The sequence below is a fragment of the Lepus europaeus genome, chromosome 16 (assembly GCF_033115175.1).
Source record: "Lepus europaeus isolate LE1 chromosome 16, mLepTim1.pri, whole genome shotgun sequence".
Taxonomy (NCBI): Eukaryota; Metazoa; Chordata; class Mammalia; order Lagomorpha; family Leporidae; genus Lepus; species Lepus europaeus.
In genome coordinates, this window is record NC_084842.1 from 79,472,422 (window position 1) to 79,544,510 (window position 72,089).

Genomic DNA, 72,089 nt, shown 5'->3' on the forward strand with positions numbered 1-72,089 from the left:
TCAACACAATAAAGGCAATAGATGACAAACCCACAGCCAGCATCATACTGAATTTGGAAGCATTTCCACTAAGGTCCAGAACCATACAAGGATACCTATTTTTACCACTGCTATTCAGTATAGTTCTGAAAGTTTTATCCAGAGTCATTAGGCAAGAAAAAGAAATCAAATGGATACAACTTGGAAAAGAGGAAGTAAAATTATCCCTGTTTGCAGATGATGTGATTCTATATTTAGTGGAACCAAAAGACTCCACTAAGAGTCCATTAGAAATGATAAGACATTTTAGTAAAGTTGCAGGATATAAACTCAACACACAAAAATTAATAGCATTTATATACACAGATAATGTCATGGCTGAGAAAAAAAACATAAGTTCAGTCCAATTCACAATAGCTACAAAAAGTTTAAAGACCTTGGAATAAACTTAACATTTCTTGTTTTTTAATTCAATTAAAAAATAAGATATTATGGCTACAATGCCCACATGCTTATATACTTCCTTTATAAGCATTCAGCTCAAAGAGAGAATGGATGCCACATCCCATGCTTTGGGTAAAGAGGGTGAGAGAAGAGCTGTGTTTCCTGGGATGAATGGTCTTCTAATCAGTAGTTCCAGCAGTAGATAGGCTAAGTGTTGTTATTGACAAGAAGTATTTTAGGTAAATATAAAAGGATGATATTTATTGGCATCTAAAGAGAGTAATGAGTGATAGATGTTAAAGAACCAGGTTGGTTTATGGAAAAAAGATATTAAAGAAAACAGCAGAGGGATAAGCGTTTGACAGAGTGGTTAAGAGGCTGCTTAGGATGCACACATTCCACGTTTGAGTGTCTGCTGTGAATCCTGTCTCTGTTTCCTTCTAGTTTCCTATTGTATACACTCTGAGAAGGCAGCAGATAGCTTGAGAGCTTGAGTCCATGCCACCACTGTTGGAGACTCTGATCAAGATCTGGGCTCCTGGGTTTTGCCTGGCCCTGCAATGACTGTTGTAGACATTTGGGGAGTGAACCAGCAGATGGAAGGTCTGTCTCCTGCCCTCCAGCCCCGCCTTGTTCTCTCTCTGTTGCTCTGTTTCTCTTTCAAATAAATGGAAAAAATGGCTGAAAAGGAGCTCAGCATACAGATAGGACTGAGACACCGGATCCTGGATCAGAGGCCTGGTTCAATGCCTCACTAATTCTGTGACCTTGGGAAAAATCTCAGAATTTCTCTGGGTATCGCTATAAAATGAAGAGTCTCAAAATATTTTGACATTTCTTCCAGTCCTTAAATCCAAACAGACTTATTTGTGAGTGGTTTAAAAAGTGTTTAAAAGCAAAATTTAATTATCAGTAGCACTGTTGAACACTTGCTGTGTGCCTGTTCCTGTTCATTTAATTATTTAATTCTCAAAAAAAAAAAAAAAACCACTACTCTTTTGAAATTGGTGATATTATTATTCCCATCTTGAAGGTGAGAAAACTGAGGCACTGAGGTGCAAAACCTTCGCTTTCAGATACAGTGGAAAGGCCTTGAAGACAATGGACTTGGAGGTCTCCCCCTGGTGTGTGGAGTCTTCCAAGACCGCTGTGAGGAGTCAGGGGATGAGCAGAGAGGCCTTTGCCTTGCCGCTCCCCTTGGGGCTACCAGAGCAGGTCTTTTTTATTTCAAGGCCTGTCTTCCTCCCTCTCTCTCCTCTTCTTCCTTTCCTTCCTTCCTCACAAGTCAGCCCGTACTAACTGCCAAGCGCTCTCCTGTATTTTCCTGCATGAAAATACATCCATGATCAGAGAAGAAATCCAAGCCCCTGCCTCTGAGAGCAGCCACCACAATGGGAAGAGAGGCAAGAAACAGATGAACAGCTAAATGAAGTCAGATGGTGAGGGGACAGAAAGCAGGTGAGGGAGTAGAGAGGCAGGCTCAGGAAGGAAGAAGGGGATGCTGTGCGTTGAATGTCACTTCCAAAACCCATGTTGACTTCTTTTCACTGATTAACTCACTACCTGCCCACAACAACTGGGACTGGGCCAGGCTGAAGCCAGGAGCTCAGACCTCAATCATGGCCTCCCACTTGGGTGGCAGGGACCCGAGTATTTGAGCTATTACTTGCTGCCTCCCAGGTTCTGCATTAGCGGGAAGCTGGAATGGGGAGTAGAGCCAAGACTTGAACCCAGGGACTTTGATATGGGGTACATTGGGCCAAACACCCATCCAGTCATGTTTAAATGTACCTGCCAATGCAGCAGCCTTGAGAGATGGGCCCTTTGAGTGGTGATTCCATCAGGTGGACCCCACCTTCATGAACAGTGCAGGAATATCAGTTATTATGAGAGTGGGTTAGTTAGCAAGGGGATGGTATTTGATGTCTTCTCCTTTGCGCTCGCTTGCTCTTATATGTGCTTTTGCACCATGTGGTGCTTTGGCTGTGACATGATGCAGCAAGAGGGTCCTCAGTACATGTGATCCCTCTATGTTTGACTTTCCAGGTCCCAGAAACATGAGCCAAGTAAACTTGTATTGTTTATAACTTACCCAGTGCATGGTATTCTGTCCTAACAGCAGAAAATGAGCTAAGACAGGATAATTATAATATTGCTATTCCCTCTGAGAAGGCTGCAGGTCAGCACGGCTTAGTGCAGCGGGGGGCCCACGCTAGAAAGGCATCTGGGAAAATCATTCTAGCAGCGGGAACAGAAGTGAGTGTGGCAGGAGGAGAGCAGGGGAGCCAGAAAGCCCTAAGAGAGATAACGGTCAGCTAGGGGACAGTGCTCTGTTTGTGGATTTCATATACGGTTTCAGTTTTGTTTTCACTCTGGAAATGCCTGAAATTCATAGATGTCCCGAGGGAGATAATGGATTCTGCTGTGCACACAGAACAATGCCCGTAGGCTCGAGGGGCCCAGCTGCCTCAAAGAAACACATGCAAGAGAAGCACAACACAGGAGAAGATGCAAAAGGAGGTGTGAACTGAGTGCACTGGGGGTTGAGGGCAGGAATGGCAGGCTGTGTACGGGAGGCAGGAAGGGGTCAGATTATGCAGTGCCCTGTATGCCTTACTAGGGAGTGGAAATTCCCCTCACTCCCAAATGTTGGTCCCAACTGGGAAGCCTAGGAAGAAAATGTGAGTATTTAAGGTCAGTGAGACTCCAGGAACATAGTATTTGCCAGGTGGGTTATGAAGCTTCCTGGCTGGTGATTTTGGCTGGAATCAGAGGATGGGGCTCTTAAGAGGCAACCAGAGAGGCTGAAGCCTGGGGCAGACAGCTTGGTGGGCGTATGGAGAGGAGAAACAGGTGAGAAGGCTCAGCAAGGAGGGCTTTAGTTAAAGCCGAGTTCGCTGCTATAACGAGATGCCCAATGGCGTGACTTGAGCTCACTGAGGTTTATTTCTTGCTCACGTAAGTCCCCAGACTGATGCTCCTGATGCAAACAGCTCTGCTCCACGGCACAGAGATCCACTCTGCTTTCATCGGGTGACAACCAAGGTCACCCACCCAGCGGCTCCAAGTCAGAGGAGAGGAAAGAGCAGAGGGATGGTAGTGAGAGCTTCCAGGAGTGCTGTCTCACGCCTGCTTGCATGGCAGTGGCCACAGGACCGGGAGGGTGGCTCCCTGTGGCTTCACAAAGTGTTTGATGACAGGCTAGCCGTCTCTGCCCCTCAGGGCGAGGAAGGAAGTTATTTTTCGATAATGCCTGGAAGACATGTTAGGGTGTTTCTTACCTTGCTTCCTACTCCTGTATTCACTTCCAGGAAATAAATGGAATCTTGGCTCTGTGTTGGGAAATCTTTGTTATCTGACAAAGTTTTGTTGAAATTAACTTGTTGCCATACGCTACAGTTTGGAATGGAGAAGTGTTTCCAGAAGGGTTTAGAAGCTCCCTTGGGTGGTGGGTCACACAAGGCCTGTTCAATCTGTTCCCCACCCTCTCCTCACCTGCCCACCTTCCCCCCTCCATCCCCATCACCAGTACATACCTACCTCGCTAGCACACTGGAAAGCTTACTGTCCCTAAGCACATCATACATTTTCACAGCCACTCTACTTTGCGCTGTTTACACTCAGAGAGGTTTGTACGATGCCTTTGTCCTAGCCCTCTGTGGACCAGACTCACTGCCTAGACTAGGGATATGAAAAATGAAAGAAAGAAACACAGAGAAAGACCTAAGACTTGGCCCCTCCTCCTGTGAACTCCACTGGGAATTCATCCACCTTCTTTATGAAGTCTCTCTCTCCTCCCTACCACCTTCTTCCTCTTCTGCACAAACAAGTTCCAATACAAAGATATTCCCGACACTCTGAAGACAGCCCACGTGCATCTGAGCCAGTTGCTTTAAAAATTTTTGGTCTCAGGACACATCACACACCTAAAAATTATTTATGAGAAAATCTTCATGACCTAGGGCTAGGCAAAGAATTCTTAGATTTCACACCAAAGGCATGAGCTTTAAAAGAAAAAAAAAATCAACAAATTGGACCTCATTAAAATTTAAAACTTCTACTTTGTGAAAGACTCTGTGAAGAGGTTTTTAAAAACCACAGACTGGAAGAATATAGTTGCAAATCATGTATCTACTGAAAGACTCAATAGTGAGACAACAAACAACCCAATAAGAACACAAGAAGAAGCCTTGAAAAGGCTCCTTACCAAAGTTATATGGATAAGTACATACAAAGGTATTAAACATCAGTATCTCTTAGGGAAAGTTACAATGAGATGCTGTTGGAATAACAAGAAGCAAAACAAAACAAAAAGCCCCAAAACGGATTATAAACACTGGGTGAGGACCTGAAGCACCTGGATTTCTCATACATTGCAAATGGGAATGAAAATACTGGATCCAGGAGCCGGCGCTGTGGTACAGTGGGTTAACGCCCTGGCCTGAAGCGCCGGCATCCCATATGGGCGCCGGTTTCAGACCTGGCTGCTCCATTTCCGATCCAGCTCTCTGCTATGGCCTGGGAAAGCAGTAGAAGATGGCCCAAGTCCTTGGGCCCCTTTACCCACGTGGGAGACCCAGAGGAAGCTCCTAGCTCCTGGCTTCGGATCGGTGCAGCTCCAGCTGTGTGGCCAACTGGGGAGTGAACCATCAGATGAAAGACCTCTCTCTCTCTCTCTCTCTCTCTCTCTCTCTCTCTCTCTTTCTCTGCCTCTCTCTCTGCCTCTCCTCTCTCTGTGTAACTCTGACTTGCAAATAAAAATAAATCTTTAAAAAAATACTGGAGCCATATGGGGGGACACTACGTGGTTTCTGAGACAGCGAAACATTCTCCAAAGGAGCCTACAAATACATTAGAAAAAGAAAAAAGGTCTGTACTCACAAAAAACTGTACATAAATGTTCACAGTATCTTTAATTGTAATGGACAAACACTGAAAGCAATCAAATGTCCTCCACTGGCTGCATGAATAAACAAACTGAGGTTCATCCATTCAGTGGAATGCTATTTAACAAAAAAAAAGGAGAGAACTATTGATAGACACAATTACTGGGCTGCTCTCACAAGCATTAAGCAAGGCAGAGAGGGCTATCTCATAAGGTAACATACTATGTGAACCCACTTGCATAATATCCCTTTTTAAAACAGATTTATTTATTCATTCATTCATTCATTCATGAGAGGTAGAGTTACAGAAAGAGGGTAAAACAGAGAGAGTTCTTCCATCTGCTGGTTCACTCTGCTAATGGCTATACTGGCCGAAGCTGGGCCTATCCAAAGCCAGGAGCCAGGAGTTTCCTCCAGGTCTCCCACATGGTGGGAGCCCAAGCATTTGGGACACCTTACATTGCTTTCTCAGGCCATAAACAGAGAGCTGGATCGGAAGTGGAGCAGCCAGGAAATGAACTGGCGCCCACATGGAATGCTGAAGCCACAGATGGAAGCCTATCCTACTATGCCACACCATCAGTCTCTTCCATAATATTCTTAAAGTAGCAAAATTATATTGATAGAGAAGAGATCAGGGATTTCCAGGAAATTAGGATTGGGAGGAAAGGTAAAATGGCAAGTTACCTTGTAGTGGTGGTAGAGTTTTCTATGTTGGTCAAAGCAATAGTTACATGAATATATAGATGGGATAAAATTTCACTAAAGTTAGACATTGTGGTACAGCAGGTTAAGCTGCTGCTTGGGATGCCTCCATTCCATACTGGAATGCCAGTTCAAGTGCTGGCTATTTGATTTCCAATTTAGCTCCCTGCTAATGTGCCTGGGAAGCATTGGATGTTGCCTCAGGTACTTGAGTTCCTGTCACCTTATGGGAAACCAGAATGGAGTTCCTGGCTGTTGGCTTTGGCCTGACCATGATCTGGCTATTGTGGCCATTTGAGGAGTGAACCAGTATATGGAAGATCTCTCTCTCTCTGTCTCTTTTTCTCCCCCCACCCCCGTTTCTGTTTCTCCCCCTCTCTCTGTCACCCTGCCTTTCAAATAAATAATCTTTTAAATTTTTAAAAAATACATTGAATCCCTCCCCCAACACTTGCACACACACAAGAGTACATATAAAAGTGGTGAAACAAGATTAATATTTGTGGTTTGTAATACTGAACCAAGGTTAGCTTTCTGGTTTTGGCAATACACTATAATTATATTATAAGAAAATGAGCAAAGGATACTTGGAATCTCAGTACTATTTCGGAAAATTCTTGACTGAACTTTTGTTTATATGTGCTGTGTATATCAATACATACTATATTAGAAATCAACTCTGAGAATTCTACATATTTATTGATTTATTTAAGAAAACAGTAGAACAATTATGCAATGACAAAAATAATGTATCTTTATGAAAAATAACTGTATTTTAAGACAAAAGAATGGTGTGGAGTGGGGCATTGTATTACATTGTGCAACTCTCTTTCAAATGTGGCTTAATAGAATACAGCTGGCTTGTCCTGTCAGTTTTTGCCTCAGTCGGTTGTGACTTTACATACCATGTCCTTTCTGGAAAACTTCTGTGTACACTCGAGAGAAACAGGACAAAGAAGAAGCAGACAACATGTTTGTTTTATTATTAAGAGTTTGGACCTCACAAACTCTCTGGAAGAGTCATAGAATTACGTGGAGGTCCTTCATCGTGTGTTGCGAATTGCCACTTGGGACTGGTGTTGTACACTCACTTAAGCTGCTGCTTGCAACACTGGCATCCCATATCAGAACACCAGTTTGAGTCCCAGCTGCTCTAGTTCCAATGCAGCTTTTTGCTAATGTACCTAGGAAGGCAGCAGATGATGACCAAGTACTTGGGCCCCTACCACCCATGTGAGAGACCAGGATAGAGTTCCTGGCTCCTGGTTCCTGGCTTCAGCCTGGTCCTTCCATGGTTGTTGTAGTCATTTGGGAAATGAACCAGGAGATGGAAGATTCTCTCTCTCTCTCTCTCTCTCTCTCTCTCTCTCTGTGTGTGTGTGTGAGAGCGTGTGTGTGCGGTATCTCCTTCTCTTTGTCATTCTGCCTTTCTAATATATAAATATTCTTAAGAAAGAAAAGAATAGCTAAGCTAAGTTAACAAATGTCCCATGATATCCTAGCTATCTGTTTTGGTGTCTCTGTCCCATAATACTTTGAGTTACAGCAGAGTAGAGACTGTCTAATTCACTTGCTTTCCTGAATGCTACCATTAGCCCAGGACTTAGGAGATGAATACACATGGCTAAAAGGACAAAGAATAGTCAGAGGAAACCATTTGTTGTTGTGTTTTTCTTTTGCATTTATTTGCAGGGGATGGTAGCATTTCAAGTTTGCAGAGCAAATCTGAGTCTGGAGACATGTTCTGTCTGTAGAGAGAAGCCCACTGGTTCAGGGAGCTGTGATCATCAGTGTGGATGAGAGGACTGAGCAAAGCAAGGCAGGTTATTTGCATTCACAATGTTCCCTCTGACTTTCCCCTCCCCTTTCTTCTGCCATCACTGATTTTATGTTCCTTGTCAGGACACAGGAGTACACACAGGATATATAGTGTATGTTGCAAGGTCCAGGAGGGCTTCTTTGCAGGACCAGGCACAGCCAAGATCAATTAAGTAACAAGGAAGGTAGAAAATACAGCCGCAGCTGGAACAAATCAGTTAGTCAGCCACGCGGGTTGCAACCCATAAAAGGTCAGCAGGCAACGGGCACACTAACTGTGAGCGAAACTTCCAGCTCCACAGAGCTGGAAGGAGTTAAATGACCAAGCACCTGACATCCTGATTTCCCATCAAGCATACACACCTTGGAAGGGAGGATGTGCTCTCTACTTTGCAAATGGTGGTCCAAGTTGTGCCCAGTTGCATTTCTCAACTGGCTTCTTCTTCACTGATTTTTTTCCCCCACCCCTAGCCCTGTATGAACTATTCCACAGTGACAGGTTGGTTTTATGGGCTGGAGGCGGGCCTCAGCTACTAAATTTCAATGAGTGAGAGGAGCTGGACTTGTGTATAAATTAGGCCACCTCTTAGGAAGAGGAGTGGAGCAGCAGAGAACCCTGGGAAAAAGCAAAACTCACACTTCATCTTACCATGCATGTGTCAAAACTGCAGATCAAATCTCAGGTTAATTTCCAAGAACAAATAACTTCTTGGCAAATTGATTAGCTACCTGCTTTTGGTTCAGTAATAAGGGATCTTTATTTCACAGTTGGATTCAGTCTGGCACTGAAAGCTTTTCTCAGAATTATATTTATAATTATACATTATATATATAAACAAATACATATATAATTTTGTTGTTAACAGCAAATGAATAAATGGACATGTGGGAATATGCTTTAAATATCCTTAACAAAATTAAGCACACTTTTCCATTTTGATTAGAACTCTGAGCACAATTAGAGACAGAGATCCCATATTAAAGTAAGGATTTTTAACTGAAAATAGGGCTATGGGCTGAAGATTTGGCTTGGTGGTTAAGCTGCCAGTTGGGACGCCCATATTTCATACCAGAGTGCCTGGGTTAAAGTGCAGCTCCACCCTCCATTCCAGCTTCCTGATAATATGTACCCTGGGATACAACAGGTAATGGCTCAAGTGATTTGGTTCCTGCCACCACATGGGAGACCTAGAATTCTTGGCTCCTGAATTCTGGCCCAGTCCTGATTGTTACAAACATTTAGGGTAATAAACCAGTGGATCAGAGCTCATTTTCTTTCTCTTCCTCTACCCCCAAATAAATGTTTTCAGGGAGTTTCCAAGATGGTGGAATAGCAACACGATGGTCTGAAATCACATTGGGCAAAATTAATGTTTAAAAAGGATTGAGACTACATGCCTGAGATAAAGCCATTGGGAATTCGCAGTGGAAAACACAGCGAGCATGGCAGAGATGGTCCAGGTCCCCCACTGCTGAAAGAACAAATAAAAAAAGAAAAGCAGGGTGGAGAGGGAGCAGAGGCTACAACCTGGAGAGGAGAGCGCTGGCCCCAGTGGAGCAGGTGAAGGGGAGGAGAATTCACGGATTCACTGAGCTGCAGATAACAGGGGGAGAGAGTGCTTGGTGACCTGCTTCGGAAGTTACATAAGGGGAAATGATAAGCGAACAGGAAGGGAGGTGGTATACTTTTCTCCCTCTCCCCCAACCCTGCAGGGACCAGAAACCGAGGGAAGAAGCCATTATGCGCCTCTGGTTTTTTTTTTTTTTTTTTTTTCCTTCTAATTTTGGACCAAGCAGGTGGTTTCTGCCCCTTCCTCCTGTGTCCACACCCAGCAGTAGTGAGGGTCGCTTCACCTTCCACCAAAACAGCGAGGAACACAATAATTCACAAGAATATCTTCCCCCACCATGCAAGCAGTGCGGCAAGGGGAAGCCACGCTTATCAAAAGTTTGTGGCCACCCACCACCATTGAGAAGCAAGCCCAGTAGACAGGGTCTCTGCACACATAGCTGCCACCCACCGACCTATAGCAGCTCACAACACAGGGAACTGTGCTCACAGGAAAATCGCCGTAGAACAAAGGTGCATCTCATTAAGCAGTCCCAACTAGTGGTGAAAACACCAGCAACTAACACCAGGGGCTCCTGCATCTGTAAGAAGGGATGGTCACACCAACAGAGGTGAACACCTTCCTCTACACACATCCTTAGGAGAGCTACAAAGCCCCACAGGGCCCCTACTTTGAATAATTGCTCCACCCTGGAATACTCAACACAGCAAACAGGCCACACACACCCACCACACGTCTCCTGGTACTCACTGAAAGTACAGACATCCCACTAAGCCAATGCTGAAAACCAAAGGAAAAAACTTAAACAAGAATAAGGAAGGCATTATGAGCCCTCCAAAGGAACCCTACAACACTTTAGTAGTAGAAAGTAAAGATGAAGATTAAATATATGCTAGAAACAGAATTCAGAAAATTAATCATCAGACTACTTAGAAGCAACCAAAAGTAAGTTCATGAACTAAATGAAAATTTTTCATTTAGAAATTGAGATACTAAAAAGAAATCAGAATGAAATATTAGAAATTAAGAACTCTATAGATCAAATTAAAAAAAAGTAGTGGAAAACCGTAGCAACATAGTAAGTGAGACATAAGAAAGAGTATCAGAACTAGAAGACAAATTTCTGGAAATTTTACAGTCAGACGAGAAAAAAAAAAAAATCACTGTTGGAGGTCTACAAGATACTACGAAATAACCCAACATACAGGTGCTAGGAGTTCTGGAAGGTGTGGAAAGAGAGAAATGATTAAAAGGCCTGCTTAATGAAATAATAACAAAAACTTCCCCAATTTGGAGAAAGAAAGGGACATTCTAAATCTATGACCTAACACCATCAAGTTATCAGAGAACATTGGGGAAACCTTACAAGACGTTAGTATAGACAAAGAGTTCTTAGAAAAGACCCCAGAGGCACAGGCAATCAAAGCCAAAACTGACAAATGGGATTGCATCAAACTGAAAAGCTTCTGTACTACAAAAGAAACAATCAGCAAAAATGAAGAGACAATTGACAGAATGGGAGAAAATATTCGCAAACTATACAACTGATAAAGGTTTAATAACTAGAATATACAGAGATCAATAAACTCAACAACAACAAAACAAACAACCCAATTAAGAAATGAGCAATGGACTTAAACAGACATTTTTTCAAATAGGGAAATCCAAATGACCAATAGACACATGAAAAAACGCTCTGGATCACTAGTCATCAGAGAAATGCAGATCAAAACCACAATGAGATTTCACCTCACCCCAGTTAGAATGGCTTTCATACGGAAATCAACAAACAACAAATGCTGGCAAGGATGTGGGGGAAAAGGCACCCGAATCCACTCTTGGTGGGAATATAAACTGATAAAGCCATTATGGGAGACAGTGTAGAGATACCTCAGAGTCTGAATATAGACCTTCCAAATGACCTAGCCAAACCACTCCTGGCAATCTACCCAATGGAAATGAAATCAGCATATGAAAGAGCTGCACCTCCATGTTTATCACAGCTCCATCACAATAGCAAAGACATGGAATCAACCCAAATGCCCATCAACTGAAGGCAGAATAAAGAAATATTGGGATACCATGGAATACTACACAGCAGTAAAAAAAAACAAAACAAAACAGAAACAAACAAACATAAAGTCTGGTCATTTGTAACAAAGTGAATGAATCTGGAAAACATCATACTTAGGAAAATAAGCCAATCCCAAAGGGACAAATTCTATATGTTCTCTCTGACATGTGATAACTAATAGAGCACTTAAAAAACAACATGTAGGAACAAAATTGACACTTTGAGAAGCGATAATTATATATATATATATATGTATATATATATATATTTTTTTTTGACAGAATGGACAGTGAGAGAGAGGGGGAGAAAGGTCTTCCTTTACCGTTGGTTCACCCTCCAATGGCTGCCATGGCCGGCGCACCATGCCAATCCGAAGCCAGGAGCCAGGTGCTTTTCCTGGTCTCCCAGGCGGGTGCAGGGCCCAAGGATTTAGGCCATCCTCCACCTCACTCCCAGGCCACAGCAGAGAGCTGGCCTGGAAGAGGGGCAACTGGGACAGAATCCGGCGCCCTGAGCGAGACTAGAACCCGGGGTGCCAGCGCCACAGGCAGAGGATTAGCCTATTGAGCTGTGGCACCAGCAGAACAGCCCTTATATTGACTGTTGAGGAATAGCTTCTTATTCTGTAGCTTTGTTTATGTTTTCCTTTATAATATTTTCCTTCTCTTTTTCTCTTTCATACAATTCATTGAATGCTATACTTAACATAGAGTTAATCATATGTGTATACAATTAATTGGAAATAGATCTTAGTAAATAAGAGTGAGAATAAGAAAGGGAAGAGGAAGGGAGTTGAGAGTGAGGGTGGCAGGGCAGGCACAGTGAGAAGAATCATCAAGATTATAAAGCTGTAATTGTGAAATATGTGAAGTAAACAACCACAAAGCAGTGTAGTCCTATATACATTCGCATGGATATACTTCTAGGGGTACAACCTTACAACTAGCTATAAGACCCCAAAATCCCTTAAGCTGGCTGATAAAAATAGCAGCTTAAGTGTTACAAACATCAAATGGATAGAAACAAGTGGTAAAGTGGCCATATAGATATGATCCAGAGTTAAAGTGATCATATTAATAGGACTAGGTGTTTGGGGCCAGTGCTGTGGCACAGTGGGTTAATCCTTTGCCTGCAGTGCCGGCATCCCATGTGGGCACCAGTTCTAGTCCCGGCTGCCCCTCTTCCAATCCAGCTCTCTGCTATGGCTTGGGAAAGCAGTGGAGGATGGCCCAAGTCCTTGGGCCCCTGCACTGCTGTGGGAGACCTGGAGGAAACTCCTGGCTCCTGGCTTCAAATCGGCGCACCTCTGCCATTGAGGCCAATTGGGGAGTGAACCAGAGGATGGAAGACCTCTCTCTGCCCCTCCTTCTCTCTCTGTGTAACTCTTTCAAATAAATAAATAAATCTTTAAAAAAAATAGGACTAGGTGTTTGAAAACAAGAATAGACAGAATTAAAAAGGAGTGAAGGCTCCAATATTGGAAGCAGTCCATACAGCAGACTCATAGAATGATAATCACTTTAAGTAGCACTCCAACCTCAGAATCAGCCTTTAACTCATTCCAGTCTGGCTGGAAAGCCCAGGGGGAGCATTTCAGGCATGGAAAGCCAGGACACAATGGGGAAAAAATGTAGACCCCAATGGAAAGAAGTGGCCACCAAAGGAGGTACTTTGCTATGAAGGGAAGAGAACTTCCACTTTGCCTTGCCGAGCTAATGGATCCAAAAGGCTTCCAAAGCTGAAGCAGCTCATGTCAAGAGCCTTGGGTGATCACTGATGTCATATATACGAGTGTTATTTGTTAAATAAACAAGAGTCACTGTGCACTATCTTCCCATATAGGACCTCTGTCCACAAAGAGTTGTATAATGAAACTTAATAATAAAACTTGTTCTCAAGAATCACTTTCCTTTTATATATTAAAAGGAGGATATTATTATGTCTCATAAGTTAAAGTTATGTCTAGGAGCTCACAAAATATATATCATCCTTGGGTTCTTCTTTAAAGACAATTAAATTTCAAAAAGGAAAGAAGGGGGAGGAAGGGAAAAGAAGGGGAAAAAATAAAAGCAAAAATACCTTTGAGAAGCAATAACAACGAGCAGCCTTTGTTTAGACTATTGAAGAACAGTTCTCTTAGGTTTTTTTTCCTTTCTTTATTTTCCTTCCTCCCTTCCTCCCTCCCCCCTCCCCCCTCCTTTCTTTCCTTTTCTTTCTTGGACCAAACAGGAGAGGGGAAGCAGAGTGGTGGAGGAGTGGTTGGAAGGATGGAGGTGGTGGGAAAAATTACTGTGTTCCTAATGTTGTATTTAAAAGGTACATAAAAATAAAAAGAGCATAGGAAAATAAAGGAATGCAAGCGTGATTTCAATGACCACATTTGCTAAAAGTTCTCCTTTCATTCCACAAATAATTATTGAACAATTGTGCTGTGTGAAACTAAGACTAAAGAAATTAATAAGGCTAGATGAGGTCACTTCAGTGTTGCCTGTTGAGAAATAAGATTGTGCATTGTAGGACCACAGGGGAAGGGTTGTCATCTCTAACAGGTGACTTCTGAAAGGCAGAATCTCAGAGGAGACCATTGACTCCAGTGCATCTTCACCCATGGGGCATACATTTTAGAATCTTTAGTACCCAGTTATCATCTGGGTTCAATTCAGAGAGATTATGTCATGCGAACGTTCACGTGCAGCAAGCAATAAGAGGTAAAGATGAAGCTCAGATTCAGAGCTTTTGATGGCAGAACTTTTCCTAAACTATTATTGGGATGAGAATTAAATGAGATGATGTGTGTGAAAATACATTGGAAAGCTGAATTTAAAGACCAGGTATTGTCACTATTAAAGCATTTTTTGTTCAGTGATACTTGCAATGAAGGTAAAGAGTCTGATTCCTCACTTCTTTATGCTTTCCAGCACCTCTGTGCTTAAGGGCATCCCTTCCAATGCAGTATTTACTGAGTGCTTAATGTTCTCTGCTTTGTACTTGCAGGACTAAACACAAAAAGATAATAAATTATCTCTGTGTTTGGGAACAAACGCAACATGATTAAAAGGGGGACTTTGGAAATTACCCGACAGCAAAGGGGCAAGAAAGAGGGGTAGGTCTGGGGGAAAACTGGTCAGCTCCATTTGGTATATGGGAAATTGGTGCTGCCAGGGTGTCTTTTGGAAGAGAGTGCTGTGGATGTAGCTGATGACAAAGCACGAGAGCTGGGACAGGAGGTCTGACCTGATAGACGGTGAGTTGTCATCCAGAGAAAGAGCTGTTCTCTGAATCTAAGGCAGCTGGTACCTGTGAGGGAGAAACGCAGAAGACACTGCTGTGTGTGTCTTCCGGGCCATGGCATCTCCTCTCACAATGTGTTGTGCTGGAGAGAAGGATGCACGGTAGATGGCACTCCCCCGAGCCTTTGCTCTAACCCATCAGGGCCTTAAGTGTTCACCAGAATAACTAGAAGTCTGCAGCCCTAACAGCAGGAACAGTGGGTTAAAAATGATGGCCTGCAAGCAAGGGAGACACGGTAGGGCAAGAAGCGAACTGGAGATGCTGTGTTAGGACAATGGACAGGAGGTCCATGTTAGGGGGCGATCCTGTTCGCCCAGAACATTGAGCCATGGAACAACAGGTCCTTTTGGTCACATTGTAGCTCTCTCTGAGATGTACCTATGACTGTCTGAGGCAAGACCCAGCAGTTTGAAGAAGGGTACTGTGTGGATTTCTATGTGCTAAGCTTGCCTATGGGGACATTTTATACTTAGGTACCTAGAAGAAAACAAGAATGAGAAAAAGAATTTTCTTATGAATGTATTAAACTGGGGACCAGGGACACCAGTAAGAAAGCCTCTATTCAACACCTCTTTTGTTCTTCAGAGGAAGTAGAAGAGATGGAAACAGCCCAGTTAGTTCGCGATTGGAAAGGTGGGTTAGGAAGACAGCATGAGTCACTGTTGAGTCATTGTTCTTATAAAAGAAAGCTCATGTGTTCTGGAAATAAAGGGAAGAGAAGTCAAAGCCTGATCAAAAGAAAGACTCCACACCTCCCTTAGGATATACCCCATGTGAAGAGATAGATAGGTCTGGGCCTCTTAACTTACAAGGCCTAAAGCCCAACAGATTATTATCAAGCCCCTTCTATCAGGTTCTATTTGCCTCTCAATCAGAAAAATTACTTGTAGCTTAGACAGCACCTTTCTTAGCTCCTCTAATAATGACTCTGTCCTTTGTTCTAGACCCTGTCTAGTCCACTTGGGCCTCATTCCTTTGTAATCATAACCTCTACCACCAATGGCTCTACTCCCAACCTGTGTGTACTGATGGTCCTCTTCCCCGCTTAATGCTGTATAATTGTTCAGACCTGGTTAAGGCCACTCTTAGGATCATTGGTTACTATCCTCAACCTGTCTTTTATGACCTTGTCTAAATATGATCAGAGTCAGCGAACTTGGAAGGCTTCCATAGCCTTGGCAACTCATGACGACAGCCTAGGGTGGTTACTGGTGCCATAAACTAGAGTGTCAATTTGTTGGGTCAACAACAGGAGCCACTGTGCGCTTGCTCCTGATGTGGGATCTCTGTCCTTAATGTACTGTACATTTTGATTTAATGCTATAACTAGTACTCAAACAGTATGTTTCACTTTGTGTTTCTATGTGGGTGCAAACTGTTGAAGTATTTATACTAAATTGATCTTCTGTATATAAATAGAATTGAAAATGAATCTTGAAGTGAATGGAAAGGGAGAGGGAGCGGGAGAGGGGAGGGTTGCGGGTGGGAGGGAAATTATGGGAAGGGGAAGCCATTGTAATCCATAAGCTGTATACTGGAAATTTATATTCATTAAATAAAAGTTAAAAAAAAATGAAAAAAAAAAAAAAAAGAAAGACTCCTTCTCTGGACAAGAGGGATCCAGCCACAGATCTGCAAGTGACCTGGGTGAGTCCATTCGCCTTGGAGACCACTTGAACCTGTTGACCCAGGAAGGACCAGAGCACTGAGATCCACAGCATAAACTCAAGTGTGTGTGAAAGCTGCTTTCTACTTCATACCTGAAGAGTTTGCTCTCCACAAGGGGGTCCTGGAAGATATTTTTTTTCTAACAAGATCCTCAATACATTCATGCTTCATTTTAGCCAGAAATCTCTGATTACCCAAGTGGCCATCAGGAAGAAGAGACTGTTTTGATTCTTCTTTGAAAAATGCTAACTCTTGTGTCTCTCAGCACAGTACATTCTCAGTAAGTAACTAAAGGGATGACTGGATAAGATAAACTAGGGCTGGCCATGCAGAGTTGAATCCAGCAGGGAGTGTTTCCAACGTGAGACTCATGGCTGGAAACCCTGCAGGTGTCCAGCAGCACAGAGACAGATTAACGTAGGAGCAGGTCCTGGGGTGCAGAAGAACAGAGAAGGTCCTCAGTTTTGACAAAGACTGAAGAAGAGCTGTCTGGAGAAGTCAGACAGCACGGAGGAGAGGTCCTGTGGCCCCATATTCTGCTGCCTTGGATTCCATACATCTGGCTGTCTCCAATCACAGCTCTGTTGCATCAGGGCTTTGAAATGTTGGATCAGTTATGCTGTGCCTTTCCTTGAGCCTCCCTTCCTCCTTTGCATGGTGTAGGACAGAGAGAGACCACAGCCCTGCAGACTCTCCTGTTCCACTTGAGCAGCATGGGCACTGACCAGAAGTCCTTGTGGCTCAGTAAAGTGACTACTGGGCCAGGAATAAGAGAGGAGGAAGTGGCAGCTGTTCCATTTGTGATACTCCTTTTTTCCTTTCTATAACAAAATCCCAGAAGCAGGCTACTGTACAAAGAAAAGAGGTTGATTTGGGCTCATGGTGTGGAGGTGCAAGGCTGAGGGCATCGTCTGTCTGGTGATGATTTTTGCTGGCAGAGCACGGCCTGGCAAGAGATAGAACTTGCATTTCTGTGCATCTCTCTCTCCCTCTGCTTCCAAAGCCACCAGGATTCAACCATGCGGGCTCCATCCTTGTGACCTTATCTAGGCCTGATCACTTCGCGGGGCCCCAACTCTAAATGTCAAGTTTGGGCTACCTTTTCAGCCTCTCAGGACCTCACAATTGGAATTCAATTTCAGCACAGGAAAGCTTGGGGACAGTCACACACTATACAAACCCTAGCACAGCTTTGACTGACAAGCTGTGTGATGTCCAGTGAGCAGTCACTGGACTGCAGGGGCATAGCTTTTCAAAGCACTGGCTCTGAGATGCCTTGAAAAATGAGTGTTTCAGCCCAGGCCCTCTGTCAGAGAATTTCCAATCTGGAAAGGATCTTGGCTTAGGAACGCCAAACCCCTCATTTTGAAGATGAGAATCTTCAGTTATGGGTCTAGCTGACTCCTAACTTCAAGCACCTGATTACAAATCCCTGTGCATGGGAGCTGTACCGGCCCCTGATTTTGTTCAGCACACAGAAGCTTGCTGCCTTGCATTTTCTTTCTGGCTCACTGGCTTTCCAGACTTCAGGGCATATTCACGTTGCTGCATCATGCAAATTAATTTTCTTTCTAAAATAGGGGTGGTAAAGAGAAAGTCCAGGGCAGTCCTGTTTCTTATGTGCTGAGCAGTTGTGGCAGTGTTTGCTCTTATGGTCAAGGGCACCAGGGTTTGGCTGCCGAAGGCATTGTGAGGCAAGGGAAAGTAGATTCACCATAGCAACCAAAGGGAGCCTGTGACAGGCTTCCTTTTGTTTCTGAGATATTGGAATGCTTTCTCCTGGGGGGCATCCGAAGTTGGAGGTGTGTCCCCCCATTTGAAAGTTTAGCTTTTTCCTCTTCTACATGTTCACACCCCCCCTTCCACTGTCAAGTCATTTCCCTCTTCCTACCTGGCCTCTTCCCTGAGGACTTGGAATATGTATGGGGGCCACCCTCCACTGCTGACATGCTGGTGACCTGCTGGGGCACACACTAGGCTATTGTCCTCACTCCCTAAGGTAGGGGTAACAAAGCACCACAAACCAAGAGGCTTCAACTGCATAGGTGTGTTCTTTCAGAGTTCTGGGGACCAGAGTCCAAAGTCAAGGTGCAGGAAGGACCACACTCCCTCCTTGACTCTTCCTAGCGTCTGCTAGCTGCCTGCAATCCTTGTGATTCCTGTTTGCATATTAGTTCCCCCCAGTCTCCCTGCCTTCATCATCGCATGGCTGACTCCCTGTGTGTTTCTTTGTGTGTCTTTTCCTCTTTATACAGAGACAACCATTATGTCAGATTTATGGTCCAGTATGACCTCATCCTAGGTGAACTGATGACATCTGCAAAAACACTGTTTTCACCTAAGATCACATTCTGATGTTCTGGGTGGACAGGAAGTTTGGGAGGCCACTGTGCAGCCCAGTGCAGCTGGAGTTCTAACAGTGGGTCCTGTAGGTGGGTGTCTGGCCATTGTCTGTTCTGTAGCCCTTGAATCTTTCCCAAGACTCCTGGGCTCCTCCCTACGTGTCTGTTCTCATCGGTCACACCCAATTGTAGGCCTTTGGTTTCTCACCAAAATCTAACATCACAAAGAAAACTTAGAACTAAGTGCAGTGTTTGCCAACTACTTCCTCTCAGGCAAATCCAAAACTTACCTCCTTTCCACCTCCACTATCCTTGGTTTCTGATGACCTAAATCCATCTATCAGGTATTTTCTAAAACAATATTCCCACATTCATTCCCCGGAGCTTTGCTCTGCCTTGAGAGCTTCTTGCCCATTTCTGGTGCTGCCAGCATCACAGCTTCCACGATGCATTTCCCTTGCTCCACTCATGTACCATCCACATATGGTTCACACTTTGAGTATAGCACTGGGCCTATTGAACCCGTCTAAGGGGATCTTCCTGATTCTGCATCATGTAACTTAGATAACCAGGGAAGGAGGGCCCCCATGGGGTTTGCACACTGTGGCAGAGACTACTGGTTTAGCTCTGCTGTCCATTCTCTCCTCCTTCCTTGACACTAAATCTCCCTAGGTTGATCTGGGCTCATTGCTGTCCCCAGTGACTTTATTGCCAAACTCCATGCCACTGGGCTGGACCAAGTGAGTGAGTCCTGGCAATGAACTCTAAGCAGAAATGGTACATACAAATTCTTGGAATATACTCCAAGGGAAGAGCATACCTTGTTCTACTCTCTCTTAGGCAGGGCTATGATGGCTGTGTTTGACCAACTACTTGTAGGCCATGAGGGAGGAACCAGTCCCCAGGGTCACTGTGCTCTGCCCATCAGTTTTGGACTACTTACTTTTATGATTCCTTTATGTGTTCCATGTATGAGTTTAAGTGAAAAACCAAGTTCTCTCTCATTGAAGCATTGATGGTCTTTTTGTTGTTGTTTGCTTGGATTTATTGGTGAAGGGTGGGATTAGGGGTTTGCAGAATAGTTACTACTGAGCTGTGAGGGCCACAGTGTCTGCCAGCAGCAAGTCTCCTCCTCCTGGATTGATAGTCTCTGTGTGACTCCCTTGAGACCTGGGGCAGCATCTGAGGATTTGGAATTCTAGATTCCTGTTGTGAAAGGTGACTTTTCCCTTAATTGTGTTCACTGTTGTAGTCCAGGTATTAAAATGATAGGCACTCAATAAATGTGGAATAGAAGGAGAAAAAACCCCGTTTACTATCAGAGGCCATGAGCGTAAGGAGCAGACTTCCTGGCATTTTCTTACCTTGTGGAACACGGCAGGTCTGAATTCCTCACGTGGACCCAGCATTCTCAGGCTTCCCAAGGACTTTCTCATGCACTCTTATTGAAGGCTCTCAGCCAATTCAGGCAGGTATGATCCATCCCATTTTGTTGGGAAGAACTTCTCAGGGCCACAGACCTGGCTGGTGGGACTGAGGCCTCCTGACCCAAGGCCAGTCTCCCTCCATTACGCTCCCTCTCCCCTTGCTGAGTTAAGCCCCTCCCTGTCCATTTTAGAGTCTGCACTTTTGAATCTTAGAGGGAGATGGGTCAGCTTCTCAGGACACCAGGTAGCAGGTCAGGTATTGATTAAGCTGATAGCCACTAAGCCTTCAGCTGCACTTAGGAGTAACTGGAAAGAGTAGTCCAGCTCCATTGCTTAGCTGTTCTCTGGCAGGCACTTAGCCTCCCTTCTATTGTTTTTTTTTTAATCTTTTATTTAATGAATATAAATTTCCAAAGTACAGCTTATGGATTACAATGGCTTCCCCCGCCCATAACTTCCCTCCCACCCACAACCCTTCCCTTTTCCGCTCTCTCTCCCCTTCCATTCACATCAAGATTCATTTTCAATTCTCTTTATATACAGAAAATCAGTTGAGTATATATAAAGTAAAGATTTCAACAGTTTGTCTCCACATAGCAACACAAAGTGAAAAATACTGTTGGAGTACCAGTTATAGCATTAAATCACAGTGTACAGCACATTAAGGACAGAGATCCTACATGATATTTTTTTTAATTGATTAATTTTCTATGTAATTTCCAATTTAACACCAAGTTTTCTTTTTCCATTTTCAATTATTTTTATATACAGGAGATCGATTCAGTATATACTAAGTAAAGATTTCATCAGTTTGCACCCACACAGAAACACAAAGTATAAAAATACTGTTTCAGTACTAGCTACAGCATTACTTCACATTGGACAAGACATTAAGGACAGATCCCACATGGGACATAAGTACACAGTGACTCTAGATGTTGATTTAACAATTTAACACTCTTGTTTATGGCGTCAGTAATCTCCCTAGGCTCTAGTCATGAGTTGCCAAGGCTATGGAAGCCTTTAGGGTTCGCCAACTTCGATCTGATTCTGACAGGGTCATAGTCAAAGTGGAAGTTCTCTCCTCCCTTCAGAGAAAGGTACCTCCTACTTTGATGGCCCCGTTCTTTCCACTGGGATCACACTCACTGAGATCTTTCATTTAAGTCTTTTTTTTTTTTTCCCCAGAGTGTCTTGGCTTTCCATGCCTAAAATGCTCTCATAGGCTCTTCAGCCAGATCCAAATGCCTTAAGGGCTGATTCTGAGGCCAGAGTGCTATTTAGGACATCTGTCACTCTATGAGTCTGCTGTGTATCCCCCTTCCCATGTTGGATCGTTCTCTCCCTTTCTGATTCTATCAGTTAGTAGTAGCAGGCACTAGTCTTGTCTGTGTGATCCCTTTGACTCTTAGACCTATCAGAGCCATCGAATGTGAACTGAAATTGATCACATGGACTAGCGAGATGGCATTGATCCATGCCACCTTGATGGGATTGTATTGGAATCCCCTGCACGTTTCTAACTCCATCATTTGGGGCAAGTCCGATTGAGCATGTCCCCAAGTGTACATCTCCTCCCTCTCTTTTTCTCACTCTTATATTTAACCAGGATCACTTTTCAGTTAAAATTTAAACACCTAAGAATAATTAGCTCCCTTCTATTGTATTTCAAAGGCTGGTCCTAGAAGTGGTGAGGGGTAGAGGCAGTGCCCCCCACCAAGTTTCTTTAATGAGAAGGTATTCTGGCAGGAGGCAGATGGGTGTGGGTGACAGTTTTCATCCAATTAGCTTTCACCTCACCCTGTGCCTTTTGGAAGGGTCCTTCCTTAGAAGGGGAAATGCATCCCCCTTTGGGAATACCTTAGAATGAAACAGTACATGGTAATGCAGAGTTTTCGCTGAATAATCAGACATAGCCTACCTGTTGAGCAATGTGGGAATCGGTAAATCTAGAAGTACAGTTCAGCGTGGGAGTTGTGATGTCATGGATTAAGCTGCTGTTTGCCATGCCTGATCTCATATCAGAGTGCTGATTCAAGTCCCAGCCACTCTGCTTCTGATTCAGCTTCCAGCCAATGAGCCTGGAAGCAGCAGGTGATGGCTCAAGTACTTGAGTCCCTGCCACCTACATGGGAGACCCAGATGGAGTTCCTGGCTCCTGTCTTCTGCTTGGTTCTGCTGCAGGTTTGCAGCTATTTGAGACATAATATTTAACTAATTTTCCTTAAAAATATTCATTGTTATTCCATAATTCATGATAAACACATTTTAAATAAATAAAAATAATCAAAAAGAAAAAAATATTAGTATTCCTATCTCTGGTAATATATTGGATTATAGCCACATTTTTACTACAGGCATACAGATTTACTTTTTAGAAACAAAAATGAAATCATACTGTACTCATAATTTATAACTTGCATTTACAGGGTGATATTTTATGAATATTTTAACATGTTAATATTCTGCTATAATGTTTTGAATTCTGCTTAGTGTATATTGTATAAAAGTATCACTATCTAGTTTATCTTCTATTTTGTTTAGAGTGCTTCAAATTTCTTATACATAACAATTTTTCTCACTTATTCCTGATTATTCTCTTAAAATAAAAATTTTTAAGTAGAATTTTTGAGTATCATGGCACACACATTTTAAAATAGATAGATATTTTGAGTATATTTATATACATATGTCAGTTAATATTTCCATGAGTTGTATTAGAGAGATTCTGGGTTTTTTTTTTCAACTTTTATTTAATGAATATAAATTTCCAGTATACAGCTTATGGATTACAAGGCTTCCCCTTCCAATAATTTCCCTCCCACCCACAACCCTCCCCTCTCCCACTCCCTCTCCCCTTCCATTCACATTAAGATTCATTTTCAATTCTCTTTATATACAAAAGATCAATTTAGTATAAAGATTTCAACAGTTTGCACCCACATAGAAACACAAAGTGAAACATACTGTTTGAGTACTAGTTATAGCATTAAATCAAAATGTACAGTACATTAAGGACAGAGATCCCACATCAGGAGCAAGCGCACAGTGGCTCCTGTTGTTGACCCAACAAATTGACACTCTAGCTTATGGCACCAGTAACCACCCTAGGCTGTCGTCATGAGTTGCCAAGGCTATGGAAGCCTTCCAAGTTCCCCGACTCTGATCATATTTAGACAAGGTCATAAAAGACAGAGTGAGGATAGTAACCAGTGATCCTAAGAGTGGCATTTACCAGGTCTGAACAATTATACAGCATTAAGTGGGGAAGAGGACCATCAGTACACACAGGTTGGGAGTAGAGCCATTGGTGGTAGAGTAGAGGTTATGATTACAAAGGAATGAGGCCCAAGTGCACTAGACAGGGTCTAGAACAAAGGACAGAGTCATTATTAGAGGAGCTAAGAAAGGTGCTGTCTAAGCTAAAATTAAGTTTTCTGATTGAGAGGCAAATGGAACCTGATAGAAGGGGCTTGATAATAATCTGGTGGGCTTTAGGCCTTGTAAGTTAAGAGGCCCAGACCTATCTATCTCTTCACATGGGGTATATCCTAAGGGAGGTGTGAACCTCCTAGGGGAAGGCACTCTGTTGACTTTCATTACTTGGCTGGCCTGGGAGGAGAGCTGGCCAGGTAAAGGCAGGTGGCATCTCTAACAAGAAATTTACAGTTCTGCCTGCAATGTTGCTGACCCTACATGACCATCCCCTCAGCTGCAGTGGTCACTTTGGAAGTTGGGCTGAGTGAAGGGCTTTTCAGCTTGGAGCCAATAAGATCTGTGGCTCTGACCTGGGCATCCTTCGACTCCAGGGCAGGTCCATTTCCAGTGACCCAACTCTTGGCAGAGCTGCCAGGGCTCTTCACAAGCTGACTTCTGCTGAAGCCCAGACTTACCACATTGAAAGCCACTGCAGTGGACTGGCCTGTTGGGTCTCCTTGAGGGCAGATCACTGTACAGATCAGCCATTAATAGGCCTGCCACCCCTTGCCCTTGATGCCTAGCTTTCTTTTCCTCCTGGTTTGTGTTAAAGCAGACCAGAGGATGCAAGTCAAGGGAGTGCCCATGTCCCATCTCTAATCTTCGGTGGCCTGAACTACAAGTCTATAGTCACAGGCATGTTCTGTAGTAGTTTTTCTAAGGTAGACAATGCCCATGAGGAAAATTATATTCTCACTTTAAAACTTTCTTTCCCTTTGGTCTGAAAGGGAGGATTTTTTTTTCTACTTACTGTATACTTCACTGATGGCGATGTGAATCTAGCTATGAGATTATTATTTAAGCTCTTATTTTGGCTATGCTATTACAGAAAAATGTTAGCCATCTCTTATAAGGTCTAAAGATTAAATTGTGCGTCCTACAGATTCCTTCATAATAGAATTAGTTTCCTACCTTGAAGAGAATAGAGAAATGAAAGAACAAGTTGGGCTTAGAATAGAGAAATGAGGGAGCAAGTCCTAGATCGCTTGCTGACAATAGCAATATTACATGAATACTTAGCAAACCGTTTCAACCCTTAGATAAGAACTTAATAAAACATTTACCAGAAGGTCCAATGCCTTCTATAAATTTTAAGAATCATGTATTTGAAAACACCTCTTAAATATCTAAGATGGTGTAGTTTGTTTAACCAGTAAACTTAAGCACAACCATATAAAATGTTTTTAGTTTCTTTCTACCAACAAGTTTAAAACATATGATACACAGATTCAGGTCACACAAATTAAAATGTATCTTTGATTGATTTTAGCAGCTTAAATTTATGGACAATCTTATCTAAAAGCCATTTAAAATAAAACTCTTAATAAAATTTCCCCATGTGGACATACAATATGTACGCACATATAACATAGCATAATAGACCAATATCAAAATCCAAAATATCTGGTTGAACTAAGATTCCTTAAAATCATGACATAACATAGACCAAATTTGATCATTGTTACAAGGTGATTATTCAAGTCTTTGAAAATAAGCACATAGTTAAATAACCCATAGCTCTTAATAAAAATTCAGCTGTTTTTGAACAATTAGAATTTAACAGACATCAAGAGAACATAATAGATTACTTTAACACATTGCTCTAACAGTGCATCAGAGTTTAATTCTATGTCAAAGAGAAATTGAGCTTCCTGTGATCTTTTGCTGTGAGGTTTCCTTCCTTTACCTTCTTTCATATTGGTGACCATGTTTCTGTGTTTCTGTGTGTAACACATCTTTAAGCATCTTTTGCAGGGCAGGATAAGTGGCAACAAATTCTTTCAGTTTCTGTTTGCTATGAAAAGTCTTAATTTCACCTTCATTCACAAATGAGAGCTTTGCAGGATATAATATTCTGGGCTGGCAGTTTTTCTCTCTTAGTACCTGGGCTATGTCTCGCCATTCGCTTCTAACTTGTAGGGTTTCTGATGAGAAGTCTGCTGTGAGTCTAATTGGAGATCCTCTGAGAGTAATCTGACGTTTCTCTCTTGCACCTTTTAGAATCTTTTCTTTATGTTTCACTGTGGTGAGTTTGATTATGACGTGTCGTGGTGAGGATCTCTTTTGGTCATGTTTATTAGGGGTTCTATAAGCTTCCTGTACTAAGATGCCTCTGTCCTTCTCCAAACCTGGGAAATTTTCTGCTAGTATCTCACTGAAAATGCCTTCTAATCCTTTCTCCCTCTCCATGCCTTCAGGAACTCCTAGAACCCGAATGTTAGATTTTTTAATAGTATCCTGTAGATTCCCGACAATATTTTTTAGATTTCTGATTTCTTCTTCTTTTCTTTGGTTTGCCTGTTTCCTTTCCTGTTCTCTGTCTTCTAAGTCTGATATTCTCTCTTCTGCTTCGCCCATTCTGTTTTTAAGGCTCTCTAATGTGTTTGTCATTTGATCTATTGAATTCTTCATTTCATTATGATTTCTCGTCACAATCACCATTTCTTGTTCCACTAGTTGTTTCATTTCATTTTGATTCCTCCTTAATATTTCACTTTCACGAGAGAGATTTTCTATCTTGTCCATGAAGGATTTCTGTAGTTCAAGAATTTGTTTTTGAGAACTTCTTAATGTTCTTATCAATTTTTTGAGATCTGCTTCTTGCATTTCTTCTATCTCATCATCTTCATAATCTTGAGTTGGGGTGTCTTTTTCATTTGGGGGCGTCATAGTGTCTTCCTTGTTCTTGTTACCTCGCTTTTTGCGTTTGTTGTATGGCATGTTGGAGATATTTGGTTTCTTCACTGTGGTGGGTTTTTTTTTCTTGTTATACTATGACTCTAGATTAAGTGGACTGTCTGCTTTTGGTGGAGCCTTAGAGGCTTGAGATGGGTGTGGACTGAGAGCTGTGTTTGGTTCCTCAGGGTTGAGGGTGTGTCAAGATGACACTCCCAGGTTAGGTGTGGTAAATGTCTCTTTCTTTTGTTGATTCAAAAGGGAAGTAATTCCGCACAGCTGAATGTAATTGGAGGTAGTTAGCAGGCAAATGATATACCCACAGGAGCCAGAGATTGGAAGCTCTTTCCCAAGGACCACACAGGGAATCTCTGCTGCCCTCAGTGTGGGCTCCAATTCTCCTGCAGTCTCCCACTGGGTTGCCAAGTTAGATGCTAATCTCCAGTTATTTCACCCCTCCCCCCAGAGTCAGGTTTTTCTGCTAGGCTCAGGGCCGGTGCAGACCTGAGGTCGCCCTGCTTATGACGTATGTCCAAAATGGCGCCTGCTCTTTGTCTTGCTCGCCCTTGAGGGGTGAGCGGAGAGAGAGAAACTCGTGTCCGTTTCGATCACTTTTTTTTTTCCCTCTCTCTCTTCTAGTTAGCCTGGTGAACTTTTCCCCACGGAGTTTCAAGCCTTGTTCCCTCTAGCCTCCTCTTTCCGCTTGCCCGCTGGTGTCTCGGGCTATTGAGGTTCGGCTCACCTCGCATTCCAGCGCTGGTGCGTTGAGTCTGCTGCTGGTGTCCCGAACTTGGGCTCCCATGCTCTCCACGCAGGTCCACTGTGAATCACTAGTTCCGGAAGAGTTTCCTCTGCTGTTTCTTCCCCTACTCTTCCTTGACCCTGCAGTATCTCCACTTTTATTAACCTGTGTCTTGCCGAAGAATATCAATGTGCTCCCTTCCTATTCCGCCATCTTGGATTTCTCCGCCGAGATTCTGTTTTTTTTTTTCACACTCACAGTAAAGGATTGGTTATTGTAATTTTTTTTCCAATTTTGGTCTATTTAATAGTCATGAAGATATACTTAAGTTAGATGTCTTTGCACTGCATTCTTTTAAAACACAACTCTAGTGACCTCAGCAAAAGAAAGCAGGGGAAGGGGGAAGAGAGAGATAATTGCTCCCATAATTTGCAGATCTGTCCTAAGAGGAGATCTTGCTTGACTAAGGTTCCGTTTACATTCCTAGGACCCATTTCTGTAACGACTTCTTCCAAGTCGGGTTCCTCCTCTATGTGTGGCATCATCTCAACATTAAGCCCAGAGAAGGATGAGTCTTGTAAAAACCCATGAATTGAGTTTTATTGGCCTTGACTGGTCATAGACAGAGCGTGTGGCCAATAGAGAACCAGGAAGTAGCCAGGAGTGGGGCCCTGTGCTTGCTCTGAGGTTCTGGAGCCGAATTTGGTTGCCATGACTCTTGCAGGGTGGGAGTAGTTTCCTCAAAGCTAAACCAGGTATGACTGCCTGCAAGAAGAGCAACCAGATGCTGGCTGACTGAATGTTAGAATATACCATAAATTACACCCATCTGTGTGTTTCTAAAACGCATCTACCATTTCTAATTACTCATGAGATAAATTCTTCAAGTAGAATAGTGTCTTGAATGGCCGTCTTACCCCTTTTCCTTTCCCTCCCTGCCAGGTCTTTTTGTGTTTTACCATCCTCAAAAATACTGTCATTTAATCTTGGACAACCTTGGTTTCCAAGCCTCAGTTTATCATCTGTAGAATGAAATTATAAACCATTATTTGAATCTAATTGATAGGATAGTAGCAAATCATAGAAAGTCCATGTACGATGGAACTTTCAATGTGTCATGTTGGGCTACAGGTTTCCTACTAATTCCAAAGGACAGACTCATAGAAAAAGTCTTGACCATGCTTTCAGACTTTCTCTGAGGAAAATTATTGTGCTGTTTTGGGAGAGGAAACTAAATATTTTACATGCAATTTCCCTTTTTATTAAAAAATAAGGTTAGGAACTTTCCCCTTCAAATATGCCATTTCAATTCAAAGACTAAAACCCTGTATGAATACCAAGTAGATGAGTTGATCAAGAAGTGAGATCTTATTTGTGAGATAATGGCATTTAATGTCCATCTTGCAGTGGCTGCTCTTACCCAAGCTAAGACCAGTTCCAGGAAGGATCTTTGTGAAGACTATCTGCAAGTGTGGTTCATGGAGAAGAAACCTGCCAAAGAGTCTAAGCTCCCTTCTGTCTGTGGATTCTAAGGACTACATGCTTTCTCACCAGCCTCTACCCATTAACTAACTATTCTGGCTGAAGTCTTTCACTGATATCCTGCAGAATCTGCCCTAGGTAAGCATTGCTCTTGTCCTGTTTCTCTCTTGTCCAAGTCACTCCTTGGATTTTGCCTGTCCTTGGTCCATATCCCTGTGACCTCAATTCTTTGATTAAAAAAAGTTTGTGAGTTTGTACTTTGGCTCCTTCTGTTATAAGATCAGGAACAATGGTTTTTCCAACTCTCTATATCCAGAGCTGAAGCTGCAAGTTCTATTTTAAGTTTTGACTTGAACCCTCACACTAACTATAGGTGATAAGCACTATTAGTATTCTAATATTAAAAATGAAAAGACTTGCACAGAGTTAAGTTCAAGGTCCATGCAGCTTGAAAAGAATGGGGCTGGGACTTGAACACAGAACCTTGGAACCGCTGTGCTAAATGATCTTCTGGAGCATGTGATTTTTTTCTTTTTTTTCTTTTTGACAGGCAGAGTTAGACAGTGAGAGAGAGAGAGAGAGAGAGAGAGAGAGAGAAAAGTCTTCCTTCCGTTGGTTCACTCCCCAAATGGTCGCCACAGCCAGCGTGCTGCGCTGATCCGAAGCCGGGAACCAGGTGCTTCTCCTGGTCTCCCATGCAGGTGCAGGGCCCAAGGACTTGGGCCATCCTTCACTGCACTCCCGGGCCACAGCAGAGAGCTGGACTGGAAGAGGAGCAACTGGGACAGGACCGAAGCCCCAACTGGGACTATAACCCAGGGTGCTGGCGCCGCAGGCGGAGGATTAGCCTAGTGAGCCATGGCGCCAGCCATTGAAGCATGTCTTTTTAGAATGACATATTGAGAGGGGTAAAACTGCAGTTTCAGTGAGGATGAGGCCCAACAGAAAAGTAGGGGCAGAAGACTTAAACATAAATGAGGAAATGTGGTATTTAGGCTGCAGTCAGTCAAATATTCTCCGCCAGACCTGGCCTTTAAGGATCTTCATCCTTTAAAAGGCGGAGTTTGGCTTTGGTGTGGAGGGTGCATTAGGAAGACCAAGGCTGCAGGAAGTTGAACTGAGGCAATCAGAATTAAACTTTTTAATCATTTCCAGCAGTTGAAACAACAGGACTTCATATGAGAATGGAGAGCAGGATGTTGGAGAATCTGCTTAGGCTCTGATGTGTGCATTGAAGAGGAAGGTGGTGACATGAGTTTATCAGGAACAAGAATAGGATGTGGTTTGGCAGGGGAAGGTGGACAATGAGTTTGGTTTTAGACAGAATGAGCTGCAAGTGTCCAACCCATCTGACAGATACCTGGGAGTGGGATCCAGGACACTGAAGCAAGTGTTAGTCATAGGCTACACAGGGTGTGAGCGTTGATTCTGTCATCCATCCACTCACGTATCATTCAGGGTCTCCATTTTTTTTTTTTTTTGAAAAAAGTTAAAATCAGCAACTCAAATGGGGATTTTAAGGAGTTTTAACGTGACTTGCATGAAAAACAAGCAGGCTTTCCTTCCTCTGTCATTCTGGAACTCAGTACCCAGTGACAATTCGAAATTTAACATGTTTCAAGGAGAGCATTTCCATTTGAAAACCTTGCAGAGAACTGTGGCTGTGCACAGAAACCACACTATCTTCCTTTTGTAAAGAGACCCCAATCATTTGCATTTTCACTTTTCCTTCCGATCTCATGTTAAATAATTCTGACATTTTCTTCAAATGCAAATTATATTTCTGAAAATTCCTCACATGTGAGGTTTTATTTTTCCAAGAGACAGAGAGAGAAAGAGTAGTTTCTTTCATGCAACAGCTCTGGCTGTCTCCTGGGTCTCAAACCCCTACTCGGTCTAGTAAAAGAAGATACTAATTTCATCTGGATTTCCTGAAACGCAACTTCTGTCAGAAAATGGTTTCCTGAATCTTAAATGGCTGAGAAGCTAGATGTTCATATAAAGATTTAAAATACTAACTTCTGCAACCTTAACCTTGGGTTGGAAGACGTTCTAGGTCAGGAGATGCTAGGTGCTTTCCTCCATCCCTGAATTTCCACTGAACCTCTCCACCAATTGAGTATTCAGTCAGAGCTTACCTATCTGCACCAATTGATGGAAAAGTTTTCCTCAAACTGGAACAATCAAATTAAAGTTCAAGTATAAGGTCACACTCATTAGTCCCAGTAAGCACTGTGACCTTACCCTAGCACAGAGAGACAGTCTACAGTCAACATTCAAATCTGAGCTTTGTAGACACATTTGCGTTCAAATCTTTTGCCTGGTGCATAAATCGTAGTTTCAGCATCATCTGTATCGGTTGAAGGTGATATCGGAAATGACCCCTTAAAATATACATGAAAAGTGGCCCCTTAAAGTTCCCCAGAAGTGCCATCTGGGGTGCCACATATGTTCCTGGATTTGGGGTGCCATACGATATCACCATATGGTTATTAATAAATCCTAAATATTAATAAGCCTGAGAGGGTTCTTGCCTAATATTTAGAGAAGAATTCTAAATACCGGCCTAAATAAACAAGGCGGCATGGTACATTTTAGGCTTTTATTTAGTGTGAAAGTTACATAGGAAAGTGAGAGCTTTATTTAAGAGAGAGAGGTAAATCTGGGTTCATTTGGAGCCACATGGAAGAGCATCTAGGCCAGGAAGCTATAGCCAGCCCCCTCCTGGCAAGAGTATCTCTGCTTTTAACCCACTTCCAAAGGGGAGTGGTTAATTAACCTGATTGGCTGGTGGGCACCCAGGTGTGGCCAGGTAGGGGGATGAGGTCACACAGGGGCGTGGTGAAGGTGCGGTCTTCCAGCTCACAAACCTAATTGATTTTAAGTTGTATGCCTGCCTACCTCAGAGGCTTACCAGAATCTAGGAACAGCAGGTTCCACTCCAGCCCTACTGAGTCAGTCACACCTGCATTCTCATAAAATCCTCAGTCACATACACATTAAAGTTTGGGAGGCAGAGCTCAAAGGAAGGCAGTTAATTATCCCTATTCTCGGGTTATTTTCTGAAATTTGTTGCTAATATTAAAAATTCTTCTCATTTGTAAAACAATAAAATCATAAATGTAGAACTTACAAAATTCTATTTGAAGCCCATTTTTAATAAGGGGGAACTTGAAAGAACCTATTTATAAAATGATAGAGATATTTTAAACTATTGTTTAGCCATTCAGTTAGTTTTTAAAATTTATAGAATAAAATTATGTCAGATAGAAAATTCTGAAGACAATATCAAGAAATATTCACTTAAAAATTTGTGATTATATCTGATGCACAGGAAAACAAAGATAGAAAAATACCAACATGTGTATTATTTGTTATTCCTAGGTGGTGTGATAATGAATGGGTATATCTCTGCCATTAGTCTCTCTACTCCCTAATTATTTATTTGATAGCAGAAAAAGAAAGCACTACTGTTTTTTGATCAACAAAGATCAAGTAGAAGGTTTGAAAATTTCAAGGTTTTTTAAAGTGTTTTTTTTGTTTGTTTGTTTGTTTTCCATTTATTTGAAATGCAGAGAGTGAGAGCAACAGGGGGGGGGGGGTAGGGGAGGAAGCCTAAGAACAACCTCCAGGGCTGACTAAACTCCAACCTCTTTGAAATTCTGTAGAATTTTCTGAGCCAGATTCAGCCATTATCAGCAAAGAGCCTTGTGTTGTTTGCTATCTTGTCATGGTTTCACTCCTCCAATGAGATTTTGAGTACCTTAAGAGGGTGAAAAAGCTGCTCTTAAAATTGTCTTTGGCTATTCTTTTCCAGAATCACTTGATTTGACAGCCATATTGTTTATTCCTTACAGATAGAGTAAGACCTCAGGACTGCCGATGTTTGAGGGTGCAGGCTGGGGTCACCAGACTGCTTGACTAGGGTTTTAAAGCTGCAAATTTAGCTAAGCTTCTTGATTGTTGCACATAATAACAAAGCTTCAAATACATGAAGAAAAGGCTGGAAGAATGAAAGATGAACTAGACAAATCCACAACTGAGAGATTCTTCAGTACTCCTCTCTCAATAATTGATAGAACAACCAGTCAGAAGTTAATAAAGATACACAATCATGAACAACAGTAACAGCCAATTTGAACTAATTGATCTTTATGGAACACTCTACCCACTAATGGCAGAATTCACATTATTTTCTAATGCACATGGGATTTTTACCAAAATAAATTATAATGTGGATCATGAAAAGGTCTTTATAAATTAAATTCATAAAAATATTATCTCTGTATACAATAACATTTTATTAGAAATCAATAATAGAACCATGTACCTGGGAATGGGTATTATGATGTAGCAGTTAAGCCACTGCTTGGGATACCTGCCTCCCATATTGGAATGCCCAGGTTTGAGTCCTGTCCTTGCTTCTGATCTAGCTTCCTGGGAAGCCATGGTGATGGCTCCAGTTCTTGAGTCAGTGCCACTCATGTAGAAGACCTAGAGGGAGTTCTGGCTTCCTGGCTTTTGCCTGATTCAGCCCTGGCTATTGTAGGCATCTGGAGGGGGTGGGGGTAAACCGGTGGATAGAATCAATCTTCTCTCTCTCTTTCCCTCTCTTCTCCATCCCTCTCCCCACATTTCAATAGGTGAAAACAAATTAAGTAAAAATTAAGTATACTATTCATACTGATTTTTAAAAAAGGAAACATGTACCTGAAATAAAATTCCTCTAAATTGGCTGCTAAAGAACACACTCATAGGTCAGAGAAAAATTCAAAGGAGAAATTAGGTATTATTTTGTTTTGGATAAAGTGAAAACATTTAAAATGAGTGAGCTGCAGCTAAAGCAGTGTGTCAGTAGAAATTTACAGCATTAAACACCCATATTAGAAAAGAAGAAAGTCTCCAATTTTTCTAACTTAGGGAAAGAGCACATGAAACTCAACAAAAGTAGAAAAAAAATAAAATAGTAAAGTTGAGTGTAAACCAATGGAATAGAAAGCAAAAAACAATTTTAAAAATAATGCCTTCAAAACCTGTAGTGTTTTTATTTTGTTTTTATTTTTCCTAGATGAGAAATGATTTATCAGAGTGGAGGAGGGAGACAGAAAGAGAGAGAAAGATTGAGAGTGAGAGACAGAGAGAAAAAGAAATATTAAAAGTTGCAGATAGGAGGGTGGCTAGGGTGGGAAGAATCACTATGTTCCTAAAGTTGAATTTATGAAATGCTTTGTTTATATACCTTAAATAAAAGGTCTCTAAGGAAAAGAAAAGTTGCCAAATATAGAAATGAGAAAGATGACATAGAATCAAATTCTATAGATATGAAAGTGATGGCAAGGGAACGCCATGATAACTGTATGCCAATTAGTGACAAACTGTAGAAGTATAAAAATTCTTTGAAAGATACAGACTGGGGCTGGTGCTGTGGCATAGTGGGTAAGGCTGCTACCTGCAGTGCCGGCATCCCATATGGGTGCTGGTTTGAGTCCCAGCTGCTCCTCTTCTAATCCAGCTCTCTGCTATGGCCTGGGAAAGAGGTGGAGGATGACCCAAGTCCTTGGGCCCCTGCACCCTCATGTGAGACCTGGAGGAAGCTCCTGGCTCTGGCTTCGGTTCAATGCAGCACCAGCCCTTGTGGCCAACTGGGGAGTGAACCAGTGGATGGAAGACCTCTCTCACTCTCTGCCTCTTCTTTGCTCTCTGTAAATATGACTTCCATATAAAATAAATAAATCTTAAAAAAAGACATGGATTATAAAAGCTCCTAAATGAAAACAAGATGAAAGTAGTTAACACATTTTATAGAAAATAGAATTAAAAGGTAAGTTTAGGGAAGGGCATTCGGCTTAGCAGTTAAGAATGTGTAGGTGCAATCTGTTGAAATCTTCACTTAGTGTGTACTAAGTTGATCTTCTGTATATAAAGATAATGAAAAATGAATCTTTTTTTTAATTTATTTTTTTGACAGGCAGAGTGGACAGTGAGAGAGAGAGAGAGACAGAGAGAAAGGTCTTCCTTTGCCATTGGTTCACCCTCCAATGGCTGCCGCGGCCGGTGCGCTGTGGCCGGCGCATGGCACTGATCCGAAGCCAGGAGCCAGGTGCTTCTCTTGGTCTCCCATGCGGGTTCAGGGTCCAAGGACTTGGACCATCCTCCACTGCACTCCCAGGCTATAGCAGAGAGCTGGCCTGGAAGAGGGGCAACCGGGACAGAATCCAGCGCCCTGCCCTGGACTAGAACCCGGTGTGCTGGCGCCACAGGCGGAGGATTAGCCTATTGAGCCGCTGCACCCGGCAAAAATGAATCTTAATGAGGGGTGGGATGGGAGAGGGAGTGGGAGATGGGATGGTTGCGGGTGCGAGGGAAGTTATGGGGGAAAAAACTGCTATAATCCAAAAATTGTACTTTTGAAAGTTATATTTATTAAATAAAAGTTTTCTAAAAAAAATTAAAAAAAAAAAAAAAAGAAGCAGCCAGTTAAGACCCCTGTGTCTCATGTAAGAGTGCCTGGGTTGAAGTGTTACTGCACTCCTGACTCCAGCTGCTTCAAGTGGATCCTGGCAGGTAGTGTTGGCTCAAGTGATCAGGTGTCTGTCACCCAGGAAGGAGAACTTGGTTTAGTTCCCAGCTCCCAGTTCTGGCCCAGCTCAATCCTGGCCACTGGGAGTATTTGGGGAAAGAACCAATGCATGGAAGCTCCCTCTCTTTTCTCTTTGTCTACTCCTGTTTCTCTGCCTCTCAGAAATAGTTTGTTTTGGTACAACAAATATTGAAGGCACACACGAGGAGATAACCTGAATAGATTTATATTAGTTTGTAAAAAATTGAACTTATCATTAAAAATCTCCCAACAGAGAAAATGCCAACTGTTCCTATGAAGCATTTAAGCAAAAATAATACCAGTTCTACCTAAACTTTTCCAGAAAACTGATGATGAAATCAAGTATGAAGAAAATTTTTAAAACTACAGAAAATGTACTAGCACAAATAAATTAATTTAGCAAGGTCGTGGACTACAAAGTCAATTCACAGAGACCAATTGTATTTCTACATACTAGCAATGAGTAACCGGAAGTCCAGGTTACAGAACCTTAGCGGAACGAATGCGGATCCCATAGGCAGGGCCAGGATGAGGTTGAGCTCCAAGAAGTACCTATCGTGGCTGCAGAGTATATGGGAGCACCAAAATACCAGTAAAGGTTATTAGATTATATCCTTTGTTCTACTTCAAATATGTTAAATTATATTATATTGTTATATTTTAAAGTATTTAAATTACTTTAGAGTGTCCCAAAACTTTTCCTATATAAGGTCCTATGAGTAGAATGACTAGGCTCAAGGAAGGTGTATGGGAGCACCAAAATACCAGTAAAGGTTATTAGATTATATCCTTTGTTCTACTTCAAATATGTTAAATTATATTATATTGTTATATTATATATATATATAGGACCTATATAAGGTCCTGTGAGTAGAGTGACTAGGCTCAAGGAAGGTGTTTGTTCTTTTCACAGAAATGGCTAAACCATTTTCCATAATGGTTGTACCATTTTATGTTGCCACTGGCAATGTGTGAGTTACATTGTTCTCTATCCTTCTCAAAACTTAATGTGCTCATTCTTTTTAAATGTAGGGATCCTAATTAGTGTGTGGTGATACCTCATTGTGATTTGAGTTTGCAGTTACCTGATGACTAATAGTGATTCTCTTTTCGTGCATTTATTTTCTACTGCTATCTCTTTTCTGTTGAGGTTTGTTCAGATATTTGTCATGTTTGAGAGAAGGAGGATTCATGTTGTTGAGTTCTGGGAGTTGTTTATAGATTCTGGATGCAAATGCTTTGTCAGTTATGTGAGTTACTCATTTTCTTCCAGTCTATGGCTTGCCTTTTTATCCCACTCAGAGTCTTTCACAGAACTGTAATTTTCAGTATTAATGAAAACTGATGCATAATTTTTATTCTGTGTATCACGCTTTCAATATTATGTTGAAGAAATATTTGCCTTACTCAAAGTTGTAACACTTTCTAAACTTCCTCAAAACTATTTTGAGAACTGCTAAGAAATAATAATAATACAAAAATTTAAATTTTCCTTTGGCTATCTAATTGGTCCAGAATAATTTGTTAAAATGATGATCCTTTCTCCACTAAACTTTCTTTGAACCTTTGTCAAAAATTTATCCACCATGTATGCACGGGTCAATTTCTGTCCCTACTCTGCTTCAAATCTAGTTATCTTAACTATCCTGATAATACCACACTATCAATTTTGAAATTTTGTAAATTTTGAAATCAGCTAGTGAAAGTCTTCCAATTTTGTCATTTTTTAAGAATTGTCTTAACTACTCTAGTTTTTCTGCATTTCTATTTTTTCTAGAAAAAAAAAGAAAGAAAAAGAAAGCAAGAATGCTGGAATTTTTACCAGAATTGCTGAAACTAGAGATCAGTTTGGAAAAAATTGACATGTAAATAACATGGAGTCTTCTGATCGATGAACATGATGCATCTTTCCATTTTTTCTTTATTTCTTCTCCATATTGTTTTGTAATTCTCAGTCTATAGGTTTTTCAGCCACAGGCTTATTGGTAACAGCTTTTCCTCTATATACAGGGTCATCAAAGAAACAACACAGTCTGTCTTTAATTTTGATAGTCTACTCAACATAGATTGTGTATGTGTGTGTGTGTGTGTGTTAATTTTGAGACATTAATATTTTGCTTTATACTCTATTTTGTATTAAATTTGTAAATCACCCTCATCAGATGCCTGCCTAAGTATTCCATGTCTTTTATGATCAAGTTGTATAATTTGAGTTTGTCATTGGATGTTTTCTCATGTGGGCTTCTCAATATAAACTAGCTTTTCTCTCCAAGATGAGCTTGTCTACCTGGGAGGCACAGCCTTCCCTTTCTTTCTAGAATAACACAGAACAAGTTTTGTAGGATGGGCAAGATGTCCTGGAAGGGATGCAGCACAAGAGACACACTTACCTGAGTGAAAATAAGATCTACCACTTACTTGCTTGTGATTTTGGGGAAGATCAAAACCTCGGGTTTTTAATTGGGAAAATGGGAGAATTGTTGCCGGCGCCATGGCTCAAAAGGCTAATCCTCTGCCTTGCAGTGCTGGCACACCGGGTTCTAGTCCCGGTCGGGTGCCGGATTCTGTCCCAGTTGCCCCTCTTCCAGGCCACTCTCTGCTATGGCCCAGGAGTACAGTGGAGGATGGCCCAAGTGCTTGGGCCCTGCACCCGATGGGAGACCAGGATAAGCACCTGGCTCCTGGCTTCGGGGGAGAATTGCTTACATTACAAGATCTTGTTAGGATGAAAGAGATAAGTAAAAATGCATAATAAGTGAGTGGCTGCACCCACCAAACATGAGTTCTGTTTCCTGTTTCTTCGTCATATATCAACTGTAAAAGTCAGGGTTCTTGGGGCTGGTGTTGTGATACAGTAAGGTAAGCCATCATTTGAAATACTGGCAGCCCATATGGGAATGCCAGTTCAATTCCCAGCTACGAGCTCCCTGCTAATGCAGATAAGAAGGCAGCAGTTGATGGCCTGAGTACCTGGGCCCCTGCCACCAATGTGGGAGACCCAGATGAAGTTCTTGGCTTCTGGCTTCTGCTTGGCTCAGCCCTGGCCTTATGTCCATTTAGGGAGTGAACCAGTGGATGGAAGATCTCCCTCTCCCTCTCCCTCTCCCTCTCCCTCTCCCTCTCCCTCTTTCTGTCGTTCTGCCTTTCAGATAAATAAAATAATGTTAAGGGGAAAATCCAGGGTTCTCCAGAGAAATAGAACCAATCAGATGCGTATTTATTGACAGATTCATTTTAAGGAATCAGGTCATACAATTATGGAAGCAAGCAAGTCTTAAATCCTGAGAACAAGCAATAGGCTGGAGACCCTGGAAGGAGCTGGCGTTGCAGTCTTGAGTCTGAAAGCCTCTGGGGCAGAGTTCCTTGTCTGTTGGGAGCTGCCAATCATTTTTAAAGACCTTCACTGATTGGTTGAGACCCACCCACATGATGAGGGTCTTCTGCTTTACTCAAACTCTGCTGACTGAAGTGTCAGTCACTGTTAAAAAACAGAAGGAAACACCTAGCACAACCTTCCTTGCTCTTCTCTGAAGGGGGAAGTGGTATAGGCAGGTAGGTAGCTAGCGAAGAGAAGCTGAGAATCACCAATATCTGCAGTGCGGCCCCACATGTGCTGTAGCCCTCTGTGCACCACCCAACCTCCACCCCATTCTGTCCAGACTGTAGCTGCCAGGTTTTGGCACTTAAGAACCTGGCATAAGAGAACATATCCAGTACAGCTGTTGGCTGCATCCCCACAGAGACCTTTACTGCATTATGTTGTCATTATCATAAAGGGACCCTGACCGACATTCCCATTCCCATCAGGCACCTGACACCATGACACTTCCAAGATATCCACAAAAAGGCAAGGAAAGGGGGGAACTCAACTCCCACCCCAGATGGATCTAACAGATATCTACAGAACTTTTCATCCTACACATAAAGAATTTACATTCTCAGCAGTACATGGAACCTTCCCTAGGATTGACCACATACTAGGCCATAAAGCAAGTCTCAGCAAATTCAAAAGAATTAGAATCATACGATGCAGCTTCTCAGACCATAAAGGAATGAAGTTGGAAATTAGCAACTCAGGAATCCCTAGAACATATGCAAACACATGGAGATTGAACAACATGCTCCTGAATGAACAGGTTCTTAATGCCAGGTTCTTAATGGGTCATAGAAGAAATCAAAAGAGAAATCAAAAATTTTCTGGAAGTAAACGAGGATAATAGCACAACATACCAAAACTTATGGGATACAGCAAAAGCAGTGTTAAGAGGAAAGTTTATATCAATAGGGGCCTACATCAAGAAATTGGAAAGGCACCAAATAAATGAGCTTTCAATTCATCTCAAGGATCTAGAAAATCTGCAGCAAACCAGACCCAAATCTAGTAGAAGAGAAATAATTAAAATCAGAGAAGAAATCAACAGGATTTATTTATTTATTTACTTATTTATTTATTTTTTAATACAGTGCAAGGCCATAAACTCTTCCTGCTGGCACGCGGAGAACCCAGGCACGTTTTGAGAGGTGAAGCGAGCTGCAGCAGAGAGCAGGTACTGGGAAGCCAAGTAAGCCCCTGTAATTAAAACCATGCCCAGCAAATACTCCTGATTCCAGAGGTCACATCTGATTTCATCTAAAGCATTCTTTTTTTGGTCCTCTCTTAACCCAGTCTTGACTTTTGAGCATTCTCGTCATTACCAAGGAGGAGGGAGGGAGGGAGGAATAGGGCTGGGGGTAGACAGAAGAATGTGATCTGAGTCGGGTTTGAATTGTAATTTAATTCCGACTGGACATTTGCAATAGCATGTGAGAGAATGGTTATACCACTAATACTTTCTTTAGCATTCTTTTTTTTTTAGCACTTTTAAAAACGTAAGGATAACAAATGAGCTATTGAATTTCAGTACTCCTTATTATTCCAATCTCATGTCCAACTCCCAACATTTTCTAATGATAAATACAGTTTTGCTATTATTCACTTTAGCCAACACTCTTCCAAGCGTGAGCAGATATTTTCCTTTTAGCTTTGTGGGGATCACCTGTTGAAATTTTACTTGAACAGTATCTGGAAGCTTGACTATACTTTGCATCCTGAACAGCTTATGTGAGGAATGAGGACTTCATTGTTCAAAATGGGGAGCTCTAAGCTAAAATGTCCTTACAGGCTGTGGACTGTCTTTTGGAGATCTGGGAGGGATCATGGTGAAGTATCCATTTTGATCAGGAAGAGGGGGTTAATTAAAGCTGATGATAGTGGAACACAGCCATGCTTTCCTAACGAGAAGGATACTCTGAGAAACATGTCACTGGTGATTTTGTCCTTATGCAAACACATAAAGTACACTTATATAAATCTAACAGATCTAGCCATTTTGCCTAAACTGGCAATCTGTACAGCTTGTTACAGTACTGAGTACAGCAGGCAGTTGTAGTACAGTGATATTTGTGTAGCTAAACAAATCTAAATAGGTTTATTTATACCAGAATCACCACAAACATATGAGTACTGCATTACACTATAGTGTTACAACTGCTAGATCATTAGGCAATAGAAACTTCTCTGTTCCATTAAAATCTTATGGGATCACCATCGTAAATGTGGCCCGTGACCAAATTGATGGGCATGTCATTGTGCAATACATGATTTGTATGTCAGTAGTTTGTTTTCTCTGTAGTACCTAGTGTTTTCTAAGGTCTAGGTGTGGATTTCTGCAACTACATTTTAGGCCAGTGAGCCTGCATCGTCCTTCACACTTTCACATATATTTATCAGTAGGAAGAAGAATGAAACCCTGAGTGTTCTCCTTTAGTTAGACAGCACATCGTTATTGAGCATCTGTGGGGTGCCAGTGTGCTGGTATACCAAACAGCACAAAGAATAGGACACCTTTCCTCTTCCTGCCTCAAGTTTCTCATCTGGAAAATGAGGCCCAACCAGTGTGGGACCAGTAAACTGGTTCTCCAAGAGACAGCGAGGAGGAGAAAGAAGCTTTGAAGGGGGCATTTGCTTATTTATGGGATATCAATCATCCCACATGTTCCATTTCAAATGATAACAAGGTAAAATCGAGAGGAGCTATGCGCAGTCCCCCACACCAGCATGAACTGTCTCTGCCACACTACAATACCATGCCTAACCCACATGCTGCCTTCTCCAAGGCATTGCCAAGCCTCTCTTACTCTCTATCCTCTTTCCCATGCAGACATCCTAATTCCTGAGAAATCTTGGAAACTCATGTGTTTTGGTGGAACAAATGAATGTTGAATAGGATCTGAGTACACTGGATTTTGAATATTGGTTGCAAGCTATAAACGACCACCCCACAAATGCCTCAGTAGACCTCCCGTGAAAAGAATGGCTAGTCCCCTTTCCTGATGGGTTCATCTACTTTAAAAAAAAATGGCTGTTCCATAGTCATCCTCTCTTCCTGACCGACATGCACATTGCCATGAATAGAAACATGGCCTGTGGCTTTAAAGCTTTCCTTGTGGTTTCTTTAACTTAAAACCTTAAGCCAAGCTCTTGAAAGAAGCTACGCAGAAAGTAATGATCCTCAAAAATGAATGCATTGTAACAGCAAAGAAGAAATTTAATTAGCTTCCATAATAGCATCATTTAGACTTCTTTTTTCTTTTCTTCCTTATAAAAATCAGTGCAATGACTAGAAATTCTGGGTCTCGCTGTCTTAGTCCCTTGAACCCTGTAACTGGGACGTGTGTGTTTGCTGTGTGTGTGTGTATGTGTGTATACACGCCAAAAATAGGCTCATCTGATTTTTAAAGACAGTAATAATTTCTGAAAATGACCTCTTCCACAGATAGGAGAGAGTAGTCAAAACACTGTAAAATAGGCCAGCAAGAAGTTAGGGCCTCTCTAACCATCTGGAATGCCTACCGCCAATAGAGTCTCAGCTTTCCCCTTGTGATAACAGAACTTCCACACCCCAAGGATGGCTGTGGTGAGGGGACTAGGGAGGAGACAGGGATGAATCTGACAGTGATGACTCCAGAATTTCTGCATTGGAGAGATTTAAGTGGAAGTGGAAATAAGGAGGTATGACCAAAGCTGTGTCTTTTGATTGGCACTGTGTGCTTTAGGAAGGTTTGCAGGGGGGCTACTGGACGTGAACGGAAATGACCTGTGTCCGCACCATTCCCAGGGGATGTCATTTTGTTTGGAAACTCTCTCTTTCCCTACACCCCCAAAAGGCTGCTCTGTGGTGATTTCGTTTCTCTTCAAGCTGCCCTTTCCTGTCTTGGTGTCGATACACTGTGTTGTTGATGTTTATGAATACATAGTTATATCAGCAGTTGGGACCTTGAGTAAGCTATCTAACCTAATTGAGACTCAGACTCCTCATCTATAAATGGGGTAACAATATAATCCTGGCCGGTACCGCGGCTCACTAGGCTAATCCTCCGCCTGCAGCGCCGGCACACCGGGTTCTAGCCCTAGTCGGGGCGCCGGATTCTGTCCCGGTTGCCCCTCTTCCAGGCCAGCTCTCTGCTATGGCCCAGGAGTGCAGAGTAGGATGGCCCAAGTCTTTGGGCCCTGCACCCGCATGGGAGACCAGGAGAAGCACCTGGCTCCCGGCTTCAGATCAGCGTGGTGTGCAGGCCATTGGAGGGTGAACCAACGGTAAAAGGAAGACCTTTCTCTCCACTCTGCCTGTCAATATATATATATATATATATATATATATATATATATATATATAAAATCCTGATACCAGTGGTTGTCTGGGGTATTAAATGAATGACATAGGCGATTTTCACCATAGAAGCAGACTCATACCCTTTTCATTGAAAAATAGAAAGAAAAACTGTAGGTAAAAATTCAGAGCAGGAGACAGAAATCAGCAGGACCCTGAAGATGCTGTTAGAAAGTAGTTTGCATGAGCAGGCTCATAAGGAAGCAGGAGGTGTTGGCTGGTATGTGGGAAGAGGGACCCATTTCTCGGAGCGACTGCGGGCTTGATGAGTTCATTCTCCTAGCTCTAAAGGAAGATTGTCACAGCTGTCAGCTCTGTACTGCAGGTAGTCAGTTCACCCAAGGCCACTCCCCTCCATGGGGCTCCCCAAGAGGGACTGATGCAGGGATAGAAGGCCTGATCCCTTACCTCAACTTGGGACAAATCTTTGAAGGGCAGCCTGCCTTCAGAGCAGCTGTGTGGTTAACTGAGGCCTTGCTGGACTGCTCCATAGCCTGGCCTTTCCCTCCAAACACCTCTGCTTCCTTCGTTTTCTCCAACACTGTAATCTTGTTGAAGCTCAGAAAGCACACCCAAAAGTGATGCTTTGGGATGCTGGCTGAGGACAGCAGGGACAGGAGGTGCAAGCACTCTTCTCTGAGGTCCCCTTAACTGCATAAAGATGGATCTAGGAAAACTCGCAGCACAGGAAAAGCTGAAGTTGCTACCACCTGTGCTTCTGAGGGCTGTAATTTGGCAGATACGATCTGCCTTCACCACGGATCTCCTCTCCTCATCCTCCCGAAACCTGCTGCCCCCTCTTCCCAGAATCCCCAAGCCCTCATTCTTTTTGTAGCTCAGGATATTATATAAGCTTCAATCATCTGGCCCTTCTTTGAGTCTTATACTTACGAGGCTCCTGTGTGTAGTCACATAATAAATTTGTGTTTCTCCTATCAGTCTGTTTGTTGTCACTTTAGAACAGAGGCTCAAATCATGGACACTTCAGAGAGTGGAGGAATATTTTAGTTTCCATGCAATCTCCAGAGCTCTTCCTCCTGAACTTTCTGCTCAGTACTTGACTTTTCAGAGCCTGCTTCCTAGAAAACCTGCTCTGTGTTTATTTATAGTCAAGGCCAAGGGAGCAGCAAGAATCCAGGCAGGGAGGGAGGAACAAGCTGTCTGAGGCTTCTGGTGGTGGCCTAAGGGGTTGGGTGGGAAGAAGAAAGCTGCAAGGGGCCCAGAGATTGCCTCTCACTGCCCACTCTGAAGCTTTGCCACTGAAGAAGCTGCTGGGAAGAACAAGTGGTGTCTGTTCTCAACTGGCCTCTGTCCGTGATCCTCAGCCATGATGCAAAAATTCTTCAACTGGAGAGAGGAAGGGGAACTCAAGAACCTGTTTCTCATTCCATTGATCCCAAACTCCTTGCAGGGACAGCTTAATTGTAAGAGGTCCATGAAACCTCAGGGCATGTTGACAGTAGGCAGGCAGCCTCCTCTACCTCTTTGGTTTTTTTCTACCAATGCAATGATTTGAGTGTATGCCCCTAGGTTCATGGGCCGCAATGTCTAATGCTGTGTTTGTCAGTCATGAGGGAGGAGCACTGGGGTGGATTGCTGCTTTGCTCAGGGAATGGGAATGGCTATCACAGGATTGTGGCCTCCCTAGTCTCTCTTTGCCTGCCTGCCCTTCTTCCTTCCACCATGAGCTGAAGCAGCACAAAGCCCTCACCATGTCCAAGCTGATGCTGGAACATGCTCTTAGCCTTCTCCACTTGAAGATTTTTGACCCAGAGTGAACTGCTTTTCTTTATACTAACCCAATCTTGGGTATTATGTTATAGCTGCAGAAAGGGGACTGAGACACACTGCTTTTTGGCAAATAAGATCATAAATAAAATTAGCAAATATACATATTCTAAATGCAGAATGTTTTCATATACATAGACATTGTGAAATGATTACTACAATCAAACTAATTAACATAGTTTTTTGTATAATGAGAATATTTAAGAGGTACTCTCAGACATTTCAAGCCTATAACATTATTTTTTACTATAATCATCTTTTTGTACATTAGATTTACAGAACTTATTCATCTTTTGACTGGAAGTCCATATATTTTGGCCAACATCATTTCTCCCATTTAACCCCTGGTAACTCCTTTTCTGTTCTGTTTCTATTAGTTAGACTGTGTTGGATTCCACCTGTAAGTGACAGCATGCAGGTAAACATTATAGATCCAGCATCCTCTACTTTTTAATGTTCACTTCAGCTGCCTTTCCTGAGTAGTCCCTGACTGAGAGGGTGCAGACCCTGAGGACCCCTTCAGCACAGAGGTGATGTGACCCAAAAGGGGGCTGCTCACCCTCCATCTGCCTTTTCTTTCACCTGCGCAAACAGTTATTACCTAGATCCCAGCCATTTCATTGGGAAGCTATTTCTTTATGAGATCTGATTATTCTATTATAAAACTGGAGTTATTAAAGTTATATATACATACATATACACATATAGATATATAATTAATTAAATGAGATCTAAGACAAAAAGATAGTCTCCGTCTTACCCCAATCTTCCCTAAACCAGTCTTCAAAAATAATTACAATGAACAGTTTTGTGTCTCTTTCAGAAAATTTCTATGCAGTCAAGTACATTTTTTAAATTTCTGTTTACTACAAATATAGAAATTCATTATACCCCTTATTTTGCTACTTACCTTTTTCTCCACATAATTTATAGACTACATTTACCATGGTTTGGATTTGAGTTTGGATTTTGAATTGTTCCCCCAAATGCTTACATGGTAAAGGCTTAGTCCCCAAGTCTTACGTTCATGGTACTAAGAAGGTTGGAACTTAATTCTGTGGTGTCTGTGGTGAGGTCTTTGGAAAGTGTTTAGGTTGGGTTAGGCTGTGAGGAAGGGACCCCATGATAGAATCATTGCGACTTTTTAAGGAGAGTCATACATGGACATATGCACGTCCCTGGCCTTGTGATACCCTGTGCCACCTTGGGATTCTGCCTATGGGAAAGCCCTTACCACAGGCCAAAACAGTGGGGGCCTACCTGTTTTGGACTGTAAGCCTCCAGAGCCATTAGCAGAAAAGACACCTCTTTTCTTCACAAGTATTATTCGAGATACTTCATGACAATGGTGAAAAGTTGATAAATACAATGGCCTGTTGCAAGTAACCAAAAACCAAACTCCAATCCATCTTCATAATATACAGGATTTGTTGACTTAATAACAAGAAGTTTAGAGGAAGAGCTTGGTTCAGTGTTGATTTGACTCAGAAGCTTACCTGTGTTATTTGAGATCTTATTTATCTCTCATTCTTGTCTGCTTCTCACAGTGTCATTGCTAAGTCTGGTTTCCCATAGTGGCTGCAGTATGACTTGTTAACATCCCCAGAGCTGCATACCTGCCTGACCATATCTGCAAAGGGACAGGGAGTTATTTCTTGAAGTTTTCTAAGAAGAGACAGGAAGCTTTAAATGTGATACTTTCCCACCAGAGGCTTAAACCAGGTCTTTTTCATGTCTCACTACATGAACTGGGTGACATGCCCTATTGGTACCCGTCAGCCCCTTTATATAGGGATGAGGTTGCATGAGTGAGACTCAAGCCAAGGAAGGACTCTCCCAGAGCCAGGAGTACACTCATCATTTTTCCAGTATTTGGGCAGTGAGTGGTCAGTGTGGCCATACAAACAAAAGTCAAGTGCTTAGCAGCATTGCTTCATATTATGTTATACACATCTTTCCATAGCTACATGGATAGAGCTATTTCCTTTGAAAAAATTAAAATTATCAGCATAGGATTCAATGATGTGAATGCAACATAAGTTATTTAACCAATTCTCTACTAATGGATATTTAAGTGATTTCTAACTTTTTCATGATATACATTGATGCTTCAATGAGTTCTATACTTTCATTTTTGCTTCCATATAGATTATAGGTATATCTGTTGGCTACATTCCCAGAAGATGGGGTCAAAAATTTAATCAGCTTACATTTAGTTGCAGAAAATCAAATCTACTTCAACAAGTAAAGACTTGAGTTTGAACTTTCAGAAATGTTTGTTGCACTTACACTATTGGACCAATGCACTAAGGGAACTGCTGCCCATTAGAAAGTTGCCATAGTGTTTTTCGCTTCTAGAATCACATCATCACAGAATCGCAGTCAGGAAGCATCAAGACCTGGAACCCATGATGATCAGGAAACCTGGGCTACTGCTGCCCCAGAACTGTCTTATGTCTGGTACATGGACATCCCATGCCCTTTTGGCACTCAACAAAGTGAGTGACCACAGACACAGCAGCAACAATGGGTCAGCTTCACTGTTGTCTAGCCAATTCAATCCAATACTTTTGATTCATGCAATCTAATTTATATTTGAAACCCTATCTACAAGGGAGTCTAAGAAACACTTGGCTCTCTAGCCTCTACTGTCAAGAAGGCACACTGGAAAGGGAAAGAAATGCATGCCAGCCTCTCATGTATATGGGAATGTACATTTTAAATTACATTAGACACTGCTAAAATTCTCAAGAAAATGAATTATTTCCTTGTTGCCTCTGTCAAGCAAAAACTTGTATGTTCAAAATGGCCTCCACTGCAACTTCATTGTGACTGTTTAACCAAAATTGGTTTGCCCTTCGTTCCTAACCAGTAAAAGCCTCTATTGGTTAAGAAAGATGGGCTACACTTCAACTGCAGTAAAGGTGTAAGGTTGTGAGAAATGTTATCTGCATGATTAGAAAGCAAATATGTCAAAGACATGAAAGTCGAGCCCCAGGCATTTGACCATTGTTAAGCATCTCTGTTGCCCGGATTCTGTGCCAGTTAGTCCTTACTACTGTCACATGAAGGAGGTCTCATATTCCTGGGGCTGGATATATAGACAATGCACAGAGAATGCACATTATCATTTAATTATATTTTCCAGGAACTTATCTACAGCTCTAAGGAGCAAGCTGCTCTCTTAATGTCTAGGTCCCTATATGTACCTTTATTAAGTATTTTAAATTTCACTCTTGATTGTCTCTATTTTATGGATAAGAAAACTGAGGTCCTTAAACATCAGAGCACCTCCCCAAGGTCAGAGGGGTGTAAAGTAACCTTGGAGCCCAGTGCTATAAAACTCCAAAGATTGCTTTTTCTAATATGCCTGCTATCTTTCTGCTGAATCAAAGATTAATGCTATGAAGCCAATATAGTATGGTGTAGTTTAATAAGAACTGTGCTTTTAAAACATATTCACACACATTTCTTAGCATTGGTTGCCACCACATTTTCTGGGAATAAAACCAGGGCACCATTTTATGACTCATGGTCCAGCACAGCTTGGTGGAGAAGTGACACAGAAATACAAGAGGGGTATTATGGTACAGTGGGTTAAGCAAGCCGCTTGGGACACCAGCATTCCATATGGAGTGCCCAATTGAATCTTAGCTACTCTGTTTCTGATCCAACTTCCTGCTAATGCATCCTAGGAGGCTCAAGTGGATGGCTCAATCCATCCAAGGTGGCTCAAGTGCTTGGGCCTGTGACATCCATATGGGGAACATAGATTGAGATCTGGGCTATCAGTTTTGACTTGTCTCAGAAAGTAAATAGATAAGCTTAACTAAAGACACAGGGTAGTGGCTGGTGTTGTGGCTCAGTGGGTTAAGCTGCTGCTTGCTTTGCCAACATCCCATATCAGAGCACCAGTCTGAGCCCCAGCTGCTCCAGTTTCAATACATCTCCCTGCTAATGTGCCTGGGAAAGCACTAGATGATGACCCAGGTAATTGGGCCCCCATCACCCACATGAGAGACTAGGATGGAGATCCCGACTTCAACCTGTTTTACCTGGCTATTCTGGCCATTTGGGGAGTGAACCAGTGGGTGGAATCTCTCTCCTCTCTCTCTCTCTCTCTCTCTCTCTCTCTCTCTCTCTTTCTCTCTCTCTATCACTCTACCTTTCAAATAAATAAATAAATATTAAAAAAAATACATGGTAAGGGACCCGTTTATGATCTGGCGTGGACGACCCTCTCCTTTGTTCTCTCCTGCCAGTTCCCTACGTGCCCCACACACATAGCATCACTGGCCATTGCCCAGACTTGTGGAGAAAATGCCCTTTGCCTGCAGGATGCCATTCTCTGAAGCTGGCGAAAAAGAAACCTCTCCAGGGGAAACTTTTCTGACATCCACAGAAAGAGTTATTTGTCTCCGCCCACTTTGGAATTGTATGTCTGTCATCCTCCTAAATATAATCTTCTGCTTTTCTTGTCCTCTACTATACTGTGATTTCATAAAAATTTTATATTAATCATTTTTGGTATCTTTGGTGCCTGGCTTGTTCAATATAAATTTAGAAGATGTATGTGCAGTGCTTTGCTTTTCCAAGTGGGAAGCTACAATGGTAAGGTTATCTGTTATCCATTTTCTTCATTGTAACCCAAACCTTGTATTATGAAAACCAATATATTATCAACTGTCCTAGAATCCTAAGTAGTTCCTTTTCACAGAGCAAAGTGTAGTGTGATAGAGAACAGGTTTCAGAGTGAGAAATTACTGGATTGGAATCCTTGCTCTACCTTTAGCTTCTTGAGTGATTGTGACTAACTTCTTCAACTTAGTATCTTCATTGGTAGAATAAGGATGGCAAGACTGCTTACTCCACAGGTGTTTGTGAGGTTCAAAGACATAATGCACATAGAGTACCCAGTACAGTGCCTGCCACTCAGTATCTTCCAGTAGTGGGAGGATGACAAGGAGAGGGAAATCAGTGATCCCTAAGTTTTGAAAATGACATTCTCACGTGTCTGTCCAGAGGAAGAAATTATTAGGATTACCTTCAGATTCTCATTTGTGCCAAAATGCTAAAATTCAAGAATTTTATTTAATGGGAAAAATGTAGTGTTCATCCACTTGTAGAGAATTAGAAATAATATTTCCAAGCAGCACCAGCCACCATCCAGCCTCACGGAGGCAAGCCAAGCCACAGGAATGGATGATGGTGATGTCTTATCTCTCCTGAAGTTTATGGCTGGGGAGAATCAGTGTAGGAGGTTAAAGTCTTGATCCCGGGATGAAATAAAGACATGATTCATAGGAAACAGGGCACAAATAGAACCAAAGCTAGGCAGGAATCAGGAAAGAAAAATCTGTAAATTAGAGATTTAAAAGTTTGATGGAACTGTGCAGGCTGTGAGATGAGGGACACAGGATGGAGTGCCACCAGCTCCCATAAACAGCTGAGACTTGGAGAAGCCATTTTTTCCTCTTCCAAGTTTGTTCGTCTCATGCATAGATTGAACATGTAAGAGAAGAAAAAACTTTCTTCTTCAGTCTTCATGGGTTCTAAGTTGGAATGGACAAAAAGATTCAAAAGTAAAAACACAAATAGAAATTTCTTAATGTGTATATTTCATATCTACATGAGAGACATGCAGGAAGGAGTAGTTCTCAAAGTGGTGACTCTACATTCCAGCTTACAAGACCAAGGAAAAGGACTTTGAGTGACTAGGGGTGACAGCTGGTGAAAAGGCCAAAAAAAGAAAGAAAAATGGCAGAGAAAGGCTTCCTCAGTATAGACTGTTCGGGTGCCATCATCAGGATCTAAGTGGGCTTTCAATGGTTGACCTCTGTTCTCCCTGATACAGAGCAGGTGAACAGATTCTGCCTCTGTGAATCTATATCCTGCCTTTGGTAAATGGAATGAATGTAGACAGCTTTCCTGCAGCTGTTTCACCTCCTTTGCCTTCAACCCAATAATCCCTCACATCATTGGGTGACATATTCTGGTCTCCCATGGGCACAGAAATCCCCATGTCTTGCACAACACAAAGTTTACCAAGCACTGTGCAGATGTACGGAATTTGATACTAGCAAGGTTAAAGAGCTTCAGCCAACTCCTTCCAGTGCCTCTGCTCAGACATCTTGACCTGATTGTTACCTTGCTGGAGGTACAACCAGACAGGTAGCAGGGATTTTTTTTCCCTGTCCAGGTACAGGAAGTGGTTGAAAATAAAAAATATATATATATCTTGTGTTTTCTTCAACCTCTGTACATTTGTTCTGAAGTTTTAAAAATTTCTAAAATCAAATATTCTTGAAACCTCAAGTTTATCATATGTATCATTTTTATTGAAAAGACTAAATCTTTTATCAAACCTCTAGTATTCCTCATTGCAGTTCGTTCTTTCTCTTTCTTTGTGTATGTGTGTGTATGTCAGTATGTGTTTGTGGGGTGTGTACCACTGAAAATCCTTCAGGATGTACCTACATAGACTTAAATATCTCACGTAATTCTTGCCTTGGTTTATTAAATGGCTGTGTATAATAACCACCTTTTACAGATGAATCAAATTCGGCATGCCCACTCCCAAAGCCAGGAGGTGGCAGCGCCAGGATCCAAACCCACGCCTGACACCAGAAGTCTCTGAAGTTCAGAATGCAGCAGCAACTTCACTGCATGGCAGTCTTTTCCCACAGCCTCACTGTGCCGCAGAGGAAGAAGAGAGGTCCCTACGGCCACCCCCAACAGACCACTGGGCCTCACACTCAACGTCAGGTGGAGGTTTGCCCTTGAGTATTTAAGTTATGCACAGAGCAGAGGGAGCTACTTATACCCATCAGATTCAGTCTGTCTTTCTTTCTCTCTTTCTTTGAGAGGTCAGAGTTACAGATGAAGAGAGGGAGAGACAGAGAGAAATGACTTCCATCTTCTGGTTCATTCCCCCAAATGGCTGCAAAGGCTGGAGCTAGGACAATCCAAAGCCAGGAGCCAGAAACTTCTTCTGGGCCTCCCACATGCGTGCAGGGACCCACGCACTCGGACCAGCTTATACTGCTTTCCCAGGTTATAGCAGAGAGCTGGATTGGAAGAGGAGCTTCTGGGACACAGCGCTGGCCCCCAGGCTAACTTTCAACCAGTAGTGAAAGGATAGGTCAGGAGGAGTGCAGGATGTTTGGTAAGAAGCCAGGGAGACAAGCCCTCTAGGCTGGCGGACTCATCTGAGCCCCTTAGCTAAGAATCACACACTTGAACTTCAAAGCTTTTGTTGTAGAAGAAACAGTGGACTACTTAGTCAGGCACTTAAGGCTGACTGGGTAAAGTACAAGTTTGCACATTAATGGGGACAATGTGCAACACTTTGTATACTTGGCTTGCTAATTCCCACCCCCCCTCCCACCAATACACCTCCAGGAAGTGAGGACCCATCCCCAGGAGCAAGGAAACATCCGCTACCTAAGCTGCTCAAGGATTTGGGCAATTGTCAAGGCCAGGCAGCGGCTTTTGCAGCAGGAAGCTTAGATTCCTGCATTTCAAGGCTGACCATTGAAAATGCAAGTTACTGTTTTGGGAGAATCACTGCCAGCAGGCTTCAAACTTCCTTTTGATCTCCTTCCTCTCTCTTCGAAAAGAACTCACTTTTCCTAGAAAGTGAAGCTCTTCCCATTTGGTTTTCCATGACCTAGTTTTCCTTCCTGCCCCACAGCATGGCTGGAAATTAGGTGCTGTGGTGTCAGGGATTTGGGGCATGCTTTGTATCGCTCCGTTGGAGGCTATTTATGGAGCATTCAGTTATGTTAACCAAATGCTTTAACTAGTAGGTTTTCAGTAAATTTTCTGTAGTCACTTGCTAAGGAAAAAGATGCCTCAGCAGAAAACAAGTCCCTGAGGTCACAGCAAATGGCTGCGCCCAGAGAGCACACTGTATTGTCAGTGTTTATAAAAACAGATACATTCTCCAACATTTAAAAATAGGCAGGATTCCTGCTCCGAGACAGGCTGCTGCATCTCTGAATTTTGCTTTCAAACCAGTGAAGCCTCGGTGTTTGCAGAAAAAAAAAAGATGATTATTTCTCCTAGACCTGGATATAAATGATCCTTTCTAAGAGTGTTGCCTCCAGATGATACGAACAGCCCAGCCGAGTGTTAATTTGGGTTTTGAGAGGGATTCTGAAAGCCACTCCATTGTTTGCAGTGTGTGTGCGTTCTCAGCATTCTTCCAGCAAATGGGTCCATATCTTTCGGAGTTTTATAAGGGAATTGTAGGCCCACGTGTTTTACATTACACGACTTAAGGACACATTAACTAGAACTCCCTAGGATGAACTGGGCCTGTGCTATGCTGATCAGACTTGGGGAAAGCAGAGGGCAGAGGGAGGTAGTCATTTGATGAGCTGACATCTGTTTGATTCAGTCCACAGACATCAAACCAGGACTGGCTGAGTGAAAAGCATGAGGTTGGATTGTCTCACTTTAGGAGTCACAGGCGTAGATGCAATCGGTCCCTGTAAATTATACATCCCTTTCAAGTCTCTGGCTGCAGGATGGAAGCCTTCCAATTCCAGGGGTTTGGGATAGGACCACCTGCTCTGTGATGAGGTGTTCATGAGTTGATTTGTGGAAACTGCTTTGACTAGGAAGTGTCATCAGCCTGCTTAAACTTCCTTTGTGTCTCTTTTACCTGGAGGCAATGTGTCAGCCCCTGATGAAGTCCCCCCAAAATAGGCCTTGCCTGCAAGCCTCCAGGAATAGGGGCGTTTTCTTTTTCCCTGAAGAGGGGAAAAACTTAGCACTCCTAAGAGGCCTGGTTTAGAACAAGCAGTTTGCCCTACTGAACACAGGCAGCTTTGATGCAGAGATGTTTAAGACAAGCTAAAGCCTGGAGCGTCAGGTGATGAATTGAGTCAGAGGATCTGTAGGCGGGATGCCCCTGCGCATCTGGGAGGCCAGCTCCTGGCCGTGGGATCTGCATGATGCTCAGAGCCTCTGCAGGGGATAAAGGGATCAGGATTTACAGTCTAGCAGGGGTGTAGGATAAGCTCACAGATAACTACAGTGTAAATCAGGATGGGTTCCCAGAGCTGGAGGAGATGCTCAGAGAACAGGAAGTGGGTTAGAAAGTGGGCCTATTACACACTCCATGGGCTGAATCAGAAGACATTTCAAGATGAGAGTGGCCTTGAAAGGTGTAACAACAAGTTATAACCAACATTCCCTGAGTCTTCCCCACATGCTCACTGAGCTCAGTCTTGGAGGTGCATCACGTCACTCACTGGAGCTTGACTAATAGGTAGGAGGTGCCAGGTGATTCTGTCTGGTTGCCCTTGCCCAAGGAGAAGAGCAAGGACAAAAGCCAGAAGTTCCAGATCAGGCTCTCCTCTACTCGCACCGCCTTTGCCTGAGTCCCTCCATGGAAATGCAGATTTCAGTTTAGTGTCAGCAGCTACTGATTAGACTACCATGCCAAGAGTGTAAAGCATTAACACAGAAATCTCACCTTTTTACCTATGATGCCACTTGCTATGGTTTCAGTTACCTGTGGTCAACCATGGTCTGAAATAAGCAATTCATAAGTTTTAAATTGTGTGCCATTCTGAGTAGTGTGATGAAATTGTTGCCGTACAACACCCCAAACTAGTTGGAGCCATTGCTGTAGAACTCCCAAACTGGGTCTGCTTGCCTGATGTGCAGAAGCCCATTGCTGACGTTGTGGTAATGGAAAAAAAGGAGATATTTATTGGAAAAGGATGAGCAAGGATCTGGGCAGCAATGGCTTAATTCCCAGGCCCTCTGAGGACTTAGGGGTGAAGGTTCTTATAGACTGAAATGGGTGCTGAGAGGTCCCTGATCAGCTCGTGTCCAAGTTCTTGGTTGGTCAGTGGTGCTCATGACCTTCCTTTGATTGGTCAGTGGTGCCATGCTCCTTGGGGAATTCATGATGGCCAGGTGGGCTCTAGTTTCTCTGGGGGTTATGTGAAGGTGGCAGTTATATTCTGTCTGGACCTGGAATTCACCTACACAATCCAACCCAGGACAACACTAGCCATCAAGGTTCTGATCTAATAGAGAAATAAAAGACCCCTTGAGTCCAGCTATTAGAACCTAGTTAGACTGGCTGGATCACTCCCTCAAGTCAGTGAGTTCCTATTGATAAGGGACAGGCAAGGACACCTTGGGCTAAGGGAGACAGACAAGACACTGTGTCCTGCTTTTACATTATGGGGGTTCAGTTTCAAAATCTCACCTTATCCTACTCCTTCCTACTTCCTTAGGAAGGCCCCTGTGTCACATCAAACTTATATTAAATAAATCTAAAAGAGCAAGAAGAGAAGAAATCCATTTAGTCACAATTGTGTTTTATAATTGACTGCTATGCATATTTCTGCTAGAGAGTACCATGATATCCTTCCTCATAATATATCAGAATATATACAAAGACATTATTTTTCGGTCTTATATACCAAGAAGAATAATATGATAAAAGCATACGACTCAGAGACTGACAGACTTGGGTTTAAATCCAAGCTCTGTTGCTGGCTGCAGGATGGGATGAGACACATAGCACCTTCCATCTGTTTCCTCACTGGTAACACAGGGGCAGGAGTTTTTACCCCTCATCCCCGGATCATGGCCAGATTCCATTAAGCAATGTGTGTAGAAGCACCAGGTACCACAGACTGGATCTAATGAGAATTACCTTCTGCTGAATGGCACAACTTATCATAAGGCCACCTCCACATCAACCAATCCTTCTCTCTCAGTAGTTCCAAGCACCCCACATCCTCCTCTACTCACTGGCTAACTTAGGATACCTGGGTCATTGTGTTGGCAGTGGCCCATCACTAGGTTCATGGCCGAGGGCCCTTTAACACAAGACAGATTAACAAGAGAAGAGCATACATGCTTATTTAGTAGTAGGATGTACATGCCACAGGTGCCTTCAGAAATGAAGACCCAAAGAACAGGGAAACTATGTCTTTTATTGTTAGGTTTGAGAAGTGGATGGTCTTGGAGAAGCATGATCGGATGGAAGGAATAAGTTCTAATGACAATAGAGTGAGAGACGTAAGCAAGGTCTGTTTGTTCAGATACTTCTCTGTGTCTGTGTACCTTTCTAGGTGAGGGCTGTCCTTTCCTCTGGGTACAGGGTGGCAACCTCTTACATGAGGATCTTATCACCTGCTTTAGAGGGAGGTCAGAAAACCCTTTTATGTCCTGTTTCTGGAGACAAAGGCAAGAGAGGGTCAAACGCCAAGGTGCCCCGTTTTGAGGGAGTGTTTTCTGCACCCCACTAATAGTCCTACACCTGTCTGTTTCCTCCTAACTCCAAGCAGCAGGTCCTATGCTAAAGAGCTTAAAGCTAATGATGATTTCAAAGAGTCCTCCCTCTCTGATTGTGACATGTCTCATCCACAGTCATGCAGTCTCTTAGAAATAAAGCAAGCTGGAGCTCGGGACTCCTCATTCCTTAAATCAGGCTGCACAGCTCATGCCTCCCTCCCCATTCTACATGGGACCTGAGAATGCTGTGTTCTGTATGAGTGGCAGTGGCTGAACCCCCTGCTTACAACGTGATATGTGCTTTGGGTTACTGTATCAGCTCAGGTCTTCTCTTCTGGGACTGAAAGTCTCCTATATTTGGGGGCTTTGGATTTCATGGCTTTGCTTTTGCTTCTCAAAGCAGTAGAATAGGATGCTTTGAAAGGGACAGAATGGCTGCAGTAGCCTGGACCTCATTTCTTTACTTTTATTTTCCTCTTAACTATGCTTTGAGGAATTGGAGAAAATGCCAATTGCTGCACTGCAATGCAACATATTGTGATAGATGCTTCCTCTGACATCCCATATGCTTCTTATTGCCATGGAAAAAGCACTGGCAGAGCAAGGATTTTTTTTCTATAAATTTCCCCCAGAGACTGAATTGGATTCCTATTGGTTGCTTTTACAGCAACATTGCATTGTCTCATCTCAGGGAGAGAGAGAGAGGGAGAGGGAGAGAGAGAGATTTTGCATATTAACAAACTGAGTGGATTTTAATACATATTTGTTTTAAAACAGCAGCTTGTGAGGGACATAGGCCTAGAATGCCCCTGGTCTTCGTCCTACTAACTAGTACATGGTGGTATATAAACTGACAAGTCTTAGACTAATGGAAAAGCAGTGACCCTAGGAGAAAGAAACCACTGTGCCTGAAACTGTCACTCATCCACTGTGGATCTTGGTTCAGTGCATCAGTTAGGTTTTGCCTATATAATGATTTGAATTTTTTTTATTTTCTTATATTCTGCTCTGTGCCGGCTGCAATAGAGCTGGATGGTCCAGGGTAGAATTATTCATGTCTAGTGATGGGAATGATGTGACTGTAGGGACCTAGCCATGTGTGTCTGGATACCTGCCAGGCTAGTCCCAGTTGGTCCCCACCTTAGTGATCATGGGATTACTAAGAAGACTTTCCAAACCTCTGTTTGTGTCACATTTGCTAACATCCTGTGTGGCCAAAGCAAATCACACATCAAAGCTCACATCCAAGAGGCAGAGACATAGACCCCTGGTCTTGATGGCAGGTGTTGCAAAGTCATACCAAAAAAGTATGACATGCACAATCTACCGCTTCAAGTACATTGTTCTGAGTGCCCTCAGATCTACCATGGGTGAACACTCTGTACCCAGAAGTTCAAATTTATCATCACGGATATGAACTCTTGACCTGGTGCCACTCCACCCTACCTGCTCTTCCCTATACTTTCTTGTCTCAGTAAGTGGCACCATTGTTCCCTCTTATCTGAAAGAGCAGAACCTGGGGGCCATCCTGAGCCCTTGTTTTCTATATCACTGGCATCTCTCACACTGATCCATTGGAAAGAAAGATTCATGGAAGCTAACTTTAAAAATACCTCGTACCTGTTCATTTCCCTCTCTGCTTCTGCCCTTTCTCCCTCAGAAAGACTGGTCTTTCCTCATCCAGGAACAGACTGCAGACTGCGACTGTGGTCTTGGCTCAAGGTCCCGGTTAGTAAGGGCTTCCTTGACCCCCAGGTATCCATTGTCAATCACACACAGTCTGGTGTATTGTGTCCTTGTTTCTTATTAACAAGTCACTTGCTTTTTACTTTTTTTGAGATTTATTTATTTGAAAGGCAGAAATATAAAGAGGCAGAGGTGGGGAGCAGGTGGGGGAGAGGAGAGAGAGAGAGAGAGAGGTGTTCCATCCGTTGGTTCACTCCCCAGATGGCTGCAATAGCCGGAGCTGAGGTGATCCGAAGCCAAGAGCCAGGTGCTTCTTCTGGGTCTCCTATGTATGTACAGGGGCCCAAGGACTTGAGCCATCTTCTACTGCTTTCCCAGGCCACGGAAAAAAACTGGATGGGAAGTGGAGCAGCCAGGACTCGAACTGGCTCCCATATGGGGTGTTGCACTGCAGGCTGCAGCTTTACCTGCTACACCACAGCGCTGGCCCCCATTACTTGTTTTAAATATCTGTCTGCCCCATCAGAATTTCAGTGCAGTGAGAAAGAGGCCAGGAGGGATGCAGTCTTTGGTTTGTTACTGAATCTCAAGCACCTGTAACAGTACCCAGGACACTGATTTCTTGAATGAATAAGGATGGAACATTTCTTGAATGAATCAGAGTGACCTGTTTCCTGTGCAAAGGCTCTAAGGCTCTTAACTCAGTTCTCGAGCCAGAGAAACTTATCAGAGAAGTGCTAAGACCTAAACAGTAAATAGTAGCAAAGAGGGAAGTAAATGAGAAGACAGTGGAAACACACAGATGGTTATACACACAGTGTGTATAGGTAGACTTCCTAGTAGTATTTATTCTTTTAAAAGGTAAAATAAGCTTTACTGATGAGTATAAGCTATACTGATGAGTATATGAAACAGGTAGGGGTCCCTTAACTGTCACTAACACATAGAGAGGTGTCCAGATGGAGAAAATTAAGTTTCCACAACAGGGAGAGCTTGGAAAGACCCTCTTATTTGTTGGTTTTTGTCGTATCCTGACTCCCTGAAGGTTTTCTATGCCCAATTGTATCATGTCTGTTTTAACTGGTTTTAACTAAACTAGCCTTCACGAAATAGGCAATCCAGGTAAAAAGATTCCCTGAAAGAACCCAATGTAAATTGAAGATAATACTGTTAAAGTGAGCAAAAAGGAACACTGAGGAGGCAGAGCTAAAACAATAACAAACTACTCAGATCAGATAAAAGCAAATAGGGGTGGAAATAAAGTTATAATTGTCAAAACAATCTGAAAAATAAATTGTCATCAATTGTTAGCAATTCTGAGCAGATTATGCTTAAGCTATTAGCAAACCAATGGAACAAATCATAATGATGAAAATTAAAAAATATCGTTCATGGAAATTTTTATCTTATTTTAACTTCTTTTTTATTGAGGTATCATTTACAGACAATAAATCACACAGATATTAAGTGTTTGATTTAATTAGTTTTGAATAATTGTGTTGTATTATATCAACCTCGAACTAAATAGAGAATGATTTCATTAACCCTGGAACTTTCATTATTTATACCCCTTTTGAGTCAATTCTCCTTACCTTGAGTCAAGCATTTTCTGACTTCTATAACTATACAATGCTTTTATCTTTTCTTTTACTTTATATAAATGTAATCATAGTATGTATATGCGAACTTGGATTTTTTTCCCAATATATGTCTGTAAAATTCTTCTATGCTTTTATCAGTAGTTTATTTCTTTTTATTGCTAAATAGTATACATTTACCATAGATTTACATTTGTTCTTCTGTTGTTAGACTTTTGAGTTATTTTAAGTTTTTAAACAATTATTAATAAGTTTTCTACAGACATTCTTTTTTCAAAACATATTTATCTATTTGTTTGTTTGTTTTAGTGGTAGAGAGAGAAAGACAAGCAGAGAGAGCTCCCATCTACTTGTTCACCCCTGAAATTCCGGCAACAGCCAGGGCTTGCCAGGCTGAAGGTAGGAGTTGGAAATTCAATCCAAGTCTCCCATGTGGGTGTCAGGGACCCAGATACTTGAGTTCTCACCTCCTGCCTTCCAGGATGAGCATAAACAAGAAGTCCAACCTGGACCCAAACCCAGGGACTCCAATACTAGATTTGCACAGCCCAATCCCAGGCTTAACTGCTGTGTGTTTACTAATATCATTTGAGCATTTTCCCACATGTCCATTGGTCATTCCTATATCATCTATGGTGAAGTGTTTGTTCACATGTTTTTCGTACTTGAATTTTTTTCATTGTTGTGTTTACATATTTTAAATAGGACTCCTTTATTAAATATGTATATACATATATAGTCCAAAAAGTTTATGAAATATGCATATTAGAACACATATAATACACATGGGGTCTCTGCCTATGAAACTCCCAGCAATAGATGCTCCATGACTCTCAAGGTAACACATCCTATACTTACCATAACAGTAGTAAGCCTTTATCTTTATGCGCCAGAATAAACTTATCTTTTAATTACATTTTCCATAAACTTTTTGGAATATATATAATATATTCATATATGTATATATTTCCCCAATTGTGTATTGACTGTTTTCTTAGCAATATCTCAGGGACACCTTCTTTTTTTAAGATTTATTTATTTGAAAGGCAGAGTTAGAGAGAGGGAAATAGGCAGAGGCAGATAGAGAGGGGGGGAGAGAGAGAGAGAGAGAGGTGGTCCATCTGCTGGTTCACTCCCCAATTGGCAGCAATGGCTGGAACTGCACTGAACTGAAGGCAGGAACCAGGAGCTTCCTCTGAGTCTCCCATGTGGGAGCAGGGGCCTAAGGACTTGGGCCATCTTCTATTGCTTTCACAGGCCATACAGAGAGCTGGATTGGAAGTGGAGCAGCTGGGACTCGAACTAGAGCACATATTGGATGTCCATACTGCAGTGGGCAGCTTTACTGCTATGCCACATCACTGGCTCTGTCAGGGACATCTTTTGATGAATAGAAAGATTTTTATTTTGATGAAATATAATTTGCCTTTTTTTCCTTGAAAGTTCCTGATTTCTGTTTCCTTTCCAGAAATTCTTCTCTCATCAGAAGTTTGCAAATATTTCCTTGTATTTTTTTTAGAAAACTTGTCCTTTATGGCTTTTATGCTAATACATATCATCCATATCAAATTAATTTTGTGTATAGCATGAGCTAAGAACCTAGGCACTTTTTCTTATATGGATGTCTATTAGTTCCAGCATCATTTATTGAATGGACTTTCCTTATTGAATTACTTGCACCTTCAATGAAATCAATTGACCGGGGGCCAGCGCTGTGGCATAGCTGGTAAGGCCACCGCCTGCAGTGCTGGCATCCCATGTGGGCGCTGGTTCAAGTCCTGGCTGTTTCACTTCTGATCCAGCTGTCTGCTGTGGCCTGTGAAAACAGTGGAAGATGGCCCAAGTCCTTGGGCCCCTGTTCTTGTATGGGAGACCCGGGGGAAGCTCCTGGCTCCTGGCTTTGGATCGGCACATCACCAGCTGTTGTGGCCATCTGGGGAGTGAACCAACAGATGGAAGCCCCCTCTCTCCCTCTGCCTCTACCTCTCTATAACTCTGCCTTTCAAATAAATAAATAAATCTTTAAAAAAAGAAAAGAAAAGAAATCAATTGACCATATAAAATGATCTATTTTGGACTGCATTTTGTTGCTTGATTCATTTGTCCTTACACAAATACTATACTCTCCTTGACTTAGCTTGACAATAGGTCTCATGGTCACAAAGTGTCAATCTTCTAGTTTTATTCTTTTTCAGGATTTATTTTGTTACTCTAGGTTCGTTTTATTTTCATATAAATTTTAGACACACCACACAATTTTCTATTTTAAAAACTTGCTGGGATTATGATTTGGATGGTGTTGAATTAAATGGGGGAGGAATTGACATCTTCACAATGTTAAGTTTGTTTAACTATGAATAGTGTATCTCCTTATGTATTTAGGTCTTGAAATTTCTCTTTGTAGATCTGTAGTTTTGAGAAAAAAAAGTCTTGCTCATCTTTGGTTAAATTTGTTCCTAAGTTTCTTAAGTACTTATGATACTATTATAAATGGAATTAAGAATGTTTTGCTTTCTGTTTGTTGACAATATACAGAAATATATTTAATGACTGCAGGTTGACCTGTAATATCCTGGGATCTTGCTAACCTCACTTAGTAGTTCTTACACTTTTTTTTCTTTTGGTTTTGTTATTGTTGTTGTTTGAAGGAGAAAAAGGAGGACTCCTCATGATTTTCTATGTCATGATTATATTGCTTGGAAATAGTGAAGTTTTACTTCTTTATTTCCAATCTTCATGCATTTTATGTCTTTTTCTTGCCATGCTAAATAGGCTAAGACCTCCAGTACAATGCTCAATAGAAATGCTAACAGTGTGAATAACCTTGCTTTACTCCTAAAATTTTATATTTATTTATTATAAAGGCAGAGTGACAGAGCCAGAGAGCCAGAGAGAGCCAGAGAGAGAGAGAGAGAGAGAGAGAGAAAGAGAGAGAGAGATTCCACCCAGTTGTTTATCCCCAAATGACTACAATGTTTGGGGATGGGCTAGGCCAAAGCCAGGAGCCCAGCACTCCATCCAGGTTTCCCACATGTGTAGTAGAGGCCCTAGCACTTGGGCCATATTCCATTACTTTTCCAGTTACATTGCCAAGTATTTGAATCAGAAGTGGAAAAGCTAGGACTTGAACAAGCACTCCACTATGGGATGCTGGGATGCAGGTGTCAAAAGTGGTGGCTTAATCCTCTGAGCCACAATGCTAAGCTTGAGAGAGATATTGTGCATCTGCTAGCTCACCTCACAGATGCTGGAAACAAGAAGGGCTGGGCCAGGCCAAATTCAGGCGCCTGGAATTCCATCTGAGCTTCCCCGACTGGTAGCAGGGACTCAATTACTTGCATCACCAGCTACATTCTTTTTTTTTTTTTTTTTTTTTTTTTTTTAATTTTTGACAGGCAGAGTGGACAGTGAGAGAGAGACAGAGAGAAAGGTCTTCCTTTTTTGCCGTTGGTTCACCCTCCAATGGCCGCCGCTGTTGGTGCGCTGCGACCGGTGCACCACGCTGATCCGAAGGCAGGAGCCAGGTGATTCTCCTGGTCTCCCATGGGGTGCAGGGCCCAAGCACTTGGGCCATCCTCCACTGCACTCCCTGGCCACAGCAGAGAGCTGGCCTGGAAGAGGGGCAACCGGGACAGGATCGGTGCCCCAACCGGGACTAGAACCCGGTGTGCCAGCGCCGCAAGGTGGAGGATTAGCCTAGTGAGCTGTGGCGCTGGCTCAGCTACATTCTTGGTTGCATTAATAGTACACTGGTTCAGAAGCAGAGTATCTGAGACTCAAATCAGGTACTCTGATGTGGGATATAGGTCTCACACCTGCCCCTGTACCTAATCTTATGGGAAAATTGTATAATAGTCACTACTAAGTATGATTCTAGCTCTAGTTCTTCATATTGACTTTTGTCAGATTGAGGATTTTTTTTCTGATCCTAGTTTTGTAATTATTATAATAAATAATATAGAATTTTATGTATGTATTGAGTTCACCATATAACTGTTCTTTATTCTACACATATGATGAATACTTTGATTTTCAGATGTTAAAACAATGTTGACAGACTGAGACAAAATCTATTTAGTTGTGATATATTATCTTTTTAATATATTGCTCAATTTTATTCCCTAATATTTCCTAAAAGCATATATATATATATCAATAAATCTATTATCTACCTATTTATCTATATGAATATGTGTCTCAATAACTTTGTCAGGATTTAGTCTCAGCATAAAGCTGTTATCAAATAAATAGGCAAGTGTCCTATCTTCTGTTCCTTTTTTGCTTGAAAGAGTTTTTGTGAAATTGGTTTTATTCTTAAAAGAATAGTACCTTATCTTGTTTGATAGAATTCACTTGGCCTTGGATATTTCTGTGTGAAACGGTTTTTCATAACAAATCCAATTACTTTAATAAATATGAATCTATTCATATGTTGTAGTTTATCTTTTGTCAGGTTTATTAAATTATATTTTTAAAGATTTCTCTATTTCATCCATCTTGCTGCCTTTCTTGACACTATGACACATTTTGACACATTCAAAATATTCCCTTACTATTCTTTTCATGTGTGTACCACCTTATGTCATTGCCTCTCTTTGATGACAGACTTGTAACTTACAACTTTTCTTGGTTATTGATTAGTGTTCATAGGAGGTTTTCTTTTTAGAAAAGTGGCTTTTGATTGCTTTTTAAAAAAATATTATTCTCTATAGCACGTTTATGTCTGTTTCATTGACTTTTATTGTGATCTTTCCATTTTTCTATTTTTGTAGCACTTAATTTGCTCCTCTTGTTCCAGCTTTTTTAAGATTGAAAATTAGAAAAGCCTTAACAGCATACTTGGTGAGGCAGAAGAAAGAATATCTGAACTAGAAGACAAATCTTTGGAAATCTTACAGTCAGACCTCTTCCCACTACAAAAAAAAAAAAAAAAAAAAAAAAAAAAGATTAGAAAACTTAAAAACAATGTTGGAGATTTACGGGATAGTTTCAAACAAACAAACATATGTGTCTTAGGAGTTCCTGAGGTGTCAAAAGAGACTATGGACTAGAAAGCCTATTTAGTGAAATAATTACAGAGAATTTCCCGAATATGGAGAAAGGGATACCCAAGTAGAAGAAACACAAAGAACTCCTAACAGATGTATTCCAATTCTTCTCAAGCTATGCAAAGCAATTGAAAGGGAGGGCATCCTCCCAAACTCCTTCTATGAAATCTGCATCACCTTAATTCCTAAGCCAGAAAAAGATATAACAGACAAAGAGAACTATAGACCAATATCCCTGATGAACATAGATACAAAAGTCCTCAACAAAATATTAGCTAATCGCCGGCGCCGCGGCTCACTAGGCTAATCCTCCGCCTTGCGGCGCCGGCACACCGGGTTCTAGTCCCGGTCGGGGCACCGGTCCTGTCCCGGATGCTCCTCTTCCAGGCCAGCTCTCTGCTGTGGCCAGGGAGTGCAGTGGAGGATGGCCCAAGTCCTTGGGCCCTGCACCCCATGGGAGACCAGGAGAAGCACCTGGCTCCTGCCATCGGATCAGCGCGGTGCGCCGGCCGCAGCGCGCCAACCGCGGCGGCCATTGGAGGGTGAACCAACGGCAAAAGGAAGACCTTTCTGTCTGTCTCTCTCTCTCTCACTGTCCACTCTGCCTGTCAAAAAAAAAAAAAAAATTAGCTAATCAAATGCAACAACACATCAGAAAGATCATTTACCCATGCTAATTGGGATGTATCCCTGGTAGGCAAGGCTGGTTCAACATTTGCAAGTGAATAAATGTGATATATAACATTACCAAACCTTCTGAAAAACAAACAAACAAAAAAACATATGATTATCTCAATAGATGCAGAGAAAGTATTTGATACAATACAATACCCTTTCATGATGAAAGCTAAGCTAACTGGGTATAGAAGAAACTCAACACAATCCAGGCAATTAATGACAAACCATGTCCAGCATCCTATTGAATGGGAAAAAGCTGGAAACATTCCCACTAAGATCCAGAACCAGACAAGGATGCCCACTCTCACCACTGCATTTCAATATAGTCCTAGAAGTTTTAGACAGAGCCTTTATGCAAGAAATAGAAATCAATGGGATACAAATTGGAAAGGAGGAAGTCAGACTATCCATAATAACAGATGACTTGATGCTATATATAGGGAACCCAAAAGACTCCACTGAGAGATTATTGGAACTCCTAAAATACTTTGGTAAAATGAAAAGATAGAAAATCAACACGGAAAAATCAATAGCTTTTGTATACACTATGTCATGGCTGAGAAAGAACTTTCAAGATCAGTCAATTCACAATAGCTGAAAAAAGAATTAAGTAACTTGGGATAAATTTAACCAAGGATGTTAAGTATCTATATGATGAAACTTACAACACAAAAGAAGGAAGTTGAAGAAGATACAAAATAATGGGAAAATCTTCCATATTCACGGATTGGAAGAATCAATATCAACAAATGTCCAGACTACCAAAAGCAGTTTGCAGATTCAGTGTGATCCCAATCAAAATACCAATGACATTCTTTTCAGATATAGCAAAAAATGATGTTAAAATTCTTATGGAAACACAGGAGACCTCAAATAACTAAAGCCATCTTATACAACAAAAATGAAGCCAGAGGTGTCATAATACTTGATTTCAAGTCATACTGCCAGGCAGTTATAATCAAAACAGCCTGGTACTGGCACAAAAACAGACTTGTAGACCAATAGAATAGAATAGACACTCCAGAAATCAATCCACACATCTACAAGCAACTTATCTTTGACAAAGGAGCTAAAAATCAATCAATGACAGTCTTTTTAACAAATGGTTCTGGTGAATCTGGGATCTTCACATGCAGAAGTCTGAGACTAGACCCATACTTTACACTTTACACAAAAATCCACTCAAAATGTATCAAATATGTAAATATATGACCTGATAACCTCAAATTACTAAAGAACATTGGGGAAACTCTGTAAAACATAGGCATAGGCAAAAACTTCTTGGAAAGACCTCAGAAGCACAGGAAATTGAAGCCAAATTGACAAATGGGATTACATCAAGCCAAAAATCTTCTATACTGCAAAAGAAACACTCAGCAAAGAGGCAACCAACAGAATGGGAGAAAATATTTGCAAACTATACAACTGATAAAAGCTTAACATCCAGAATCTATAAAGAGATCAACAAATTCAACAATAATGACCAAAAAAAAAAAAAAAAAAAAAAAAAACAAACCACAGTTAAAAAATGGGCAAAGGACTTGAACAGGCATTTTTCAAGAGATGAAATTCAAATGGCCAACAGGCACTTGAGAAAATGCTCAGGATAACTAGCCATCAGGGAAATGCAAATGAAAACCATGGTGGGGTTTTACCTCACTTCAGTTAGAATGGTTCATATACAGAAATCAACAAATGACAAATGCTGGTGAGGACATGAGGAAAAGGTATCCTGGTCCACTCTTGGTGGGAATGTAAAGTGGTACAGCCACTGTGGAAGACAGTAAGGAGATCCTTCAGAAATCTGAACATAGACCTACCATATGATCCAGCCATCTCACTCCTGGGAATTTACCCAAACCAAAATAAATTAGCATATGAAAGAGATATCTGTACCCCCATGTTCATTGCAGCTAAAAATTCACAATAGCTAAGGTATGCAGTCAACCCAGATGTCCATTAACTGTTGTCTGGATAAAGAAATTATTGTGTATATATATGTAATGGAGTACTATTCAGCTGTAAAAAAAATGAAATCCTGTCTTTTGCAACAAGATGGATACAACTGGAAACCATTATAGTTAGTGAAATATGCCAGTCCTAAAAAGACAAATATCATATGTTTTCCCTGATCTGAGGTAACTAATAGAGTTGGCACCATCCCCCAACCCTATAACTCTTCCAAGAATTTATTCTTCCTCCTTACTTGCAACTCAGAGTGTCTGCACCTGGCCTTGGGTCATGATTGTTGCACATACATCTTTGTGTTCCTGCAATCATTAAGAGAAGCTAAATCAAAGAAAGTTAAGCAAAAGAGGGTCTTGCTAGTCCCACCCTACAAAGTTCAACAGTCTTAACTGCTTCAGGTCAAGTTCCAGGGAAGTCAATGAAATGTAATATGTTGGAGTAAAGTAGACATTTCATGATCTGATGATTGTTAAGAGTCCTTATCTCTTCCATTGAGGAACAGTGTTTTTTGGTTTGTTTTCTTTTTCTTCACACTATTTGTTAAACTCTTTTACTAAGCATAGGGTTAACTATATAATTATGAAATAAACTGAAAATAGATCTTTATAAAAATTTAGAGCAGGGTTTTGAGAGGGAGGAGGAGAAAGGGATCAAGGGCAGCAGGAGGGAGGGTGTGGGGAGTGTCATTATGTTCCTAAATCAGAATATATGAAATAACATGAAACTTGTATAACTTAAATAAAATTTTTAAAAAATTAAAAAAATTTGAAAATTACATAATTGATTTTGAGTTCTTCTTACTTATATAAAATTTTCACATGTAATTTTGCACAAATTGCCTTCCATGGTTTTTAATATTTTAACCTAATTGAGCTCAAATATTTTTCAATTACACTTTGACTTATCTATTAACTCATGGATCATCTTGAAATGAATTGTTTCATTTCCAAGTCTGAGACAGTTTTTCAGAGTATCTTATTGGTATTAATTTCTAGCTAAATCTCACTATGGCCCAAGAACACACTATGAAAATGGCAACAAAAACATTAACTTGTTTTATGGTATTTGAAAGAATATCTTGTCCAAATTTTATAGTTATTATCTGAAAGAAGGTTATTCCAATCAGATATCTCATTGACATGCACTAACTACAGTTGTTTAACAAATTAACACAACTTAGCAGGTTGAAACAACGTATTTATCTTTTTATCATTTCCTTTTTCTATTTCATTTTTATTTATATAAATGGAATAAATTTCATGTATCTCATACATACAGTTTTAGTACATAATGACACTTCCCACCCACTCCTCCCTCCCTTCCTCACTCCCACGCTTCTTCCTGCTTCCTTCTTTTTCTTTTAATTTTTGAAATAATATACTTTTTTCTTTGAAAAAAAGTTTTATCATTAATTGAAGAAGCACCAAGGAAATAAGCAATGGAGTTAGGTATGTAGACTTATATAAAACTTATGAAACTTAAGAGTATTCTCCACTTAATACACGAAAGCAAAGTTTATCTTTGAGAACAACTTTTACTATTAACTGTCATAATGAAACTCTTTGAGTACAGAGGTACTGCATGAGAAGTTAGTGCCCAGTGATTCCTTAATTTATTTAACAATTAATTAATTAATTAAACAATTAATACTCTTATGTATAAAATCAGTGATCACCCATGGCTCTTGACGTGAACTGCCTAGGCTATGGAGCCTTTTGGATCCACAAACTCCTTCAGTATTTAGACTACACCTTAAGGAAAGCGGAAGATCTCTCCTCCTTTCAGAGAAAAGTACATGCTTCTTTGATGACCACTTCTTTCCACTGGGGTCTCACCCACAGAAGTCCTTCATGTAGGACAATTTTTGCCACACTATCTTGGCTTCCCATGCCTGAAATGCTCTTGTGGGCTTTTTATCCAGAGCAGGAAGCCTTAAGGGCTGATTCTGAGGTCAGAGTGCAATTTTATTTGTCTTTCTATGAGTCTATCATATAGACTACTTCCCATGTTGGAGCATTCACACCTTTTTAATTATATCTATTATTATTACCAAATACTTAATATTATTTGTATGATTGCTTTAACACTTAATCCTATCTATATGATCACTTTAATGCTTAATCCTATTCCTATAATCACTTTAACACTTGAAATCCTTTTTTTACCACCCCGTTTCTGCAGATTTGGTGTCCCATGGAAAGTTTATTTTTTTTTTATTTGACAGGTAGAGATACAGACAGTGAGAGAGAGAGACAGAGAGAATGGTCTTCCTTCCATTGGTTCACTCCCCAAATGGCTGCTGCATCTGGCGCTCCACTGATCGGAAGCCAGGAGCCAGGTGCTTCTTCCTGGTCTCCCACACAGGTACAGAGGCCCAAGCACTTGGGCCATTCTCCACTGCCCTTCTGGACAACAGCAGAGAGCTGGACTGGAAGAGGAGTAACCCGGACTAGAATCCGGCATCCATGTGGGATGCTGGCACCGCAGGTGAAGGATTAACCAAGTGAGCCATGGCGCCGACCCCCATGGCAAGTTTTTAAACTGTTCCCTTAGCAGTAAGTCTGTAGGAATGTATCCAGAACTATGCAGCTTTATAGGTACAAGCTTCATACATTTAATAATTACAACTTTAGTAACATGGTGATTCTTTCCACTATGCCTGCCCTCCCACCCACACTCCCACCCCCCTTTCTCCTCCTTCTCTTATTCCCATTTTTATTTTCACTAAAATCTATTTTCAATTAACTTTATACACATATGATTAACTCTATGTCAAGTAAAGAGTTCAATAAATAGAATGAAAAGAAACTGTTCCTCAACAGTCAAGACAAGGCCTGTTCAAAGTCATTGCTTCTCAAAGTGTCAATTTAATTTCTACAGATTGCCTTTTAGGTGCTCTATTAGTTATCACAGGTCAGGGAGAACATATGGTATTTGTCACTTTGGGAATGGCTTATTTCGCTAAGTATGATGTTTTCCAGTTTCAACCTATTTGTTACAAATGACTGGATTTTGCTTTTTGTTTTTGTTTCTGTTTTTTAGCACTGTGTCGTATTCCATGGTGTATATATCCCATAACTACTTTATCCAGTTTTCAGTTGATGGGCATTTGGGTTGAATCCACATCTTAGGTATTCTGAATTGAGTTGCAATAAACCTGGGGGGTACAGATAACTCTTTCATATGCTGATTTCATTTCCCTTGGGTAAATGGGTAAATTCCCAGGAGCAGGATGGCTTGGTCATATGGTAGGCCTATATTCAGATTTCTGAGGCATCTCCATACTGTCTTCCATAGTGGCTTTACCAGTTTGCATTCCTACCAACAATGGATTAGGGTACCTTTTTCCCCACATCTTCACCAATATTTGTTGTTTGTTGAATTCTGTATGACAGCCATTCTAACTGGAGTGAAATAAAATCTCATTGTGATTTTGATTAGCATTTCCTTGGAGGCTAGTAATCCACCCATTTCTTAATTGGGTTGTTTGTTTTGTTGTGGTTGAGTTTTTGATCTTTTTATATATTCTGGTTATTAATCTTTTGTCAATTATATAGGTTATGAATAATTTCTCTCACCCTGTCAGTTGCCTCTTCACTTTGCTGAGTATTTCTTTTGCAGTATGGATGCTTCTCAATTTGATGTAATCACATTTGTAAATTTTGGCTTTGATTGCCTGTGCATCTGGGGTCTTTTCCAAGAACTCCGCCTGTGCCAATGTCTTACAGGGTTTGCCCAATGTTCTCTATCAATTTTATGGTTTTGGGCTGTAGATAGGTCTTTAATTAATTTTGAGTGCATTTTTGTGTAAAATGTAAGGTAGGGGTCTTGCTTCATACTTCTGCATATGGAAATCCAGTTTTCCAAGCAACATTTGTTGAAGAGAATATCCTTGCTCCAGGGGTAGATTTTAGGTCCTTTGTCAAAGATAAGTTCATTGTAAATGCTTGGGTTGATTTCTGGTGTTTCTATTATGTTTGATTGGTCTGTCCATGTGTTTTTCTACCAGAACCAGGTTGTTTTGATTATAACTGCCTAGTAGTATGTCTTGGAATCTAGTATTGTGATGTCGCCAGCTTTGTTTTTGTTATATAAGATTGCTTTAGCTATTTGGGACCTCTTCTGTTTCCATATGAATTTCACCATAATTTTCCTGTACCTGAGAAGAATGCCTTTGGTATTTTGTTTGATATCACATGGAATCTGTAGATTGCTTTTGGTAATATGGATTTTTGATGATATTGATTGTTCCATTCCATGGACAGAGAAGATTTTTCAAATTTTGTACCTTCTGCTTTTTAAAAATATTTTATAATTTTCATCTTGGATATTTTTTACATCCTTGGTTAAATTTATTATAAGACATTTGAATATTTTTGTATCTATTATGAATGGGATTGATTTTTAGAAGGTTGTACTCAGCTATGACATTGTCTGTGTATACAAAGGCTATTGATTTTGTGTGCTGATTTTATATCCTGCTACTTTACCAAACTCTTCTATGAGTTCCAATAGTGTCTTAGTGAAGTCTTTTGGATCCCTTAAATAAAGAATCATGTCATCTGCAAATAGGGATAATTTGACTTCCTCCTTGCCAGTTGTATCACTTGGTTTCTTTTTCTTGCCTAATGGCTCTGGCTAAAACTTTCAGTACTATGTTGAAATACAGTGGTGAGAGTGGGACATGTAAAAAAAGTAGGAATGCTTCCTACTTTTCCCCATTCAATTGGATGCTGGCCATGGGTTGGTCATTAATTGCCTAGATCATGTTGAGTAATATTTCTTCTATACCCAGTTAGCTTAGCTTTCATCATGAAAGAGTGTTGTATTTTATCAAATGCTTTCTCTGCATCTATTGAGATAATCATATAGTTTTTGTTAATTTGTTAACGTGATGTGTCACATTGACACATTGGTTCCCTGTTGGGCCCTGGTGCATCTTGAGCATTAGAATCTCTGGCAGAGCTGACTCAGCTGCCTCCTGTTAACTGTGAGCAAGGGGCCCTCGGAAAACCAGGGCTTGCTCTCTCCCCTGCCATCTCTAGCAAACAAGGAGCCATCTGGTTTCTGCTGTGGGAGGAGCCATATGCAGCCCACTCACCACATCCCCACACTCCCTCATCACACAGGATGCAGGAGGCCAAGTTTCTACCCAGTGATCTT